The following is a 72089-nucleotide window of genomic DNA, read 5'->3' on the forward strand; positions in this document are numbered from 1 at the left end:
TAAAGTCGGATGACTGATTATTTATTTAATATACAGCAGTATCAGCCAATATAAATGGCCATTTAAAGAACAAATCACACTAATGGATTAACAGTTAATCGATAAATATTGTTAAGAGAAAACGTTTATTTTTAAAATATATATACATTTCCAAAGAGCTGGAGGGAAATCTGAGATATAAGAAGCAAATGTCAGTTCCTGAAAGACTCCCAGACTAATTGGCTCAGATGCTGAAAAGAAATGACATGACCAAACTTGAAAATGGAATGGATCTGCTAAAATATGCCGAGTCATGTTATGTAATGCTTTGGGATTATGAATGTCAAATGACATCTTTAGCTGACTCTGTAACGACGATTAAGTCATCCTGCTGAATAGTTTTGTGCTTTGACCTCTTCAGCTTCAGCGATTTTAGTAAATATATGCTTGAATCCGAATTTGATGCGACAACACATCTCAACAAGGTGGGACAGGAGCAACTAAAGACTGGGAAAGTTGTGGAATGCTCCAAAAACACCTGTTTGGAACACCCCACAGCTAAACAGGTTCATTGGTAACAGGTGAGAGTGTCATGGCTGGGTATGAAAGGGGCGTCCTGGAAAGGCTCAGTCGTTCACAAGCGAGGATGGAGCAATGTTCACCACTTTGTGAACACATGATTGTATGAAGGAGATTACTACATGGGATCTTTGTGCTACTGATGTCAGTAAACACAGATCATTTGCGAATGATTCTGTTTTTTCCTTTTTTTGGAATCGGGGTTGAACATGTGGGTAGAATGAAATCAGTGTTCGTCTCTTGTATTTGATTCTTCGGTGTGTCACGTACTATCACAGCTGTTTGTTTCAGCAGCCCATCTCCAGAAGCTGACGTCCGATAAGAAGTGCGCAGCAGAGAAGAAGGCTGAGATGGAGGAAGTCATCGCTCAGGTTGGTGTGAGCAAAATAAGATTAAAATGCTTCTTTTTGAGTCACTATGAGCAAAAGCTGTTTTGGAGTTTTAAATCATTCACTGCTCTCATTTTCCCTCTGATACAACCTTCAGTTGGACAACTACACCCAGCAGCAGCAGGAGCTGACTGATCTCTTCGGGAAATACAAGGTCAAGTTGCCCGCCACAGGAAATGACCTCACACCTCCCATCTCCTTCAGTCTGATGTTTCAGACGTCCATCGGACCCGGGCGGAATTTGCCAGGGTAACATGAAGCCTAACGCCGTGGAGAATCTTTCACTTGATGTTTTCATAATGAGTATCAGCGTCGACTGAGTGGTTTAATCTAAATTTGCAGCTATCTGAGGCCTGAAACAGCTCAGGGAATCTTCCTCAATTTCAAGCGTCTGTTGGAGTTTAACCAGGGAAAACTGCCCTTTGCTGCTGCTCAGATCGTTTCCTAGACTAAAAATGTTTGTAGAGCTTTCTGTGTAATCTATGTCCAAATGTTTATATTTTTGAGGAATAGTGTTCAGTGATCATTACATAAATTCTTTTATTAGTGTGGTTTAACTGTTTGGATGACATCTGATCTATCTCATTAACTAGGCTAATTGATTGTGCAATAACTAAATTGTGTGCATATGGCACTTTGTTATATATTTTCCTCAATGTATATTAAATAGGAATGCATGTAATTGCGGCTTTATGTAGCCTAATTAACAGCACTTTATTTGCAACAATGTTGCACAATAAAGAATGTGTTCACTGGTAATAAACCATTTCAAGCTTTAAGTATGACTAATTGCTTTCTTGATCACCCCTTTACTACAAACAGTGGCACAAAATAAAACGTGGTGGTCATGGTCCCGAGGAGCTGTGGTGGGCGTCCCTTATTTTAATTTCTGAAAGGTGGCAACCCTACCGGGCGCCGGCATCGGTGTCGACTGGCAGCTGGCAGCCCACCGCTCCTGGTCTGCCGCGGAGGATCGACAGACCGAGGATGGGATAAATGCGGAGAAAATAATTTCAATTGTTGTTGCTGATATCAGTCGCTGAAGGGAAGTAAAACAAACAGTAGAAGTAAAAAAAGTAAAAAGAGCCAGACAAGCAAGCAGTATCTACAGGGCCAACAGAAACAGAAACACAACTGAGAGTCCACAGGCGTGCTCGCAGCTCTGTGAGGTGGTATTTTAGGCTTTGAGCTAAATGCTAACATTAGCATGATAACATGCTTACTATGACAATGTTAACATCCTGATGTTCAGCATGTGTAATGTTTACCATGTTCTCCATCTTAGTTTAGCATACTAGCATTGCTAACATTTGCTTAATGGCTAATTCACATCATATGGCCTCGGTGGTAAAGACGAAAGAATGCCATGCCGCTAGCCTCTGAACTGTGAGCAGAACAATTAGATTTGACTGATTGGAAATCGATGATATTTTACCGTACATGCACACATCCTAAAAATAGGGTATAGACATTTTTAATCACCTAGTCTCTGTAGTGTGTACCTAGCCAACACCCTCTTATGTTCACAGACTGCGAACAGAAAACAAAGGGCTGTAAAATGGCTCTACGAAATCCTGAGCATCCACACAGCCTGTGAAAAGCATGCAGCATATGTAAACTCCAAACACTCAGGAGAACATAAGCAACTGTATCCTGAGGAAATCGCCTCTCCCTTAAAGCTTTGCCGTAATGAGGCATCAAAGCTTGGTCTGCAGCCAAAAAATGAGATGTACTTGTGAGATTAAGGAGATTTTTAAGTGCTAATAAAGCCCCTGTAAAGACGCATAACCTCAAAATACTGAAGTACTTAAGAATTACATATCTATCAAATGACATCGCCACCCAGTTCTTCTATTTTGTAACTTCTTCAGCTTTAATTCCTTTGAATTCAGGCGAATAACAGGAAAACCTGACTAACAGTATGGTAAATATTTGAGAACAGTGCACAGCCACCCATAAATCTACAGTTACCATTCCTCTTTTCATATCTCCACGCCTCATCCGACTTCCCCACACAGGTAAGCACTCCGCTGGAACATACTGTATTGATGTGTGCGGTACTCGAGTCAATAACAACACAAACTGGTGTGACTAAATGAGGAGGCTGGCAAAATGGCGCTGCAGTGACAACCAGGTGGTGGTTTGGTGAATTAAGAAATTCATTAATCATACGTAAGATTTCCGCCTTGAAACAACCTGGCATCCTAAAAAGAGCTATCTAACAATAAAAATAAATAACAGCAATAATTTAATGAGGCTAAGACTCGAAAAGGCCGTAAAACATTGGTAGCTGCATTGTTGTTGATAACTGAAGTATATTACACATTATACAGTTTATATTCTAATATGAGTGTACAGCCCTTCAAACAAATTTTTGAGGCCGTACTTGGGCACAGTAGCACTAGCTAAATGCTAACGTGTGCATGCTAACATGTTCACAGTGGCAATGCTAATGTGCTAATGTTTAGCAAGTGTGATGTTAATAGTATGCATAATGGTCAACATGTTAGTGTGCCAACACTTGCTACTTAGCATTTAACATATGTCAAAGCTGATGGGGATATTTTTCTGAGATATATTGACATGCACCATATATCAAGTTTTTGACCAGATGATGGCACTAAATAAAAAGGGCTGATAAAAGTTATTACAAATCATCTTATGGCGCCAGACAAAAAACTAGGGGATCATCAAAATCAGGAGTAGGGCTGTCAATTAATATCCTAAATTGTAATTTATATTCAAATTGTTGAAAAATCCAGACATTCGAATATGTAAATGAATACTGGATTGTGGGGGGAAAAAGCAGCATTGTTTTGGTGCCTGCTGAGAGAACTTCATGATGGACAGGAGCCACAAAATCAGTTTCCATTGTGCTGTACGTTACTATTATTTATTTATTTATTTATTTATTTATTTATTTATTTATTTATTTATTTATTTATTTATACCAAGAACCAAGTCCAACATGTTTATGTCTACGTAGTAGTGTCAGTCTAAGTGTAAAAATATGAAACATTCCGACTCAATGTGCTGTTTCCTCCGCTGCTTCTCTGACGTCAGCCAGCGCTCTCGCTCCTCTCCCCTTTCCGTGAATTGAAAGTTTATTTCAACCAATCCAGAGTTAGGAATTGTTGCCGAAACATTAAAAAGGTGATCCAAGAAGGTTTTTGTCGAGTTTTATTTTGTTTTTGATGCATTTGAAGAAGTTTTTTTAAAAATGCTAAAATTACTGTTTTTTTGAATGGAGTCTGGTGGCTTTGGCGACAGCGCAACAACAGCTGTTTCTGCTTAAGCAAAACAGATCTTACTCATCAACAAAGAAGTCTCTCTGTATGGATTCTTTCCATAATAATGTCAGACACTTATTTGTAGGGTAGCAAGGACGCACAAGTGGTCACACTTGTCGCCTCACAGCTAGAAGGCCCCCGGAATCCCGCTGTGGGCGCTGGTGGCGTGTCCTCCACCACGCCTCCGGTGCCTGCTGCTCGAGGAAAAAAGGGGGGCTTTCTGTGCGGAGTTTGCATGAACCTAAGGTTTCCTCCTTAAATAACTCCCACTAAAAACATGTAAGAAGATCACCAAAGGAAGGAGAACCGAAGCACCGAAGGAGAACTGGTCCCCGGGCGCCGGCGTCGGCTGGAGGCTGACAGCTGGCAGCCCACCGCTCCTGGTCTGCCGCGGAGGATCGACAGACCGAGGATGGGATAAATGCGGAGAAAATAATTTCACGGGAAGCATGCACTGTAAAAAAAAAAATAAAAATAAAAAAAAAAATTAGGTGACCCGACTTAACTATGTCAAGTCATCTTGTTGCTTTGACTGAGTTAATTTGAGTCAACTTATAGTGTCAAGTTTTTTACACTTCAAAACATGAGTTCATGCAACATACAGTCTGTTGACTCAACTTCCTGTATCAAGTAAGTTGAACTTAAAAATATTATTTGAGATAACTTTAAGAGATGTTGGTTGAATTTATTTTATCAAGTTCCTACAACTGTGAATCAAGTTGGCTCAACATGGAATGCATAATTGATACAACTTGCGATTTCTTGACTCAAGTTTCTGTATCAAGTCATGTGGACTGGAAAACATTACTTAAGAGAACTAAAAAAGATGTTGGTTGAACTTATTTTATCAAGTTAGGGCAACATTATTATTTTTTCTCATGCTTGATTGCCAAGTTACTTGAGTTTCCAGAAATTGCTAATTTCGAAATTTTAAGCAAAATAATATCTACAAAGAATCTCCATGAGAATTAGACAAACTAAGTATTAACCCAAGAAAAAATAGCTGAACAGACAATTCAATAAGGACCTTTATTTAACCCCCAACAAGTCCAACTTCAAGCAGCCTTGCTTCAAATAAGTGTCAATGGATGTCAAGACATCAATAAAGACCTTCCTTGGGACATATTAAAAAATAGCCCTTACACCCTCTAACACACTTTTGCTCACAAACTGAAATTACACTGTCCCACACATAAATAATAATAATAATAATAATAATAATATAATACATAAAAAGAAGAGCACCCATCCTTTGGGGAAAAACAATAACTCTCTGAGTTCAACAGAGTCCTTTGAGTGAATGTTCAGAGTTGCTGCAGTAAATTCAGTTCAATTCAATTCAATATACCTTTATTTGACCCGCAAGGGGAAATTCCAATGTACATCAGCACCAGTAAAAGATAGAATTAGGTAAAAAACAGCAAGTATATACAAAAGAGTGTAATAAAAAATAAGCATTCTATAAAAATAAGCATTATTAAATTAGAAATTGTACTTGCGGACTGTTAGGTACAGGATGAATTGCACAGATTATTGCACCAGCTATTGCCCAGATTATTGTACAGATCATTTACAAATGATTTACAGATAAATGCACAGATTATTGCACCAGTTTTTGCCCAGATTATTGCACAGGTAATTTACAGATGATTTACAGATAAATTATCAAAAAATTACTTTCAGCAGTTCTTGTTGTGTAGTCTGACAGCTGCAGGAAGGAATGACCTGCGATACTGCTCCTTCACACACTTTGGATGTAGCATCCTATCACTGATGGAACTCCTCAGTGCAGTGAGTGTGTGTTGGAGTGGGTGGGAGTCATTGTCTGTCATGGAGGATTCATGGAGATTCATAAAAACAAACAAAAAAATGTATCTGAGAAACTTGCTCAAAATGAAAACATTCAAACATTACTGAAATGTCCACTGTCTTGACAATTTCTCTATAACATCACATGGATTAGTGTTCCTCCAAACAGAGCAATAGAAATCAGTCAGAAAATGAAAACAAGGTGGACATAAAATGGCCAATTAGTGTGCGTTGGTTCAGCGAGGAGAAACACTTGCAGGACCACCTCGTTGAGGGGCAGTTGCCCCAAACAGCACAGCCTACACTGAAGTGAAGTAACCCTGTACAGAAAAAAGAAAGAAAGAAAGAAAGAAAGAAAGAAAGAAAGAAAGAAAGAAAGAAAGAAAGAAAGAAAGAAAGAAAGAAATACAACCATTATCAGCACAAAACACAGTTCGGTTTCCTTATTGTGTATGTGTATTTTTAGATGTGCAAAATACTGTGCATCGCCACAAGTCTCTGAAAAATTGCACAGTTCACAATTTAAAGCTTCCAGATTTTAATGTATCCTAACATGAAATAAACACGACTTTATTATAAAGTGGACACACTTGGCCATGTCACTCATCTGAATGGTAAGTGATTACATTGTAAAAACAGAAGCCACATGGCACAGCACTGACAAGACAGCGAGAAAAGAGCTTCTCATGAGTGATGTGTGTACCGTTACATTTTGTATCCATGGCAACGCACAGCGGTGGCAGCCATAGACATAATATACGTAGACGCCTCATTATGTGCTGGAGCGTAATCCAGCATCGCCGCCATATTGGGTGGGTCTCCGCTAGCACCAGAGCCAACCAAAGTCAACGTAAAGAGAGCAACTATGCCCCTATTTTATTTATTTATTTTATTTTATTTAGCTTCCCAGCCCCAGTTGCAAGCTTAACAGGGTAGTGTAAGACACTGGAATGACCTGGAATTTTAAAGCTTACTTTTTCAGGCCTTAAAAAAAAAAATTAAAGAAGGAAAAAAATGTACTGACCAGGTATATATGGGAGCTTTGTATGTATGTATATGTGTTAAAATCAGGGTACATCACAAACATCAGCAGTTTCAGTTCAGGCTATTGTGGAATCTTTGTCATCCTAAAGCTGTGAACAGTTGTTAAAATTTAGACATGTCAAGCCCGAAGGTGTGTGTGTTTGTGTACGTGTGTGTGTTTGAAAACAGCAGTGGACTGTGGGCCGACACATGATGTGTTGGCTAAAAAGAAAAAACCTTCCTCTTTTTGACAGTTTTATTCCAACACAACTGAGTAAAAAAACTTACTCAAAGTTTAATACGCATGTCAACAGGTTATGTGAGATGTCTGGTTTTTGTGTGTGTGTGTGTGTGTGTGTGTGTGTGTGTGTGTGTGTGTGTGTGTGTGTGTGTGTGTGTGTGTGTGTGTGTTTGTGTTGTGTGCGCGCGCGTGCATGTGCCTAACTTTACATTAAATATACTCAGCGCACAAAGACAAAAATAAAGAAATTCTTGTGTGTGTGTGTACAGAAGGGTCATGATTTTGTGTGTGTGTGAGTGAGTGAGAGAGAGAAATAAATTCAAATGAGCAATCAAACTGTTTCTTTATTAAAATATAAAATTAATTAATTTATACATTTATTCATATGCCATACCATATGTCTGTATTCTGCTCTTTAACAAAGTATTTCAGCATCAAGCACGTGTTTTTAATGTGTGACAGCGTCCTGTGTCATAACTACATCTCTGCCATTTGTAACAAACCAAACCGTGTGAAAATCGGGTAAAAAGTTATGATTATTGTAGTTGGACATACACCTTCCTCCGTAGAAATAAATGCACTGGGGGCGCGTGGGAGACCCATCCAAGATGGCGGCCGCGCTGAACGTCAGTTCCAATTGGAAGCGTCAGTCAATGAGGTGTCTACGTACATTATGTCTATGGGATTTAAAGTTCAACACTGCGCGTGACGTCACATTGCGGGCGCATGCGTGTTGGTTGAAATGCCCACGACGTATTTTCTGAAGTTAACTGAATGGATTATCATGGGTTTTTAATGAGTTTCCGCGCTTTTTTCAAGTTGAAGTTGATTGAACTCTTCTTACTTTGTTGTAATGGGCAGAGTTCTCTCAGCTGGACAGCAATAGTCCTTCTGACTAAAAGCCCAAATCCCTTTTAACAGTGTAGTTCCACTGTGTCCCGCTCCGAGCTCACGCAGAAACCTGAAATTTGACTTAAAAGTGTTCCTCGATACCGGTCGGTGAATCTTCTTTCACACATGTACACGGACAGTCAATCTGGTTGTATGTGAACGTGCAGGATAGCAGACCTCCACCTGCCCAGCAAGATCACGGGACTCTGCCGTTCACCTCAGGCGCACGAGGACATCGTTTGCATGAAACTGTGGCCAGGTAAGACTCATTATGGAAAAAGTACACATTTGAATAACATGCCTAAAACTCAGTGATAGTTTATGATCTTTTTGTAAAATCTACGGAGAAATATAACTGTTTTTGACAGTGTGGCAGTCGCTTTCGTCCCGTGAAGTGAGGACTCTAACGGGACGCTGCGGGGCTCGCCAAACCGCAGTCAAAAATCCACAAATTTAAAGTTATCTCGCTTTTTCTCCAAAATCTGCGTCGGTCCGCGCGTTTCGATCTGGGAAAGTAATCAGTATGCTCTGCTGAGTAATTCGGCTTAAAGAATTGACCATGAGAAGGTTTTTAAAGCGTTTTTTCAGTGCTTCATCAATTGCTTATTAGATCAGGCGAATTGAACTGCGTTCGTCTATGGCTCATCGAAGCTATGGCTTGTTGGGTGCTTCTTGACATTAACGGATCATTAATGTAGCGTCTTAGCTGACATATTTCTGTTCTATATTTGTTTTATTTTGTATGGGGCAGCAATCTCTCCACGTGATTGGCTGTTCAAGGTCAATTATAGGTAGGGTTGCCCGTAAAATACGGAATCGTCCTTTAATTGACAATTAAATGTTGGGACGCGATTTGTTCCGTATTTTCACAAATGTCGAATACACATGTCCGTCTCACACACACACACACACACACACACACACACACACACACACACACACACACACACACACACACACATCAACACTAAATCTAACAATAATGAACAAAATAAAACACAGGAAATACTAAGGCCAGCAAAATTGTCGTGAGGGGATCCACGCAGGACCCCGGTCGTGTGTCTGTGCCTCGCTGCCTGTGTGTGTTGCTGTCACGGTTGCCTAGAGACAGACATCACACACCGGCGCTGCTCACAACACCCGCGCCTTTTAAAAATGTCCACTACACCCGATACTCCAGCACGTCCTCAACAGCCAAAACGCTTGCAAAAGTACAGACGTGAGTGGGAAGAGGCACATCCTTGGCTGCACAGCGTCAGTGGAGATAATTACTATTAGACTATTGTGGTTTGATTGATTGTTTAGGATGTTGAGTTTTTAAAGTCGGATGACTGATTATTTATTTAATATACAGCAGTATCAGCCAATATAAATGGCCATTTAAAGAACAAATCACACTAATGGATTAACAGTTAATCGATAAATATTGTTAAGAGAAAACGTTTATTTTTAAAATATATATACATTTCCAAAGAGCTGGAGGGAAATCTGAGATATAAGAAGCAAATGTCAGTTCCTGAAAGACTCCCAGACTAATTGGCTCAGATGCTGAAAAGAAATGACATGACCAAACTTGAAAATGGAATGGATCTGCTAAAATATGCCGAGTCATGTTATGTAATGCTTTGGGATTATGAATGTCAAATGACATCTTTAGCTGACTCTGTAACGACGATTAAGTCATCCTGCTGAATAGTTTTGTGCTTTGACCTCTTCAGCTTCAGCGATTTTAGTAAATATATGCTTGAATCCGAATTTGATGCGACAACACATCTCAACAAGTTGGGACAGGAGCAACTAAAGACTGGGAAAGTTGTGGAATGCTCTAAAAACACCTGTTTGGAACACCCCACAGGTAAACAGGTTCATTGGTAACAGGTGAGAGTGTCATGGCTGGGTATGAAAGGGGCGTCCTGGAAAGGCTCAGTCGTTCACAAGCGAGGATGGAGCAATGTTCACCACTTTGTGAACACATGATTGTATGAAGGAGATTACTACATGGGATCTTTGTGCTACTGATGTCAGTAAACACAGATCATTTGCGAATGATTCTGTTTTTTCCTTTTTTTGGAATCGGGGTTGAACATGTGGGTAGAATGAAATCAGTGTTCGTCTCTTGTATTTGATTCTTCGGTGTGTCACGTACTATCACAGCTGTTTGTTTCTGCAGCCCATCTCCAGAAGCTGACGTCCGATAAGAAGTGCGCAGCAGAGAAGAAGGCTGAGATGGAGGAAGTCATCGCTCAGGTTGGTGTGAGCAAAATAAGATTAAAATGCTTCTTTTTGAGTCACTATGAGCAAAAGCTGTTTTGGAGTTTTAAATCATTCACTGCTCTCATTTTCCCTCTGATACAACCTTCAGTTGGACAACTACACCCAGCAGCAGCAGGAGCTGACTGATCTCTTCGGGAAATACAAGGTCAAGTTGCCCGCCACAGGAAATGACCTCACACCTCCCATCTCCTTCAGTCTGATGTTTCAGACGTCCATCGGACCCGGGCGGAATTTGCCAGGGTAACATGAAGCCTAACGCCGTGGAGAATCTTTCACTTGATGTTTTCATAATGAGTATCAGCGTCGACTGAGTGGTTTAATCTAAATTTGCAGCTATCTGAGGCCTGAAACAGCTCAGGGAATCTTCCTCAATTTCAAGCGTCTGTTGGAGTTTAACCAGGGAAAACTGCCCTTTGCTGCTGCTCAGATCGTTTCCTAGACTAAAAATGTTTGTAGAGCTTTCTGTGTAATCTATGTCCAAATGTTTATATTTTTGAGGAATAGTGTTCAGTGATCATTACATAAATTCTTTTATTAGTGTGGTTTAACTGTTTGGATGACATCTGATCTATCTCATTAACTAGGCTAATTGATTGTGCAATAACTAAATTGTGTGCATATGGCACTTTGTTATATATTTTCCTCAATGTATATTAAATAGGAATGCATGTAATTGCGGCTTTATGTAGCCTAATTAACAGCACTTTATTTGCAACAATGTTGCACAATAAAGAATGTGTTCACTGGTAATAAACCATTTCAAGCTTTAAGTATGACTAATTGCTTTCTTGATCACCCCTTTACTACAAACAGTGGCACAAAATAAAACGTGGTGGTCATGGTCCCGAGGAGCTGTGGTGGGCGTCCCTTATTTTAATTTCTGAAAGGTGGCAACCCTACCGGGCGCCGGCATCGGTGTCGACTGGCAGCTGGCAGCCCACCGCTCCTGGTCTGCCGCGGAGGATCGACAGACCGAGGATGGGATAAATGCGGAGAAAATAATTTCAATTGTTGTTGCTGATATCAGTCGCTGAAGGGAAGTAAAACAAACAGTAGAAGTAAAAAAAGTAAAAAGAGCCAGACAAGCAAGCAGTATCTACAGGGCCAACAGAAACAGAAACACAACTGAGAGTCCACAGGCGTGCTCGCAGCTCTGTGAGGTGGTATTTTAGGCTTTGAGCTAAATGCTAACATTAGCATGATAACATGCTTACTATGACAATGTTAACATCCTGATGTTCAGCATGTGTAATGTTTACCATGTTCTCCATCTTAGTTTAGCATACTAGCATTGCTAACATTTGCTTAATGGCTAATTCACATCATATGGCCTCGGTGGTAAAGACGAAAGAATGCCATGCCGCTAGCCTCTGAACTGTGAGCAGAACAATTAGATTTGACTGATTGGAAATCGATGATATTTTACCGTACATGCACACATCCTAAAAATAGGGTATAGACATTTTTAATCACCTAGTCTCTGTAGTGTGTACCTAGCCAACACCCTCTTATGTTCACAGACTGCGAACAGAAAACAAAGGGCTGTAAAATGGCTCTACGAAATCCTGAGCATCCACACAGCCTGTGAAAAGCATGCAGCATATGTAAACTCCAAACACTCAGGAGAACATAAGCAACTGTATCCTGAGGAAATCGCCTCTCCCTTAAAGCTTTGCCGTAATGAGGCATCAAAGCTTGGTCTGCAGCCAAAAAATGAGATGTACTTGTGAGATTAAGGAGATTTTTAAGTGCTAATAAAGCCCCTGTAAAGACGCATAACCTCAAAATACTGAAGTACTTAAGAATTACATATCTATCAAATGACATCGCCACCCAGTTCTTCTATTTTGTAACTTCTTCAGCTTTAATTCCTTTGAATTCAGGCGAATAACAGGAAAACCTGACTAACAGTATGGTAAATATTTGAGAACAGTGCACAGCCACCCATAAATCTACAGTTACCATTCCTCTTTTCATATCTCCACGCCTCATCCGACTTCCCCACACAGGTAAGCACTCCGCTGGAACATACTGTATTGATGTGTGCGGTACTCGAGTCAATAACAACACAAACTGGTGTGACTAAATGAGGAGGCTGGCAAAATGGCGCTGCAGTGACAACCAGGTGGTGGTTTGGTGAATTAAGAAATTCATTAATCATACGTAAGATTTCCGCCTTGAAACAACCTGGCATCCTAAAAAGAGCTATCTAACAATAAAAATAAATAACAGCAATAATTTAATGAGGCTAAGACTCGAAAAGGCCGTAAAACATTGGTAGCTGCATTGTTGTTGATAACTGAAGTATATTACACATTATACAGTTTATATTCTAATATGAGTGTACAGCCCTTCAAACAAATTTTTGAGGCCGTACTTGGGCACAGTAGCACTAGCTAAATGCTAACGTGTGCATGCTAACATGTTCACAGTGGCAATGCTAATGTGCTAATGTTTAGCAAGTGTGATGTTAATAGTATGCATAATGGTCAACATGTTAGTGTGCCAACACTTGCTACTTAGCATTTAACATATGTCAAAGCTGATGGGGATATTTTTCTGAGATATATTGACATGCACCATATATCAAGTTTTTGACCAGATGATGGCACTAAATAAAAAGGGCTGATAAAAGTTATTACAAATCATCTTATGGCGCCAGACAAAAAACTAGGGGATCATCAAAATCAGGAGTAGGGCTGTCAATTAATATCCTAAATTGTAATTTATATTCAAATTGTTGAAAAATCCAGACATTCGAATATGTAAATGAATACTGGATTGTGGGGGGAAAAAGCAGCATTGTTTTGGTGCCTGCTGAGAGAACTTCATGATGGACAGGAGCCACAAAATCAGTTTCCATTGTGCTGTACGTTACTATTATTTATTTATTTATTTATTTATTTATTTATTTATTTATTTATTTATACCAAGAACCAAGTCCAACATGTTTATGTCTACGTAGTAGTGTCAGTCTAAGTGTAAAAATATGAAACATTCCGACTCAATGTGCTGTTTCCTCCGCTGCTTCTCTGACGTCAGCCAGCGCTCTCGCTCCTCTCCCCTTTCCGTGAATTGAAAGTTTATTTCAACCAATCCAGAGTTAGGAATTGTTGCCGAAACATTAAAAAGGTGATCCAAGAAGGTTTTTGTCGAGTTTTATTTTGTTTTTGATGCATTTGAAGAAGTTTTTTTAAAAATGCTAAAATTACTGTTTTTTTGAATGGAGTCTGGTGGCTTTGGCGACAGCGCAACAACAGCTGTTTCTGCTTAAGCAAAACAGATCTTACTCATCAACAAAGAAGTCTCTCTGTATGGATTCTTTCCATAATAATGTCAGACACTTATTTGTAGGGTAGCAAGGACGCACAAGTGGTCACACTTGTCGCCTCACAGCTAGAAGGCCCCCGGAATCCCGCTGTGGGCGCTGGTGGCGTGTCCTCCACCACGCCTCCGGTGCCTGCTGCTCGAGGAAAAAAGGGGGGCTTTCTGTGCGGAGTTTGCATGAACCTAAGGTTTCCTCCTTAAATAACTCCCACTAAAAACATGTAAGAAGATCACCAAAGGAAGGAGAACCGAAGCACCGAAGGAGAACTGGTCCCCGGGCGCCGGCGTCGGCTGGAGGCTGACAGCTGGCAGCCCACCGCTCCTGGTCTGCCGCGGAGGATCGACAGACCGAGGATGGGATAAATGCGGAGAAAATAATTTCACGGGAAGCATGCACTGTAAAAAAAAAAATAAAAATAAAAAAAAAAATTAGGTGACCCGACTTAACTATGTCAAGTCATCTTGTTGCTTTGACTGAGTTAATTTGAGTCAACTTATAGTGTCAAGTTTTTTACACTTCAAAACATGAGTTCATGCAACATACAGTCTGTTGACTCAACTTCCTGTATCAAGTAAGTTGAACTTAAAAATATTATTTGAGATAACTTTAAGAGATGTTGGTTGAATTTATTTTATCAAGTTCCTACAACTGTGAATCAAGTTGGCTCAACATGGAATGCATAATTGATACAACTTGCGATTTCTTGACTCAAGTTTCTGTATCAAGTCATGTGGACTGGAAAACATTACTTAAGAGAACTAAAAAAGATGTTGGTTGAACTTATTTTATCAAGTTAGGGCAACATTATTATTTTTTCTCATGCTTGATTGCCAAGTTACTTGAGTTTCCAGAAATTGCTAATTTCGAAATTTTAAGCAAAATAATATCTACAAAGAATCTCCATGAGAATTAGACAAACTAAGTATTAACCCAAGAAAAAATAGCTGAACAGACAATTCAATAAGGACCTTTATTTAACCCCCAACAAGTCCAACTTCAAGCAGCCTTGCTTCAAATAAGTGTCAATGGATGTCAAGACATCAATAAAGACCTTCCTTGGGACATATTAAAAAATAGCCCTTACACCCTCTAACACACTTTTGCTCACAAACTGAAATTACACTGTCCCACACATAAATAATAATAATAATAATAATAATAATATAATACATAAAAAGAAGAGCACCCATCCTTTGGGGAAAAACAATAACTCTCTGAGTTCAACAGAGTCCTTTGAGTGAATGTTTAGAGTTGCTGCAGTAAATTCAGTTCAATTCAATTCAATATACCTTTATTTGACCCGCAAGGGGAAATTCCAATGTACATCAGCACCAGTAAAAGATAGAATTAGGTAAAAAACAGCAAGTATATACAAAAGAGTGTAATAAAAAATAAGCATTCTATAAAAATAAGCATTATTAAATTAGAAATTGTACTTGCGGACTGTTAGGTACAGGATGAATTGCACAGATTATTGCACCAGCTATTGCCCAGATTATTGTACAGATCATTTACAAATGATTTACAGATAAATGCACAGATTATTGCACCAGTTTTTGCCCAGATTATTGCACAGGTAATTTACAGATGATTTACAGATAAATTATCAAAAAATTACTTTCAGCAGTTCTTGTTGTGTAGTCTGACAGCTGCAGGAAGGAATGACCTGCGATACTGCTCCTTCACACACTTTGGATGTAGCATCCTATCACTGATGGAACTCCTCAGTGCAGTGAGTGTGTGTTGGAGTGGGTGGGAGTCATTGTCTGTCATGGAGGATTCATGGAGATTCATAAAAACAAACAAAAAAATGTATCTGAGAAACTTGCTCAAAATGAAAACATTCAAACATTACTGAAATGTCCACTGTCTTGACAATTTCTCTATAACATCACATGGATTAGTGTTCCTCCAAACAGAGCAATAGAAATCAGTCAGAAAATGAAAACAAGGTGGACATAAAATGGCCAATTAGTGTGCGTTGGTTCAGCGAGGAGAAACACTTGCAGGACCACCTCGTTGAGGGGCAGTTGCCCCAAACAGCACAGCCTACACTGAAGTGAAGTAACCCTGTACAGAAAAAAGAAAGAAAGAAAGAAAGAAAGAAAGAAAGAAAGAAAGAAAGAAAGAAAGAAAGAAAGAAAGAAAGAAATACAACCATTATCAGCACAAAACACAGTTCGGTTTCCTTATTGTGTATGTGTATTTTTAGATGTGCAAAATACTGTGCATCGCCACAAGTCTCTGAAAAATTGCACAGTTCACAATTTAAAGCTTCCAGATTTTAATGTATCCTAACATGAAATAAACACGACTTTATTATAAAGTGGACACACTTGGCCATGTCACTCATCTGAATGGTAAGTGATTACATTGTAAAAACAGAAGCCACATGGCACAGCACTGACAAGACAGCGAGAAAAGAGCTTCTCATGAGTGATGTGTGTACCGTTACATTTTGTATCCATGGCAACGCACAGCGGTGGCAGCCATAGACATAATATACGTAGACGCCTCATTACGTGCTGGAGCGTAATCCAGCATCGCCGCCATATTGGGTGGGTCTCCGCTAGCACCAGAGCCAACCAAAGTCAACGTAAAGAGAGCAACTATGCCCCTATTTTATTTATTTATTTTATTTTATTTAGCTTCCCAGCCCCAGTTGCAAGCTTAACAGGGTAGTGTAAGACACTGGAATGACCTGGAATTTTAAAGCTTACTTTTTCAGGCCTTAAAAAAAAAAATTAAAGAAGGAAAAAAATGTACTGACCAGGTATATATGGGAGCTTTGTATGTATGTATATGTGTTAAAATCAGGGTACATCACAAACATCAGCAGTTTCAGTTCAGGCTATTGTGGAATCTTTGTCATCCTAAAGCTGTGAACAGTTGTTAAAATTTAGACATGTCAAGCCCGAAGGTGTGTGTGTTTGTGTACGTGTGTGTGTTTGAAAACAGCAGTGGACTGTGGGCCGACACATGATGTGTTGGCTAAAAAGAAAAAACCTTCCTCTTTTTGACAGTTTTATTCCAACACAACTGAGTAAAAAAACTTACTCAAAGTTTAATACGCATGTCAACAGGTTATGTGAGATGTCTGGTTTTTGTGTGTGTGTGTGTGTGTGTGTGTGTGTGTGTGTGTGTGTGTGTGTGTGTGTGTGTGTGTGTGTGTGTGTGTGTTTGTGTTGTGTGCGCGCGCACGCGTGCATGTGCCTAACTTTACATTAAATATACTCAGCGCACAAAGACAAAAATAAAGAAATTCTTGTGTGTGTGTGTACAGAAGGGTCATGATTTTGTGTGTGTGTGAGTGAGTGAGAGAGAGAAATAAATTCAAATGAGCAATCAAACTGTTTCTTTATTAAAATATAAAATTAATTAATTTATACATTTATTCATATGCCATACCATATGTCTGTATTCTGCTCTTTAACAAAGTATTTCAGCATCAAGCACGTGTTTTTAATGTGTGACAGCGTCCTGTGTCATAACTACATCTCTGCCATTTGTAACAAACCAAACCGTGTGAAAATCGGGTAAAAAGTTATGATTATTGTAGTTGGACATACACCTTCCTCCGTAGAAATAAATGCACTGGGGGCGCGTGGGAGACCCATCCAAGATGGCGGCCGCGCTGAACGTCAGTTCCAATTGGAAGCGTCAGTCAATGAGGTGTCTACGTACATTATGTCTATGGGATTTAAAGTTCAACACTGCGCGTGACGTCACATTGCGGGCGCATGCGTGTTGGTTGAAATGCCCACGACGTATTTTCTGAAGTTAACTGAATGGATTATCATGGGTTTTTAATGAGTTTCCGCGCTTTTTTCAAGTTGAAGTTGATTGAACTCTTCTTACTTTGTTGTAATGGGCAGAGTTCTCTCAGCTGGACAGCAATAGTCCTTCTGACTAAAAGCCCAAATCCCTTTTAACAGTGTAGTTCCACTGTGTCCCGCTCCGAGCTCACGCAGAAACCTGAAATTTGACTTAAAAGTGTTCCTCGATACCGGTCGGTGAATCTTCTTTCACACATGTACACGGACAGTCAATCTGGTTGTATGTGAACGTGCAGGATAGCAGACCTCCACCTGCCCAGCAAGATCACGGGACTCTGCCGTTCACCTCAGGCGCACGAGGACATCGTTTGCATGAAACTGTGGCCAGGTAAGACTCATTATGGAAAAAGTACACATTTGAATAACATGCCTAAAACTCAGTGATAGTTTATGATCTTTTTGTAAAATCTACGGAGAAATATAACTGTTTTTGACAGTGTGGCAGTCGCTTTCGTCCCGTGAAGTGAGGACTCTAACGGGACGCTGCGGGGCTCGCCAAACCGCAGTCAAAAATCCACAAATTTAAAGTTATCTCGCTTTTTCTCCAAAATCTGCGTCGGTCCGCGCGTTTCGATCTGGGAAAGTAATCAGTATGCTCTGCTGAGTAATTCGGCTTAAAGAATTGACCATGAGAAGGTTTTTAAAGCGTTTTTTCAGTGCTTCATCAATTGCTTATTAGATCAGGCGAATTGAACTGCGTTCGTCTATGGCTCATCGAAGCTATGGCTTGTTGGGTGCTTCTTGACATTAACGGATCATTAATGTAGCGTCTTAGCTGACATATTTCTGTTCTATATTTGTTTTATTTTGTATGGGGCAGCAATCTCTCCACGTGATTGGCTGTTCAAGGTCAATTATAGGTAGGGTTGCCCGTAAAATACGGAATCGTCCTTTAATTGACAATTAAATGTTGGGACGCGATTTGTTCCGTATTTTCACAAATGTCGAATACACATGTCCGTCTCACACACACACACACACACACACACACACACACACACACACACACACACACACACACACACACACACACACACACACACACATCAACACTAAATCTAACAATAATGAACAAAATAAAACACAGGAAATACTAAGGCCAGCAAAATTGTCGTGAGGGGATCCACGCAGGACCCCGGTCGTGTGTCTGTGCCTCGCTGCCTGTGTGTGTTGCTGTCACGGTTGCCTAGAGACAGACATCACACACCGGCGCTGCTCACAACACCCGCGCCTTTTAAAAATGTCCACTACACCCGATACTCCAGCACGTCCTCAACAGCCAAAACGCTTGCAAAAGTACAGACGTGAGTGGGAAGAGGCACATCCTTGGCTGCACAGCGTCAGTGGAGATAATTACTATTAGACTATTGTGGTTTGATTGATTGTTTAGGATGTTGAGTTTTTAAAGTCGGATGACTGATTATTTATTTAATATACAGCAGTATCAGCCAATATAAATGGCCATTTAAAGAACAAATCACACTAATGGATTAACAGTTAATCGATAAATATTGTTAAGAGAAAACGTTTATTTTTAAAATATATATACATTTCCAAAGAGCTGGAGGGAAATCTGAGATATAAGAAGCAAATGTCAGTTCCTGAAAGACTCCCAGACTAATTGGCTCAGATGCTGAAAAGAAATGACATGACCAAACTTGAAAATGGAATGGATCTGCTAAAATATGCCGAGTCATGTTATGTAATGCTTTGGGATTATGAATGTCAAATGACATCTTTAGCTGACTCTGTAACGACGATTAAGTCATCCTGCTGAATAGTTTTGTGCTTTGACCTCTTCAGCTTCAGCGATTTTAGTAAATATATGCTTGAATCCGAATTTGATGCGACAACACATCTCAACAAGTTGGGACAGGAGCAACTAAAGACTGGGAAAGTTGTGGAATGCTCTAAAAACACCTGTTTGGAACACCCCACAGGTAAACAGGTTCATTGGTAACAGGTGAGAGTGTCATGGCTGGGTATGAAAGGGGCGTCCTGGAAAGGCTCAGTCGTTCACAAGCGAGGATGGAGCAATGTTCACCACTTTGTGAACACATGATTGTATGAAGGAGATTACTACATGGGATCTTTGTGCTACTGATGTCAGTAAACACAGATCATTTGCGAATGATTCTGTTTTTTCCTTTTTTTGGAATCGGGGTTGAACATGTGGGTAGAATGAAATCAGTGTTCGTCTCTTGTATTTGATTCTTCGGTGTGTCACGTACTATCACAGCTGTTTGTTTCTGCAGCCCATCTCCAGAAGCTGACGTCCGATAAGAAGTGCGCAGCAGAGAAGAAGGCTGAGATGGAGGAAGTCATCGCTCAGGTTGGTGTGAGCAAAATAAGATTAAAATGCTTCTTTTTGAGTCACTATGAGCAAAAGCTGTTTTGGAGTTTTAAATCATTCACTGCTCTCATTTTCCCTCTGATACAACCTTCAGTTGGACAACTACACCCAGCAGCAGCAGGAGCTGACTGATCTCTTCGGGAAATACAAGGTCAAGTTGCCCGCCACAGGAAATGACCTCACACCTCCCATCTCCTTCAGTCTGATGTTTCAGACGTCCATCGGACCCGGGCGGAATTTGCCAGGGTAACATGAAGCCTAACGCCGTGGAGAATCTTTCACTTGATGTTTTCATAATGAGTATCAGCGTCGACTGAGTGGTTTAATCTAAATTTGCAGCTATCTGAGGCCTGAAACAGCTCAGGGAATCTTCCTCAATTTCAAGCGTCTGTTGGAGTTTAACCAGGGAAAACTGCCCTTTGCTGCTGCTCAGATCGTTTCCTAGACTAAAAATGTTTGTAGAGCTTTCTGTGTAATCTATGTCCAAATGTTTATATTTTTGAGGAATAGTGTTCAGTGATCATTACATAAATTCTTTTATTAGTGTGGTTTAACTGTTTGGATGACATCTGATCTATCTCATTAACTAGGCTAATTGATTGTGCAATAACTAAATTGTGTGCATATGGCACTTTGTTATATATTTTCCTCAATGTATGTTAAATAGGAATGCATGTAATTGCGGCTTTATGTAGCCTAATTAACAGCACTTTATTTGCAACAATGTTGCACAATAAAGAATGTGTTCACTGGTAATAAACCATTTCAAGCTTTAAGTATGACTAATTGCTTTCTTGATCACCCCTTTACTACAAACAGTGGCACAAAATAAAACGTGGTGGTCATGGTCCCGAGGAGCTGTGGTGGGCGTCCCTTATTTTAATTTCTGAAAGGTGGCAACCCTACCGGGCGCCGGCATCGGTGTCGACTGGCAGCTGGCAGCCCACCGCTCCTGGTCTGCCGCGGAGGATCGACAGACCGAGGATGGGATAAATGCGGAGAAAATAATTTCAATTGTTTTTGCTGATATCAGTCGCTGAAGGGAAGTAAAACAAACAGTAGAAGTAAAAAAAGTAAAAAGAGCCAGACAAGCAAGCAGTATCTACAGGGCCAACAGAAACAGAAACACAACTGAGAGTCCACAGGCGTGCTCGCAGCTCTGTGAGGTGGTATTTTAGGCTTTGAGCTAAATGCTAACATTAGCATGATAACATGCTTACTATGACAATGTTAACATCCTGATGTTCAGCATGTGTAATGTTTACCATGTTCTCCATCTTAGTTTAGCATACTAGCATTGCTAACATTTGCTTAATGGCTAATTCACGTCATATGGCCTGGGTGGTAAAGACGAAAGAATGCCATGCCGCTAGCCTCTGAACTGTGAGCAGAACAATTAGATTTGACTGATTGGAAATCGATGATATTTTACCATACATGCACACATCCTAAAAATAGGGTATAGACATTTTTAATCACCTTGTCTCTGTAGTGTGTACCTAGCCAACACCCTCTTATGTTCACAGACTGCGAACAGAAAACAAAGGGCTGTAAAATGGCTCTACGAAATCCTGAGCATCCACACAGCCTGTGAAAAGCATGCAGCATATGTAAACTCCAAACACTCAGGAGAACATAAGCAACTGTATCCTGAGGAAATCGCCTCTCCCTTAAAGCTTTACCGTAATGAGGCATCAAAGCTTGGTCTGCAGCCAAAAAATGAGATGTACTTGTGAGATTAAGGAGATTTTTAAGTGCTAATAAAGCCCCTGTAAAGACGCATAACCTCAAAATACTGAAGTACTTAAGAATTACATATCTATCAAATGACATCGCCACCCAGTTCTTCTATTTTGTAACTTCTTCAGCTTTAATTCCTTTGAATTCAGGCGAATAACAGGAAAACCTGACTAACAGTATGGTAAATATTTGAGAACAGTGCACAGCCACCCATAAATCTACAGTTACCATTCCTCTTTTCATATCTCCACGCCTCATCCGACTTCCCCACACAGGTAAGCACTCCGCTGGAACATACTGTATTGATGTGTGCGGTACTCGAGTCAATAACAACACAAACTGGTGTGACTAGAAATGAGGAGGCTGGCAAAATGGCGCTGCAGTGACAACCAGGTGGTGGTTTGGTGAATAAAGAAATTCATTAATCATACGTAAGATTTCCGCCTTGAAACAACCTGGCATCCTAAAAAGAGCTATCTAACAATAAAAATAAATAACAGCAATAATTTAATGAGGCTAAGACTCGAAAAGGCCGTAAAACATTGGTAGCTGCATTGTTGTTGATAACTGAAGTATATTACACATTATACAGTTTATATTCTAATATGAGTGTACAGCCCTTCAAACAAATTTTTGAGGCCGTACTTGGGCACAGTAGCACTAGCTAAATGCTAACGTGTGCATGCTAACATGTTCACAGTGGCAATGCTAATGTGCTAATGTTTAGCAAGTGTGATGTTAATAGTATGCATAATGGTCAACATGTTAGTGTGCCAACACTTGCTACTTAGCATTTAACATATGTCAAAGCTGATGGGGATATTTTTCTGAGATATATTGACATGCACCATATATCAAGTTTTTGACCAGATGATGGCACTAAATAAAAAGGGCTAATAAAAGTTATTACAAATCATCTTATGGCGCCAGACAAAAAACTAGGGGATCATCAAAATCAGGAGTAGGGCTGTCAATTAATATCCTAAATTGTAATTTATATTCAAATTGTTGAAAAATCCAGACATTCGAATATGTAAATGAATACTGGATTGTGGGGGGAAAAAGCAGCATTGTTTTGGTGCCTGCTGAGAGAACTTCATGATGGACAGGAGCCACAAAATCAGTTTCCATTGTGCTGTACGTTACTATTATTTATTTATTTATTTATTTATTTATTTATACCAAGAACCAAGTCCGACATGTTTATGTCTACGTAGTACTGTCAGTCTAAGTGTAAAAATATGAAACATTCCGACTCAATGTGTTGTTTCCTCCGCTGCTTCTCTGACGTCAGCCAGCGCTCTCGCTCCTCTCCCCTTTCCGTGAATTGAAAGTTTATTTCAACCAATCCAGAGTTAGTAGTTGTTGCCGAAACATTAAAAAGGTGATCCAAGAAGGTTTTTGTCGAGTTTTATTTTGTTTTTGATGCATTTGAAGAAGTTTTTTAAAAAATGCTAAAATTACTGTTTTTTTGAATGGAGTCTGGTGGCTTTGGCGACAGCGCTACAACAGCTGTTTCTGCTTAAGCGAAACAGATCTTACTCATCAACAAAGAAGTATCTCTGTATGGATTCTTTCCATAATAATGTCAGACACTTATTTGTAGGGTAGCAAGGATGCACAAGTGGTCACACTTGTCGCCTCACAGCTAGAAGGCCCCCGGAATCCAGCTGTGGGCGCTGGTGGCGTGTCCTCTACCACGCCTTCGGTGCCTGCTGCTCGAGGAAAAAAGGGGGGCTTTCTGTGCGGAGTTTGCATGAACCTAAGGTTTCCTCCTTAAATAACTCCCACTAAAAACATGCAAGAAGATCACCAAAGGAAGGAGAACCGAAGCACCGAAGGAGAACTGGTCCCCGGGCGCCGGCGTCGGCTGGCGGCTGGCAGCTGGCAGCCCACCGCTCCTGGTCTGCCGCGGAGGATCGACAGACCGAGGATGGGATAAATGCGGAGAAAATAATTTCACGGGAAGCATGCACTGTAAAAAAAAAAAAAAATTAGGTGACCCGACTTAACTATGTCAAGTCATCTTGTTGCTTTGACTGAGTTAATTTGAGTCAACTTATAGTGTCAAGTTTTTTACACTTCAAAACATGAGTTCATGCAACATACAGTCTGTTGACTCAACTTCCTGTATCAAGTAAGTTGAACTTAAAAATATTATTTGAGATAACTTTAAGAGATGTTGGTTGAATTTATTTTATCAAGTTCCTACAACTGTGAATCAAGTTGGCTCAACATGGAATACATAATTGATACAACTTGCGATTTCTTGACTCAACTTTCTGTATCAAGTGATGTGGACTGGAAAACATTACTTAAGAGAACTAAAAAAGATGTTGGTTGAACTTATTTTATCAAGTTAGGGCAACATTATTATTTTTGCTCATGCTTTATTGCCAAGTTACTTGAGTTTCCAGAAATTGCTAATTTCGAAATTTTAAGCAAAATAATATCTACAAAGAATCTCCATGAGAATTAGACAAACTAAGTATTAACCCAAGAAAAAATAGCTGAACAGACAATTCAATAAGGACCTTTATTTAACCCCCAACAAGTCCAACTTCAAGCAGCCTTGCTTCAAATAAGTGTCAATGGATGTCAAGACATCAAAAAAGACCTTCCTTGGGACATATTAAAAAATAGCCCTTACACCCTCTAACACACTTTTGCTCACAAACTGAAATTACACTGTCCCACACATAAATAATAATAATAATAATAATAATAATAATAATAATAATAATAATAATAATAATAATAATAATAATAATAATAATAATAATAAAAAGAAGAGCACCCATCCTTTGGGGAAAAACAATAACTCTCCGAGTTCAACAGAGTCCTCTGAGTGAATGTTTAGAGTTGCTGCAGTAAATTCAGTTCAATTCAATTCAATATACCTTTATTTGTCCCGCAAGGGGAAATTCCAATGTACATCAGCACCAGTAAAAGATAGAATTAGGTAAAAAACAGCAAGTATATACAAAAGAGTGTAATAAAAATAAGCATTCTATAAAAATAATCATTATTAAATTATAAATTGTACTTGCGGACTGTTAGGTACAGGATGAATTGCACAGATTATTGCACCAGCTATTGCCCAGATTATTGTACAGATCATTTACAAATGATTTACAGATAAATGCACAGATTATTGCACCAGTTTTTGCCCAGATTATTGCACAGGTAATTTACAGATGATTTACGGATAAATTATCAAAAAATTACTTTCAGCAGTTCTTGTTGTGTAGTCTGACAGCTGCAGGAAGGAATGACCTGCGATACTGCTCCTTCACACACTTTGGATGTAGCATCCCATCACTGATGGAGCTCCTCAGTGCAGTGAGTGTGTGTTGGAGTGGGTGGGAGTCATTGTCTGTCATGGAGGATTCATGGAGATTCATAAAAACAAACAAAAAAATGTATCTGAGAAACTTGCTCAAAATGTTGAAAATGAAAACATTCAAACATTCCTGAAATGTCCACTCTCTTGACAATTTCTCTATAACATCACATGGATTAGTGTTCCTCCAAACAGAGCAATAGAAATCAGTCAGAAAATAAAAACAAGGTGGACATAAAATGGCCAATTAGTGTGCGTTGGTTCAGCGAGGAGAAACACTTGCAGGACCACCTCGTTGAGGGGCAGTTGCCCAAAACAGCACAGCCTACACTGAAGTGAAGTAACCCTGTACAGAAAAAAGAAAGAAAGAAAGAAAGAAAGAAAGAAAGAAAGAAAGAAAGAAAGAAAGAAAGAAAGAAAGAAATACAACCATTATCAGCACAAAACACACTAAGTTCAGTTTCCTTATTGTGTATGTGTATTTTTGGATGTGCAAAATACTGTGCATCGCCACAAGTCTCTGAAAAATTGCACAGTTCACAATTTAAAGCTTCCAGATTTTAATGTATCCTAACATGAAATAAACACGACTTTATTGTAAAGTGGACACACTTGGCCATGTCACTCATCTGAATGGTAAGTGATTACATTGTAAAAACAGAAGCCACATGGCACAGCACTGACAAGACAGCGAGAAAAGAGCTTCTCATGAGTGATGTGTGTACCGTTACATTTTGTATCCATGGCAACGCACAGCGGTGGCAGCCATAGACATAATATACGTAGACGCCTCATTACGTGCTGGAGCGTAATCCAGCATCGCCACCATATTGGGTGGGTCTCCGCTAGCACCAGAGCCAACCAAAGTCAACGTAAAGAGAGCAACTATGCCCCTATTTTATTTATTTATTTTATTTTATTTAGCTTCCCAGCCCCAGTTGCAAGCTTAACAGGGTAGTGTAAGACACTGGAATGACCTAGAATTTTAAAGCTTACTTTTTCAGGCCTTAAAAAAAAAAATTAAAGAAGGAAAAAAATGTACTGACCAGGTATATATGGGAGCTTTGTATGTATGTATGTATATGTGTTAAAATCAGTGTACATCACAAACATCAGCAGTTTCAGTTCAGGCTATTGTGGAATCTTTGTCATCCTAAAGCTGTGAACAGTTGTTAAAATTTAGACATGTCAGGCCTGAAGGTGTGTGTGTTTGTGTACGTGTGTGTGTTTGAAAACAGCAGTGGACTGTGGGCCGACACATGATGTGTTGGCTGAAAAGAAAAAACCTTCCTCTTTTTGACAGTTTTATTCCAACACAACTGAGTAAAAAAACTTACTCAAAGTTTAATACGCATGTCAACAGGTTATGTGAGATGTCTGGTGTGTGTGTGTGTGTGTGTGTGTGTGTGTGTGTGTGTGTGTGTGTGTGTGTGTGTGTGTGTGTGCACACGCGTGCATGTGCCTAACTTTACATTAAATATACTCAGCGCACAAAAACAAAAATAAAGAAATTCTTGTGTGTGTGTGTACAGAAGGGTCATGATTTTGTGTGTGTGTGAGTGAGTGAGAGAGAGAAATAAATTCAAATGAACAATCAAACTGTTTCTTTATTAAAATATAAAATTAATTAATTTATACATTTATTCATATGCCATACCATATGTCTGTATTCTGCTCTTTAACAAAGTATTTCAGCATCAAGCACGTGTTTTTAATGTGTGACAGCGTCCTGTGTCATAACTACATCTCTGCCATTTGTAACAAACCAAACCGTGTGAAAATCGGGTAAAAAGTTATGATTATTGTAGTTGGACATACACCTTCCTCCGTAGAAATAAATGCACTGGGGGCGCATGGGAGACCCATCCAAGATGGCGGCCGCGCTGAACGTCAGTTCCAATAGGAAGCGTCAGTCAATGAGGTGTCTACGTACATTATTGTGTCTATGGGATTTAAAGTTCAACACTGCGCGTGACGTCACATTGCGGGCGCATGCGTGTTGGTTGAAATGCCCACGACGTATTTTCTGAAGTTAACTGAATGGATTATCATGGGTTTTTAATGAGTTTCCGCGCTTTTTTCAAGTTGAAGTTGATTGAACTCTTCTTACTTTGTTGTAATGGGCAGAGTTCTCTCAGCTTGACAGCAATAGTCCTTCTGACTAAAAGCCCAAATCCCTTTTAACAGTGTAGTTCCACTGTGTCCCGCTCTGAGCTCACGCAGAAACCTGAAATTTGACTTAAAAGTGTTCCTCGATACCGGTCGGTGAATCTTCTTTCACACATGTACACGGACAGTCAATCTGGTTGTATGTGAACGTGCAGGATAGCAGACCTCCACCTGCCCAGCAAGATCACGGGACTCTGCCGTTCACCTCAGGCGCACGAGGACATCGTTTGCATGAAACTGTGGCCAGGTAAGACTCATTATGGAAAAAGTACACATTTGAATAACATGCCTAAAACTCAGTGATAGGTTATGATCTTTTTGTAAAATCTACGGAGAAATATAACTGTTTTTGACAGTGTGGCAGTCGCTTTCGTTCCGAAGTGAGGACTCTCACGGGACGCTGCGGGGCTCGCCAAACCGCAGTCAAAAATCCACAAATTTAAAGTTATCTCGCTTTTTCTCCAAAATCTGCGTCGGTCCGCGCGTTTCGATCTGGGAAAGTAATCAGTATGCTCTGCTGAGTAATTCGGCTTAAAGAATTGACCATGAGAAGGTTTTTAAAGCGTTTTTTCAGTGCTTCATCAATTGCTTATTAGATCAGGCGAATTGAACTGCGTTCGTCTATGGCTCATCGAAGCTATGGCTTGTTGGGTGCTTCTTGACATTAACGGATCATTAATGTAGCGTCTTAGCTGACATATTTCTGTTCTATATTTGTTTTATTTTGTATGGGGCAGCAATCTCTCCACATGATTGGCTGTTCAAGGTCAATTATAGGTAGGGTTGCCCGTAAAATACGGAATCGTCCTTTAATTGACAATTAAATGTTGGGACGCGATTTGTTCCGTATTTTCACAAATGTCGAATACACATGTCCGTCTCACACACACACACACACACACACACACACACACACACACACACACACACACACACACACACACACACACACACACACACACACACACACACATCAACACTAAATCTAACAATAATGAACAAAATAAAACACAGGAAATACTAAGGCCAGCAAAATTGTCGTGAGGGGATCCACGCAGGACCCCGGTCGTGTGTCTGTGCCTCGCTGCCTGTGTGTGTTGCTGTCACGGTTGCCTAGAGACAGACATCACACACCGGCGCTGCTCACAACACCCGCGCCTTTTAAAAATGTCCACTACACCCGATACTCCAGCACGTCCTCAACAGCCAAAACGCTTGCAAAAGTACAGACGTGAGTGGGAAGAGGCACATCCTTGGCTGCACAGCGTCAGTGGAGATAATTACTATTAGACTATTGTGGTTTGATTGATTGTTTAGGATGTTGAGTTTTTAAAGTCGGATGACTGATTATTTATTTAATATACAGCAGTATCAGCCAATATAAATGGCCATTTAAAGAACAAATCACACTAATGGATTAACAGTTAATCGATAAATATTGTTAAGAGAAAACGTTTATTTTTAAAATATATATACATTTCCAAAGAGCTGGAGGGAAATCTGAGATATAAGAAGCAAATGTCAGTTCCTGAAAGACTCCGAGACTAATTGGCTCAGATGCTGAAAAGAAATGACATGACCAAACTTGAAAATGGAATGGATCTGCTAAAATATGCCGAGTCATGTTATGTAATGCTTTGGGATTATGAATGTCAAATGACATCTTTAGCTGACTCTGTAACGACGATTAAGTCATCCTGCTGAATAGTTTTGTGCTTTGACCTCTTCAGCTTCAGCGATTTTAGTAAATATATGCTTGAATCCGAATTTGATGCGACAACACATCTCAACAAGGTGGGACAGGAGCAACTAAAGACTGGGAAAGTTGTGGAATGCTCCAAAAACACCTGTTTGGAACACCCCACAGGTAAACAGGTTCATTGGTAACAGGTGAGAGTGTCATGGCTGGGTATGAAAGGGGCGTCCTGGAAAGGCTCAGTCGTTCACAAGCGAGGATGGAGCAATGTTCACCACTTTGTGAACACATGATTGTATGAAGGAGATTACTACATGGGATCTTTGTGCTACTGATGTCAGTAAACACAGATCATTTGCGAATGATTGCGTTCTGTTTTTCCTTTTTTTGGAATCGGGGTTGAACATGTGGGTAGAATGAAATCAGTGTTCGTCTCTTGTATTTGACTCTTCGGTGTGTCACGTACTATCACAGCTGTTTGTTTCTGCAGCCCATCTCCAGAAGCTGATGTCAGATAAGAAGTGCGCAGCAGAGAAGAAGGCTGAGATGGAGGAAGTCATCGCTCAGGTCGGTGTGAGCAAAATAAGATTAAAATGCTTCTTTTTGAGTCACTATGAGCAAAAGCTGTTTTGGAGTTTTAAATAATTCACTGCTCTCATTTTCCCTCTGATACAACCTTCAGTTGGACAACTACACCCAGCAGCAGCAGGAGCTGACTGATCTCTTCGGGAAATACAAGGTCAAGTTGCCCGCCACAGGAAATGACCTCACACCTCCCATCTCCTTCAGTCTAATGTTTCAGACGTCCATCGGACCCGGGCGGAATTTGCCAGGGTAACATGAAGCCTGTGCACAGGTAAGCACACAGATTATCACTTCCTGATAAGCACCAAATGAAACTTTGAAACATAAACTGTCTAAATGTGTCCTGGTTTGTTTGTTGCTGCTGATATCAGTCGCTGAAGGGAAGTAAAACAAACAGTAGAAGTAAAAAACGTAAAAAGAGCCAGACAAGCAAGCAGTATCTACAGGGCCAACAGAAACAGAAACACACTTTTGCTCACAAACTGAAATTACACTGTCCCACACATAAATAATAATAATAATATTAATACATAAAAAGAAGAGCACCCATCCTTTGGGGAAAAACAATAACTCTCTGAGTTCAACAGAGTCCTTTGAGTGAATGTTCAGAGTTGCTGCAGTAAATTCAGTTCAATTCAATTCAATATACCTTTATTTGACCCGCAAGGGGAAATTCCAATGTACATCAGCACCAGTAAAAGATAGAATTAGGTAAAAAACAGCAAGTATATACAAAAGAGTGTAATAAAAATAAGCATTCTATAAAAATAAGCATTATTAAATTATAAATTGTACTTGCGGACTGTTAGGTACAGGATGAATTGCACAGATTATTGCACCAGCTATTGCCCAGATTATTGTACAGATCATTTACAAATGATTTACAGATAAATGCACAGATTATTGCACCAGTTTTTGCCCAGATTATTGCACAGGTAATTTACAGATGATTTACAGATAAATTATCAAAAAATTACTTTCAGCAGTTCTTGTTGTGTAGTCTGACAGCTGCAGGAAGGAATGACCTGCGATACTGCTCCTTCACACACTTTGGATGTAGCATCCTATCACTGATGGAACTCCTCAGTGCAGTGAGTGTGTGTTGGAGTGGGTGGGAGTCATTGTCTGTCATGGAGGACAGCTTGGCTGTCATCCTCCTCTCCCCCCCAAATTGCAAAGATTCATAAATCAAACAAAAAAATGTATCTGAGAAACTTGCTCAAAATGTTGAAAATGAAAAGTCAGAAAATGAAAATAAGGTGGACATAAAATGGCCAATTAGTGTGCGTTGGTTCGGCGAGGAGAAACACTTGCAGGACCACCTCGTTGAGGGGCAGTTGCCCAAAACAGCACAGCCTACACTGAAGTGAAGTAACCCTGTACAGAAAAAAGAAAGAAAGAAAGAAAGAAAGAAAGAAAGAAAGAAAGAAAGAAAGAAAGAAAGAAAGAAAGAAAGAAATACAACCATTATCAGCACAAAACACACTAAGTTCAGTTTCCTTATTGTGTATGTGTATTTTTAGATGTGCAAAATACTGTGCATCGCCACAAGTCTCTGAAAAATTGCACAGTTCACAATTTAAAGCTTCCAGATTTTAATGTATCCTAACATGAAATAAACACGACTTAATTATAAAGTGGACACACTTGGCCATGCCACTCATCTGAATGGTAAGTGATTACATTGTAAAAACAGAAGCCACATGGCACAGCACTGACAAGACAGCGAGAAAAGAGCTTCTCATGAGTGATGTGTGTACCGTTACATTTTGTATCCATGGCAACGCACAGCGGTGGCAGCCATAGACATAATATACGTAGACGCCTCATTACGTGCTGGAGCATAATCCAGCATCGCCGCCATATTGGGTGGGTCTCCGCTAGCACCAGAGCCAACCAAAGTCAACGTAAAGAGAGCAACTATGCCCCTATTTTATTTATTTATTTTATTTTATTTAGCTTCCCAGCCCCAGTTGCAAGCTTAACAGGGTAGTGTAAGACACTGGAATGACCTGGAATTTTAAAGCTTACTTTTCCAGGCCAATGAAGTGCCAAGGTTCTCACCCTCTGAAATGCACATCGCCTCTCCTTAATCCTAAAAACACTCATTGTGAAAAAGTTTCTCTCTGCTTGTCTCTGGTTCTCGGTTGCTGTTGTCTCTTGCTGTCGGAAGCGCACCGGAAGTATTGCCCGGAAGTACTGCCCTGCACACTCAAGTTCGAAGGTCAACGGTCGCCATATTGTGCACGAAGCGAATTAATAGGTCAATATTAAAAAGTGGTACTTTCATAATACATTTTTCTTTAATAACTTGTCACAACATCAGCGTCATATTTTAAGTAACATCTGTTTAAACCGTTTGCTTTGGTAGTTTAGGTCTTGTTTGTTAGCTGACCGTGGACGAAGCTAATGTTAGCTTAGTCAGCTTCAACATCAGTTAACTTCTGATATAATGTCGTGTTCAAAACTTTAAATTACGATATGTGCTCCAAGGTGTGCTAATATGTTGTGGAGATTAGCCAGCAGCTACATAAGTTACACCATCAATCAGTACTGAAGAAGTTTTTGGTGTCACTTGGTAACTTTAGCAGAGTTACAGACGTAATGTGAAGTGTTGTTGTTGTTGTTGTTGTTGTTGTTGTTGTTGTTGCTGCTAACTAAACAAGTCATCCTGTAATATATTGGCTTCTGCATTTTGACAGGGTCCCTGAGAAATTCGAGTTCGTGTCTCCTGTCAGCACAGACCAAGACCCCACCTGAGGCACCGGCACTGATGTCAGCACGAGGTAAATGTCTGTTTTTATTTAAAAACATCTGTTTTAAGCAGAGTGGTCACTGCTCTTTAACTCCAAACAACAACATTTAGTCTTACCCCAATTCAATTGGTGTGAAATACTTGACAATTTGACCGGTTTGAATTCTAATACTGTTTATCACTCTGTCTGAAAGTTATTTATTAAAATGAAGCCACAACATTCAATCCCACTTAAATTTCTACAACATAAAGAAAGACCCAGTGTCTGATGGAGATGTGAAATTATATTCATATTTATTACAATATTAGAATTTGTACATATTGCCCTCCCCATCCACAGTTCATTTATAAATTTATTACATAAATATACTCCAAAAAGTAGAATAACAAAAGACAAATTTAATATATAAAAAATTAAAAAACTAAAAGTAATACCTGACTCTGGGACTGAAGCTCAAGGAATGTCATTTTTGTTTTTTTACATAACAAAGGTCACACAATAAGGCAGAGTCATTTAATTTAAAGAAAAAAGGGGCTTGTACTTGAAACACAGAAACACTTTTCAAGAGAATCAAGTTCATTCAATCATTTTGACGATTACTCTTGAGTTGATTAGTTTTTCAAAACAATATTCTTTTTGTCAACAAAGCTCACACAAAATCCCAAATTTAGGACATTTAATTTTGTCATTGTTGGCTTTTGTGATTAAGGTTACATACACATCCAACTTAAAAGTTCATTTGAAATGAGGATATAATTATAACTAACAACAACAAAAACTCTTCAATGTGTTTCCCCCAACAATTTAGTAGCTACATATTTTTATTGCCCATAAATACCTTAAGATCACTTAGTTGATCTGAAATCTGAGTAACCTTCACAATAACATGCAAAAATAAATACACTGCACGGCCTGTGATGCAGCCCTTCCTTTGGATACTCGCCTCATGCAAATTGTCTTAAAGTCCTAATCATCTCTAACCGCTAACAGGTGTCATGTCATCAGCTCTCACATGTGAACCGTTTATGGCCATGATCAGCCCCCATGAGACGAACTGACTTTGAAATTACTCTGTTTTGGGGAATTCTCCAAATAATAATGGACGCCTTTGTCATGTAAAAAGTTGGATTATTGTTAAATATTGATATGGCAGTAAGCATTGCAGTGAGTTAAGACTGGCCAACACTGAGCAGAGCCACAAACATCCACGCTGTCAGGCAGCAGAGGTGGCAACTACGCTGTGATAAACATGCAGACACCGATGAAACAAATTTTAATGGAAACAATCCTCGCATAAAGATGAAACCAAATGAACCAACAGGAACATGAGCTGAAGGGAAATCTACATAAAACAATCAACCATACATAAAGTAAAGTAGTGTAGATGGGTGGAGTTAAATAAAACCAGGAACACATCATAGATGAAAAACAATATAATGCAAAATAGAAAATTAAATTATTACAGTATATATGCATGTTGACCTTTTAAAGATAGTAAAAATAAACGCTTGCACCAGAAAAGTGTGCTTAAAAAAAATCTGAGCAGGCCACCACAAAAAAAAAAATCATAATAAAACAACAGCCCTGTGATCATGTGGCTAAATAAAGTTCAGATAGTTGAAAAATCACTGTCCTTAGCCTTAAAGTCGACTAAACAAACCCCCAAATTAGAGAAGCAAACAACAAACCTGCTTTTGAAAAAATGTATTTTAACCTTTCAACAGAGCTGAAACGGTAGAGTGGAGGGCCGAGTGTTTTGCAGCAGTGGTGTCGTAATGGCAGAGACTCTGGAGAGGATGAAGGGAGTCGTTGAGCTGCAAATGTCAGAGCATCTTACCACCTCCTCGCAGGTCCCTGCTCCGCGTGAAACGTGCTGTTGATGAGGTCGAGTGGTGGTTTGGTGAACACGTAGGGATGTCAGTGTTCTAGAGAGGAGTAAAGATTTCCTGGGTGGTTTTTTTTTCTTTCTTTTCATATCCCAGTTAAAGAGAGTGTGACTGTGGACCTGTGTTAATAGGCATCTTTCTGAGTGTGCATTTGATCCTGGATCCTCTCCAGCATCTCCTGCATCCGCCGCAACTGTGAGGAAAGATGAGACAAGTGCTGGTTAGTGCCGCGGTGCAGCTAATTATTTGCACATGACTGCACAGACAACAGATCAATGACACTCGGGAGATCAGTCTGTTCTTTCTAGATCACATGACCTGTAATGAACGACTGCAGGGAACCACTGGCACCTGCAGCTAGTTTCAGGGCATGGAAATCTACTTGTATAAGTTTGCTGGTTAACCAGTTAATCACATTGAGTTCACATTTATTCTTAGGGAGGTCAAAAGACTTTTTATTTTGGTCAAACTGGAATATTTGCTCTTTTAGATTTGTTGAAACTAGCAAAACTACAGTTGTTTCAAACAGCACTCACTGGCAAAACATTTGACCTTCTTCTATCTTCCCAACATGCAGTGAGATTGTATGGTGTCAGAGTTAAGATTATTTAGTTATTTTAAGATTATTTTCTTCACAGATTAATCTACTGATGTTTTTTTTTTTTTTTTTTTCCAATTAATTGATTACTCCTTTGGTCTACACAGCTTCAGGAAACAGTGAAAACAGCCCACAGTGACATCATCAAGTACCTAAAATGTTCATTTTAATATAACTTAATGCAAGCAAAAGCAACAAAGTCTCACATTTGAGAAGATGGAACCAAAAAATGTTTTGCATTTTTGACCGAAATGATCAAAATCCATCCATCCATCCATTTTCCATGCCGCTTATCCCTTTCAGGGTCGCGGGGGGGGCCGGAGCCTATGATCATAATCAATTATCAAAATATTTGCTGATGAATTGACTTCTAATAATAATTTAATCGATTGATCAACCAATTGTTGCAGCTCTATTGTCACGTCTAACCATGTTGTAATGTTGGCTACACACACACACACACACACACACACACACACACACACACACACAAAAAACAGCTGAGGAGAAATGATCCCTTTATTTGGTAAAATAAATAGTTTTAGTGGGGAAGGAGGAGGGAAGCATGATGGCTGTGATCATTCACCATGAACAGATGAATTTCTGTCTGCTCAGTTCATATTAACTGAGAAGGTTTCACCACGACAGGAGTTGAACTGTATGTGACCAATTTAAATATTAGGAACCTAAAAGAAATATTTTATCTAATGGTATTTCATCTAAGAATATTTATGTTGAATTTTGTGACAAAGAAACAATTTATAGCATTTTTCATACTAATTTGATTTTGCCCTTGAACATGATTGTTGGCGTACTGAAAATTATTGTTGAATTCTAACAATATTAGTCCCTTCGTTTAGGTGTTTGCGACCTCACTGGCAGCGTTGAACCTTAGTAAACCTAAACTCTATGAGTATGTGCATGTACAAAATAAACAAATCATGCCTATGTGCATGATCTTTATGTGGAAAGCTCTTTTCCTACCCACAGTTCAAAGGTCCAGAGGACTTGAGAGGACAGGGGGTTGGGGTTATGTGTAATTACACCAGTTCATGTTTTGTGAGGCTACTCATTGTCAGCGCCATAAAACATGACTGGTGTGCATTTCAAACAAAGCTTATGGAGAAACAACTCAGAGGGCTTCATCGCCTTTATAATCTGATTGTGTCTCTGGGTTGGGTCGAGGGTCTGAGTGCTCGTGGTGGTCAGAATTGTGTTCAGGCTCGTGCTTGTGGTCGTGATCATGGTGGTGTGAGTCCGGTTCGTAGTTGGCTTGCCGTACCTCCTCGTCTTTCTCTCGGATGAGCTTTTCTGTCTCGCTGTCAGCCACTCCGGGTGCCACAGGGATAGGGAAGTCTGTGCCGCTTTCCCTGGTTAGTTTACTGCAGAGAGGTGTACATTGTAGGGAAGCTCAACATTTAATGTTTAAAGTTTGTTCTTGGAAAGCAAAAATGAATGAAGTTGATGAGAAAACACTTTAAATATAATGTCTTTGTACTGTTTTCAATTGAGTATGTGTCAAAAAGGATTAGAAATGAATAAGTTCTGTTTTATTTCTTTTACAGAACGTTCTGTTTGGGAATCGGGGTTGTACCTGAGCACGCACCCACTCAAGTCTGCCTTCCTCAATCATCATCACAAACTCAAAAACTGTCATCTGCACAACATGCAACCTAACTCTTTTGTTGCTCTACTCTGTCTGCCTAATGGTGTTGACAGAGCTCATTAACACTTTACAGCATTTTACCTGTGAGGGCAACTATAGGAAAAAACTCAAACTATTCAATAAACTGAAAAATACTGAAAAAGATCCAGTTATATAAATCTGAATGTCTTAAACGTGAGTAAGGCAAGTAATGTCTATATTTTCTATAGTTCTTATCTCCTGATATTAAACAGGTATGCACACATTTAATACATTCATCTCTTGCTTCAGTGTAAGCATACTTGCGGTTGCGTTCCTTCACCACCATGCGGGTCATGCTCTGGATGCAGTGGGCCCTGTAGTTCTCGTAGTGAGTCTCTCGGGTCACGTCCTTCAGATCTTGCATATGTGTGCGAACGAGCATGTTCCTCAGCTTCACAAAATCACAATGAGCCGAGTTCTCCACTGCAAACCACAGTGTGATGATCAGTTTCAACAATGTGTACATAGCACGTATGTCGATACGACTTGTAAATGCTACAAATAAATTGGACAAAGAGAACGGGCCTACCCTCTACGATGCCCCAGGGGTAGAGACGGCCTCGTACCCGCTTCCCTTTGGCCTCCACCACTGTGTTGCTGCCAATTACTGCAAAGGGAATGCTTTCCTTGTTGGGAGAACAGAAATGATCATAAAATGAAAGCAGTGTTTGGCAGGGTGGAGATGAGTTGGCTGTTAAGGATGAACCAGTGGGTGGTGCAGTGCAGATGTGTTTGTTGTTGTCCACGTGTCTCCTCAGTGCCATCTTTCCTTTTCGTTCTCATTTCCACTTACTCTCATGAATCAAAACTCCTCATTTACGTTGCTTCTTATTTCTAATCATTCAGTCTTTATTTTAACTTGAGGTAGAGATCTACTTTCCAAAATAGCTGAATTAAAAACAGACAGATCCTAGACACCAAGAAATGCAAATATGAAGGTAACATTGGTGATTAAAAAGTAAAAGTAATAAAAATCCAAATCAATGAAATAATAAAATCTTTGCAATAAATAACTTAAAATGTAAAGCAGGTGAATCAACTAAACCAAGAACAAGTGGAAGTGAAGTGAGATGAGATTAAAAATTGAAATTGCACTCAGGATAAAAATGAGGAAAGATGGATTAATGTAATCAGAAGAAACCCTTCCCATTCAATATTTAAATTCCTCCATCTTTCACTCCCAATTTTCCTTCCTCTGCTTCAGTTAACTCATAATCACAGGCTACTCAAGGACAAAGGCAAAGAGAGATGTACTGGCACACTGACTGTCCTCACTGCCAGCTTATGATGCCAGAGGAGCAAAGAACGGTTGACTCATCAAGACTGCAGTTAGTAGTGAACTGACAGCCAAGGTCTTCTGTTACATAGTCCCTATATTCACTTTAACGTCTCTTCACTCTATTAAGCAGATAATAATCTGTGATGTGATCAGAAAAATGAAAATAAAAATGTATCATGACATACCTGCTATTAGTGCATATCTTTTCCTGAATGATCCACCTGACTTTCAGGCGCTAATTTTTGATATGCTGTATATTGCATTGCTGACTGCAGCCTGCAAAACCCAAAATGTGGAAAAGAAATACGAAAGAAATTTCTCACCTTCAGCTCACTGTCCTGCTGCTTGAAATCCTCATCTTCGTCAGAGTCACAGTCGGGGAACTGGTATATCTTGATCCCATACTGCTCAATCTCCTCTCTGATCTGCAGTACAGGCACGCGAACAAAGAGCAGAGTGAAAACCTGTATTTCGACTGTGAGAGTGACAAGTGATACAAGTGGAGATTTGCTCACCGAGAAACAATAAATGAGTTCTGTGAATCTGTATCTACAGTTTCATTTATGGATCCTAGCACATGTACATGTTGACAGTTTATCGACTGAGATCCGTCTTGCCTTGATTTTCTTTTTCTTGACTTCACTGGGGGTGAGTGTGTCTGCTTTGGCCAAAATGGGGACGATGTTAACCTTCTCATGCAGAGCTTTCATAAACTCCACATCCAAAGGCCGGAGTCTGGAAGAGACCCAACACATAAATACACATGTAGTACACAGTGCCCTCAAAGGAACACCTAGAATGTTCTCACATGAGTGAAATTCATTTAATTATCTGCATCACTATTACAGATGAAGTCTATAAATTATACTATGTCTAACAGAAAGATATCTTGAAAACATAGGAACAGACTTTTTTTAATCTTGGTGATGATAATTGTGTGTTTTTCTCCTAATGAATATGTGTGTTTTTAGAACACTGATAACACTGATATGACATGAGATTTAAGACTAAGAGGAGGAAGAGGCGGCTTGCTCTCCAAGGGACCTCTAGGTGTGGAGTGATGACTGAAGCTCATCAACAGAGGGTGCCGTTCCTCCATCACAACGACTTTAAAACTACACTGCAGTGTTACATGAGGTTTATGGTATATCTGTTCCAGCACGGTGATGTGGAACAGTGCATGTGCACAAATGCACTGAAAAGTGCCACATCAGCGCTCAGCACAAACAATTGATTAGAGTGAAAGCACTGCAGCACGATGTGATTTCACCTGAAGGCAGCGGAGAACTGCTTTAACTCTCAGCAGGAGCCCCACTGCATTAACAATTTATAGAGCTGAATGCACTGCGAGTAGAATACTGCTGCCCGAGATATTTACGATAAGTTACTCAGGTGGGTGTGTGTGCGCTGCACAAAATGCTGTGTATGAGCAGGCAAGTAGCTGTGATGTAATTTAGGCAAAGTGAAAGCAGTCACTGATCTGACGCGGATGCCAGCACAGACATTACATGCTACAGTAGAAAGGGGTTAATAGTCCCTATTATTAGGACTGATAAAAGGGAGCGAGAGGCTAACTAATCCCTGTGAGGGCACTGCAGATTTGTCATACCCATGACCGAAGGGAGAGATGAAATAGAGGCAGCAGTGTACGCGGTTGTCCTGGATGTTCTTGCGGTTGAGGCCACTCTCGTCCCTGAAGTACTGCTCAAACTGCTGGTCGATGTAGTCAGCCACTGACTTCCAGCTAGAGCATAAACACACGGGGACATTCAGTCTCTGAGGCAATGCAGACCTACTGCACAGGACTTTTTGAGCACAGCAAGGCTAACATGAGGTGATCCAGCTTTACTTTGTTTTGTTTTTTTTGTTCAGTTTATTTTACTCATGAAAGATATTTGACATTTACCATTCAGTGTTGTTTACAGCATCCCCAAACCCAGGGGTGTCCACGATGGTAAGCTTCAGTTTGACACCTTTCTCTTCTATATCCACTGTGTGTTTAGTGATTTCTACTGTTTGTGTGATTCGCTCTAGGGAGAGGATGCAAACAGACCGGTTTTTAATATACTGTAGGACAAATATTTAAACAAAACAAAAAATCTATATATATTAAAAGCTGTGGCTTCCTCACCTTCAGCATTGAGCAGCTTCCTATCTTTGTAAAGATCTGTGAGAAAGAGACTGTTGACCAGGGTGGACTTCCCCAGGCCAGACTCCCCTTCAAACAAAGAACAAACAAGAGAGGTTTAAGACTTTGGGATTAGCTGTCTCTTCAAAGTAATAGGTGGGCTTACGATCACACGTCTACCAATGTGAAAACAAGGATTTACCTGCCACCATGAGTGTGAAATCAAATCCCTTCTTGACTGACTTGCGGTGCACCTGGTTTGGCAGTGTCGCAAAACCCACATATTCCTTGTCCTGGTCCTAAAAAAGGTGAAATAATACATCAGGGAAGCACACATTACCATGCATATATATGACCATGCAAAAACCATCTTTCAGTTATGAACAACTCCAAAAATTCACAGTATTTTAACTTTCCCACAAAAGGTGTCACCTAAGTAAACAACACAACAAAAGTAAAGGGCAACACTACTATCACAGAACCAATCACAAGCTGTTCAATCAGAGGAAACTAAGCACAAATCAACCTCTTCTTCTCATCAAATAAAGCAACATCTTAGTTTTAGACTTTTCCACAATCTTACACAAGCTCTATCACATCCTATGAACTGTCCTCATCAGTCTGAAGACAAACACATTACAGCACACACACAGCATGGCCTTGATAGCAGAACTCAACCACTCGGATGTTGTTTCTCCTCACTGGGTTTTTTGGCTGGGCTTCCCACAGTTACCTCATTATTGTTGTACGGATCAAAGAGACCCCAGGGACTCTTGGGCCTGGAGGGACTGACGGGGGACGACATGTCAAACTCCACACTTCTGCTCTGCGGTAAACTGGGGTCTGAACCTGAATCTGACTGCGCCCTACCAGCCACGGGGGGCCGCAAATATGACGGGGTGTGGTGGCGGTCTTCGCCCTCAGCGTCCCTGTCTGCATCATGAGGCTCATGGCCATGATGGTGGTGGTGCTTGTGGTCATGGTGGTGGTGGTCATGCCCTCCTGGGTGGTGAGGGTCTTGCATAATGTTCTCCACCTCTGAGTCGTCTGAAGCTTGGCCTGAATGCTAGAGAGACGCCATGGTTGAAGGGGGCGGATGAGGAAAAAAATAGAAGGCGAAGGCAAAGATAGGAAGAGAGGTCATGTGTGGATGTAGAAGGGATGGGGATGGAGATCCAGAGGGCAGAAAAGTCACACTTTTAGAGACAGTTGTCTTATTTTACGCTGATGGAAAATAATGTCGTACTGAGAGACAAGTTACGATGATGAATACGCATTGCAGAAGTCAGACATGAAGGAATTTTTTTCTGACAGAAACCTTTCTATAATGTGATTATATGATCCCAGCCAGTATAGCATGTAGTCTCATAACTATTGACCTTCCTGAATGTTGATTTTACTAATACTGATTCTTATAGGCAATGAACCTGTTTAATTTATTATAATACATGCCTATGAGCCTTTAAACTGCAGTTCCAAATAGACACTGGTCCATGTAAGGTTCAGTCCAGTTGGTAATGACTTTCATTCATGAAGTTGGATCATGTTTGAGGTCAACAATAATACTGTGCATCTAATCGGACATTCATTTTTCCTACATCATGTATTATAAATTTCCTTACCACTAGAGCTAATGTGAGGCAAAAGGCCATCTTTATGGTTGTTATTAAAGGACTATTTTAGGCACTAGGTACATAGTTCATTCTTCATTCCCAGATTTCCAGGGGTAACCCACACAAAGCTGCCACAAAGCTAAAATAAAAAATGGCCAAGTGTAACTTCTCCTGTAAGAGGATCCACAGTCGAAGCGTAGGCTGCTATGCATATTCTGGACTCCAGTTACCACCCAGTCCCACAGACTATAGTCTCCCTGCTAGTTGAGCACAAAGATAAATAATGCAGTGGCCCTCAGAAAGCAATGAGGCCATTTAAATGCAGTACAGGAGACGTACTGTGACTCATGTTCATGCACTATATGTTAGCTGAGGGGTTAAAGCAGAGCAGGCTGTTCACATGGCAGGACACATGAAGCACCAAGGTAGAACTTTTGGCCTGAGTGAAAAGTACATTTAGAGAAAGAGACAGACGAGGTTCAATGGGTAAAGTTATGTTGACCATAACTTCTAACTGTACAGTATGTTTGTTGTGGCCAAATCAGTCAAAGACTGTGACTAGAGGAGGGGTTAAATAAAGAGTTCAGGAGTTTTGAGGGGTACCTGTTCAGCATCATGGTCCCTGCTGTGATTAGGGGAGCCATGGCAGGAGTCCTGCTCATCTGATGAAGAGTGAACCTCGTGGTCACTGTCCTCCATTGCGATGGGGGCTACAGTGCACTCTGCAATCTCCAACCAGAAGGGAGCACACACGTGGAGAGGTTTTATCGGGGTAAAGAACACGGGGGGTCATATAAGGAGAAGATGGAGCAGGACCCCCAGGAGTCCGCCATGAGGAAATGAGGTGCACGTGGTTCAAGAGTCAGCGTGGTGTGACAAAAGGAGTGGATGTGTTCAGGCAAGGCAGATGAAGACAAGGAAGATGAAATAAATCACATGATTAAATAAAGCCAGAGTAAGGAGATATGAAATAAACATACCATTTACCACAGGAAATGGTATGACTGCAGAGCAGATAAGACAACCATTTGGTTGAGTAACCAGAGTGCTGGTTGGGTGATGAATAATGGTATTTTGAGGGCAGTTGTTTCCACAGTCTTCCCATATGCTGTTGACCTCCTGCCATTACAGCACTGCCTCATGTTATTAGTTCCTCTGATATCACCCTGGTCAGTGTTTCAAGCACCAGCAAAAATGCAGCAGGTCCATCTGATGTCAGTGCCAGCAGATAAGATTATCTGTACCAGCTGCAGTTACATAATGCAGAGAGTCATTTAAAGTTTGATGAAAATTAAAAGTAAAACGTACTGAGACACACTTGCCCAAAGATTTCATTTAAACTTTAGAGCCACCCTGGATTTGTTTTATCCCCTTAAACGTTAATATCCCCACTAGACAGGACTTTATGTGTGATGCTAATTCTTTCCAATTTTATGTTTGATATCCCTGCATCGCTGTCCAACCAGAGTTAAAAAAGCTTGTCATGTAATCCCTACATGGTTTATGTCCTCCATCCACGACCTACAGTTCTAATTATGCTGGGATTTAGAGCTTTAGGGCAGAGGAGAAATTGATAGTTTCACAGTTTAGGAAATCAGTGACCTGTTTCCTGTGCTACAACCAAAGCACAGAGATCAATGTCCAACATGGACGATCCTGTAACCTACATAGATGAGATGGTCGATTGCAAAGCTTTGGAGTGGAGCAGAAATGCCACCAGGTTTACCTCTCAATTTCATACTCTTTGCTCGATTATGGTGTTAAAAAAGATGAGAGAACTATGCCTTCAACAAACAGACATAATCTCTTGCTAAAATCAGAACTGCAGTGTATACAGAAACATTACAACACAAACACCTTCGGCAGACCATAAAACTTGCAGCACAGACTCACAAACCACCCCCACCCTCCGTCCACACAGAGCCTCACCTCCTCTCTTGGAGTGCCTCACCTGTGGTACCTTTTATCAGCGCGTGTAGCCTCTTCTTGCCCGTGTGTAAACTGCTCCTCATGCCCACTCCATCAGGCAGCAGGAGGCAGAGACCAGAGGCTCCCACATTTATATGCCTCCATCCCAGAGGACACAGCGTCCTTCAGCCTCATCGAGCCACTCAGCGCCCCAGGGTACTGATCAGCAGCATTGACAAGCCCCACGTCATGATTCACAGGCTACACTAACCCACATCAAGTGCATGCTCTAATGCTGAATCTACTCTGTTGGGGTGTTAGCATCACACTTACAAGTTGTAACTGTACAAAGCTCTTTATCAGACATGACAAAAATAATGCCATTCACACCTCTGCTTCCCCATCTAATATTAGCTGTGACTGCATCAGACACACTACAACATACTTGGCTCACTGCAGCAAAGCAAGTCCTAAAGTTATAACCAACAAACAACCTAAAGAGACAGTGAAGCTCATATATCCAACACATTGTAAGACGAGCCACATTAGCTGCCTGACGTCCCATTATAATCACAAATGATATATTAAACATAACCTGCCATGCTAATGAGTTCACTAATTAAGTTAATGAATGAATTTATTATAAACTATTTATATGCCAATGTACTTGTCTTCACATACTATATTAAGCTTTAAGCAGAGTTCCTCATTCATATGCAAATGTATGCAGCAAGTTGCTCCAAAATGTAATCGACTCTACAGTCATAAAGCTCTCACACACTGATGATAAATGCTTAACAGCCTCACCAGATATGACATGCACAGAATTATCTTTTAGTTTTAGATTTATGTGTTCAACCCCAAAGTTGTGTAAAACAGAAATAAAAACAATGCAGTCATTTACAAACTAACTGTGTTTACTGACAACATTTTTCCAAAGTGTTCCTGAGCTCATGGAGTAATACCCTTTGTCCAGTCATGTGTTCACAAAGCAGTGAACCTCATGCCATCCTTGCTTGTGAACAACTGAGCCTTTCCAGGACGCCCCTTTCATGCCCAATCATGATACTCTCACCTGTTACCAATGAACCTGTTTACCTGTGAAATGTTCCAAACAGGTGTTTTTGGAGCATTCCACATCTTTCCCAGTCTTTTGCTGCTCCTGTCCCAACTTGTTTAAAAGGTGTTGCTGCGTCATATCCAGAATAAGCAGATATTTACAAAAATAATGAAGTTGGAAAAACATTAAATATATTGTCTGTTTTTGTCTAAGTGTATGTCAAAAAGGATTTTATGTTTTATACAGCGCCCTAGCTTTTTTGGAATGGGGTTGTACATTCCTTCCTTGAGGAGTGTGTCTGTACTGTTCATTAAATTCAGAAGTTTTAAGCACTTTCGTTCAGTGACATTCCTGAATGCTGACCCTACCTTTTGAGCTTTCCTCCCTTAAGGCACACATACTAGATGGTTACGAGGTTATGAGGCAGGTAGTACCTTCACTTTCCAGTCAGCACTCTCAAACCTTTTCCTCTCCTGCTGAGCCAAGCCATCATTTCATGATGTTATTAGTCTTGATATTAAAGGGTTTGTGGAAAAAAAAACACAGTTACAGCTGAAACTGCTTTACGGCATATGAGAAGGAATTTAACTGTAAATTGGATCTTTATTTTTATACATGCCTGTCTGGCTGCCCAGGTGGCCAAAAACACATAAAAGTTCTCTAAAGGTCCATATTTGATATTATGAGAATCAGCTGGGAGAAAAGGAGAAAACGTAAAGGATCTCACAAGACAGCAGATGAACAGAGACAAACACAGCTCAAGAACAAAAGTGTTTCTAGTCTAATCGATGACATCATGATTTCCAACCGGACAGACCGTCCAATCAGAGCTACTTGGTGTTTGTGGCATGCAGCTGTGTGAAGTAGGAAAAGCTCAGGATTTGATGTTTGTATTCCCATTCCCTGCTTCAGGAAAAAGGAGATTTATTACGCTTAAGTAATCTTAGAAGTTCAGTTCAGATTTTACTGTGTGCACTTTTTCCACATGCAAACATTTCCACTAGTCCAGATCCTAACATTAAGCCAGTCAAGTGTCTCCTGTCACACAGAAGCAGTAGGACTTGATCCTTTGCTTGAATTTAATGCCACTGAATTGGTCTTCCGCATCACTCACTGAACTCCAGTTTTCCAAAGATCCACCGCAACCTAGGTGGAGGTCTGACTGCATCGTGTTGAGCTGTAATTCGTCCAAAAATGACACAAAAACTGACTTTGGATAAAAAAAATTATTTGGCCTGGTTAAATGTAAAATGTAGAATGTTCTGATCATCAAAAGAGTCTAACATCTGACAACAACTGTGCATTTGAGATCAACAAAAACACCCTATTAGAAGTCTCATAGGCATCAGTCAGCCTGTTAAAAATGTAAAGCATGGCCATTTCCAGACCATAGTCAATAGAAAATCAGTGTCAGACTACCATGCATAAAGCAGATAAATCAATATACGGTGAAACATACGATCAACTAACAATAAAACATCAATCCAACACTGATGAGCCATATCAACACAGAGAAGCCATACCATGCACAGTAATGGATCACATTACACTCTTCCTTTCAAAATAAGAGCAAAACCCTGCAAGTTAGACAATTGAAAGTTTGGAAAGAAAACCAATGAAGAAGATGCTCAATGTCCAAGACCCTGACCTGTTTTACAACAAAAAACTGTGGCCTAACTTTGTGTAGGATTTACAGAAGTTTCCCTTCATCCCTATTCTGTGATATCAGTTAAGTGATGTGAAAACAGTCATCTGTAACTAGAAAAAAACCTAATGGGTTCTGACATCAATTTCACACATTTTCATTAGGCTACCAAACAGAGTCTCCCACTGGAACGAGTCACAGCTGAGACCTGAACCAATTACAATTTCCATAACTGGCCGAACTGACATTTCAGTTCCTCTTGAGGGTTGGTTCATCGTGCCTAAGGGGCAACCTTTATCATTAGTGATGCCATGCAGTGTTTGTCAGTGATGAAACAGAATAAATAAGCCTCAGACCAGATGAAACCACAGTGTGTCTGGTTCAGGTCCAAAGTGGCAGAGAGCATCTGAGGCCGTGGAGAGAGACACATGACTGGAAATACCTCCAACAAGCTAAAAAGACAAAGGCTTAAGAACTACTGTGTGACAAATAAGCCCTCAGATATTGTGGGATGACTTTGCTTTAAAGACTTCCTCACATCACTTACAAAAAATGTCACATTCAATTCAATCACAAATAAGTGAGATGGGAAATTAAACAAAGGTGTGTAGACAGGAACATTAAGCCTTTGGCAATGACGGCATTTGTTATATTGCACATTGAATTATTGAATTTCCAGCGATACATGTATTGATGCCTCTTAACAGATTCACTTCGGCTTGTAACCAACCTAAGGTCTCCCCTCTAGAGGAGTTGCCGGCCTGGAATGTCCTGTTTATCATGTGAATTGAGTAAAGTGGGGCTAAAGCAACCATTTGACCACAGAGTTAATTGCATATACAGTACAGATCAAGGGATGCAATCATTTTAATGAAATTTAATAAGCAGTCTGAGGGGCAAATAGTAAGTTGCAGCACGACTTCAGAAACAAATAATACCCTTTTCAGGTCAAAGCTTATCAAGGGGACCACTGTCAGAAACGTGGCCTCTTGAGTATGCCAGAGAGTTTATGATAGGACTAAAACCTTTATGGCTAGTCCATGTAGTCCCTGAGAACAATTGAAGGACATGAAACCCGATTCAACGTGAGCAAGTTGTGTGGTTGACTAGGCTGCTTTGTTACTGTTGGATGGCGGTAGTGGGTTTGGCTGCCACAGCGCTGATGGATGATGATTTGTTACATGAAAAACAGCTCTCAGGGGGAAGCCCACTTCAAATTCTCTTTGTATGACATGGGAAATGCAATCAGAAGCTGCCAGAAGTCATACAGAAACTATACAGCATGTTCTTCTTGACCTTCTGTGGTGACAGCAGATATCGGCTCTGGAGGAAATGCACTCGTTTATAATCGAGCTAAAATAATCACTATGCTATTATTCAATGAATGTAAAATCATCTTTGCTTGGCAGGCTTCGCCCCTGTTGGCAGGAATGCTTACTTAACTGCATGCTGGTGATGTGTGGGAGAAGCATACAGTGGGGTCGCAGTTTCCAATTTATATGCACTGTAGTCTTAAGCTCCTCTTGAATTTTAGACAGTGTTTCTCGAGAAAAGCATGAATCTAAATGTGGCTATTCAAAGGCACTGAAACAACGCTCTATGTTTATTCCTCTTTAGTGAATGTTGTGGAATTCACAGGCTGAATACCAGTGAGGTTTCCCCTTGTGGCGAGGCCAGTAGCAGGTGGTGAAGTGAGCCATGTGCGCTCTGTGTGAATGCTGTGGTTGTTTGGATAGTTATAGCAGGACTCTGTGTGAAGCTGGCTCAGTACAGAGAGAGAGAGAGGGACAGAAATAGTCCTCCCTCTCACCACACACTCCTGCAGTTATAGAGCTGATGCAAATTTCCACGTGACCAAAACTCCACATATTCAGTGCAACAGAAAACACAATTAAGACTTACAGGTTCTCTGTCCTTCACCAGTGTATCTACTTTAAGTCAGAAGAATATAAAAAGATGTCAGTACCTTAGTGCATGCATCTCTGCCCCAGATGGATTCCTGTCAGTCTGAGCAACAATGCACACTAAGTGGCTAGGACACTCACTACACTCTCAATGCATTAAGCTGTCACACCTGATCAATATACCTGTGTTTTAACATCTTAGAAATGGGCAGCAAGGAAAAGCTGAGAAACTAACCAACTCCACTGTGTCTTGCATTCATGTGGAAAACACATATTCACGCTCCTCTCAGTAGCTTAGCAAAAAATTGTTCTTACTTGGTGCAAAATCATAGTCTGGTCACATGCATGTGAATGTCCCAGCTCGTGTGGATAATCTATTCTCTGACACATGTATATGCACAGGGAAATCCTGCAGCCACAGACAACTATGTTGGAAGGTTAGGAGGAAAACACACAGAGCAAATCCCACACAGAAAGATACACTTAATTGCAGGGTCAGCAAGAGGGAAAGAAACAAGCACATACCTCTGTGTCACTGTTTGTTTCTGCATTTGCTGCCATATTATCCCTTCGGAACCAGTAGTATTTCTTCAGCCAGAGAAGACACAGAAAGCAATAAAAAAAAAGGCCTTGGAGAGCTCCTCAGAGCAAGTGTCACTTCTCTAGTTTCAGGGCACCCCGTGTTACATAAGCACACCTATTTTCCCTGCCTCACCAATCAGATGGTATCCAGTTTTTTTTTTTCCAACCCCCCTCCCTTCAACTTGGACTGGAGGAGTCTTTTAAAACAGGTACACCTTCAGTCTCTGCCACTCTGCATCTGGAGCACTTCAATAGCTCCACCCTGTTCTCGAGTTCTGTCCAATCTGCAGCTGAAGTGTCGGCAGCTCGCGTCTGCAGAGCCGTCCTGACTGCAGGAGAGGTGATGCTCTGTGGGGAGCTCAACAACATCTGCCCTGTCGCCTGGCTACAAGCCTCCCGCGCCCTCATTTTTAGAACCACATGTGAGAATTTAACACACAAACGATCACACACACACACACAAACACAAACACACACACACACACACACACAAACAAAATCTTTGTCACGAACACGTGCGTGCATGATTAAAGAGTGTAGGTGTATTTCAGATGATTCAGAAATAAATGAAATTAGCTATAACTGGAATAATAAAGGTGAAGAAACATGAATCTATTAAATAAATTTTTAAAAATCAAAGACATGGGATCAAAGGCAGACAACAGCAGTATCCACATAACTTCTTACAATGGCCATCACATCCAACTCAGACCTCCCAGCTGGCAGTACCAGGGCCAGAGTGGCACAAGAGGAATCAGTGTGTGTGCGTGTGCGTGTGTGTGCCTGCGTGCGTGCGCGCCCATGATGGGGAGGAGTGGTGACTTGTGGCCTACATGCTACAAATAATCTTTTTATCTAATACACACTTTCTCTGTCCCCCCCCCCCACACACACACTCTCTCTCTCTCTCTCTCTCTCTCTCTCTCTCTCTCTCTCTCTCACACACACACACACACACACCATTAAGTGGGCCACAGCACAAAGCTTTTCCATTAATCTCGATAGAGCTCTGCTTTGCAAGACTTGTAATACTCACTCATTCTTAAGGAATTAAGATTTTGTGATTAAGTTGTTGCTTTGGGTTTTATACAGAAGTGAATAGGCTCAATGAGGCTATACTACATGCTGAATGACTTTTTACACTGTGACTTATCATAGCCTGGCACTGTCTGCACCACAAGATGGAGATCTAGATTGAAAAGCTCAGCTTGTATTTGGGCTGGGATCTAATCTTCAGCATTTTAGTTTAACATGAGAAAGAAGGGGAGAGCAAAAACAGAGGCAGAATTCAGCTGAGAATTCATTTTCTGCCTATGGGAGGAAGAACTCAACGTAACATGATCCCAATCTTAATAGCTCTCACTGCAAGTGTGCCAACTTATACAACAGTAATAACTACCATAAGTAGTAGACAGAGAGTAACACAAATAGTATCAGGTCAACAGACATGCCAGTCTAACAAACCACACAGTAGGCAAATCTCACTAAATCTCCTTTTAATGTGACACATGTACAGGATAGGGCTGAAAAAAACATAGGCTAACAGACAGGAGACGTTACTTCCTGTAAGGAAAGATGGTGTCTGGGGAGATGACTTCAGGTCTACTTTAATCCTCTCTGGCTGGCCCTCATCATGAGGGTGATTATCATGGACCGTCTGAAAGGGCTGACAGTGCCCAAGGGATGGATGGCTTTAGATATACAATCTCAGGCTGTTCGCGCGCACACACACACACACACACACACACACACACACACACACACACACACACACGCATTGAATTATATGTTGGCCTGCACACACACAAAGGTCAGACACACCAGACATGACAGTAAAGTGCTGTCTATGGTGCTATGAGGATCATATTCCCGGCTGTAATTAAAACGTCTCTTTGTCCCTGTTTACATTGTGAGGTCGTCTGGCTTGGGTCCAGCAGGGCTGGAACAAATTCCTTGATAAAAGCTACTGCACACAGACCAGCATCAGTGGCCAACAAACACTGGTATTCAAAAATGTCCAAGACCCCATCCAGCAAACCAGAGAGGAGTCTGATCTACTAATTGCATCTGGACAGAGCATGACTGTGTTATTTGTGCATGGAGCTGTGTAAGTGCAAAATGTCATTTACTTATTGCAGAGGATGCAGTGTTGGCTCTGCGCCCCATGGGGACAGACTGTGGAGGCAGGGCAGTGCCACCTGCTGCTCATGACTGGTAAAAATTCACATCTTCATTTGTGTATCGTGCATAGTATTGTATGTGCATCTGTCATTTTGATTAGTAGCAGAAAAGCAAAAAAAAAAAAAAGCACTACTATTGACATTAAAAATGGCTTAGTTCTATTTAAGTGCCCCAATGTATCATTACATATTACAATATGAAAAAAGTAGCATTTAAAATGAAAAATCTTCAAATTATCTGACCGATGTTTATTATAATGAAGTGTGTGTGTTATGCATTACATCAGAAAAACAAAGCAAAACAAAACCCTAGACTTATGTTCCATGTCCAACACATATGGCAAGTTGTTCTCTCTGATGAGAGCATCATCCAGCAAATATTTGTAAATCAGATATTGGTTTTGTACTGCAGGCAGATGCATACCACACAAACCAGCTCTGAACATGATGACAATTTTCACCCCAAGCACAGACAGTCGAGACACTGTCTACAGCAGACTGTTTTAAACACTTGTGGAGAATCCAGTTAAGAATGAAAACCTGTGTAGTTAGAGGCAGATGGGAACATGCAGAAAATATGAATTGGTTATACATTTTCTCCTGAGTGGTCTGAGAAACTGGATGAAATGTCTTCATGGTACAGTAACATGCAGTGGACACTGACGCCCTCTGAAGCAGATATCCACCACTGCTGCAGGAACATAAATATTGTTTCACAATAGCAAGGAATGAGGAGACGCTGGATTTGCTGAACTTACACTTCCTAGACTTCCTCCTCCATTCAATTAAGACCCTTTATCTGACACAGAGAGATTCCTGTTGGAAAGCAGCTAAAGCATTTGCTCACTTTGTTTTTTCCCCCCTTAAAAAGGTGGCAATGGTGCAACAAAGGCTCATGTGGCTCTGGGGGGAGGGAGGGTTCCGCTGGATGGCTTAAAGAAAGGGAGAGGCATTTCCAGATTTCAAGCAAGGAATTCCATTGTTCATTTTAATCAGACCCTATATGACATTCAACAGTCGACTAGGAGGGACATAATTTGTGTTTACAGTATGTTGACATGCTGGATGTATGTGCTGTCTATGGTCAGGGGCTGTCACCTGTGGCTTGTGTGTACACTGACCTACATGGACTCACACCATCTCTACCTGCAACGACCAGCCAGCCCAAAATCTGTCTAAAGAGTATTTCAGCATTTTAGATTTTCCTGATAACTCTTGAGAGAGCTACAAAACAAATGCACAAGGAGTCAGAGGGGAAAACAGCGGAAAATAAGGCAATTATGGCCACATGAACTGCATTCTCAGTTCTAGGGTGTTTGCACTGTTCTGTCTGTAATCTTTTCCAACTGTTTGAGAGGACTGAACTGCATCATTAACAGATGCATAGTGGTATAATATAACGTGGATAAATTAAGCAAGAATTGTTTAAAATATCAAGCACACATAGTGCTTATCAAAAGCATCTGACACAAAGTGCTGAAATTACATTTCAAAAGCCACAACAAAGGGTCTGGTTTCCCCTGAACTCAGTCATTACATTTTATTCCACCACCTTTGGCAGAGACATGGACATTTGAAAGACTGTTTATTCTCAGCCATTATTCAAACTGAAACCAGGAATTATTATGTCTATTGGTTTCCACTGAATTCCAGATAGCTGAACAGACTGTTGCTGAATCACGAAGAAACCACTGAACAAATTACATGACTTGGATCCAGTCTAGAAACATGCTATTAATATTAGGGTTGGTGTGTTGCACCCAAACAGAGTGGAGAAAACACCTGTGAGGCAAAAGGCGACGGCAGACGAAACAATCCCAACATCTGCTGGGTGGTGAACTCGGTTTGCCCTGGTGAAAGGAAGTCAGTGGGTTGTTGTGTGGCCTTGCTTCTACAACACTGAATTCCAGCCCATCTAACTCCCACATTACATGAACACAAAACCACCTTGTGTGATTGTTGGCTCCAGCCTGGCCTTATCACAATGCTACTGAAGAGGGTGAAGGCTAAAGTCAGAGCTGCTGAAACACTGTTGGCATTGTGTCTCGAACAGATTCAATAAGAGAAATTACATCAGTGTCTGGACTACTTTTTCTGTCTTGCCAAAAGGTGCCAATTGAGTGGAAACAAACACAAAGCAGCTAAACTATTCTCAGATTCATTACTCTTGCAACAGTAGATTAAGAAACTGCAGTTGGTGGCCCCCAGGGCAGGCAGTGTTGGAGGTTGACTGTTCATTACATCATGTGTAACATGCATAAAAAAGTTTGACTACAGGGTAAGTTTGCACGACAATCCAAACTGCCTGGGAAATAATCTGTGAAGTTTAGAAACTTGCAGCTTTACGACTACATTCGCAACCCCATTTTGTCAAATTTGAACTTGATCTCCCAAAGCTTTGTTGAATATCTTAAAATGCAAACAGAATTACACCTCAAATTGACTTCAGAGGTCTGTCACAATTCTGGTTGTGCAGAATTTAATGCACAACCAAAACTGTGCATGTACTTTAGGACCAGTGGACCAGTGTGTAGGATTTATTGGCATCTAGCTGTGAGGCTGCAAATCGCAACCAACTGAATACTGCTCACCTCACCCCTCCCTTTCCAAGCCTGCAGAAGAACCTGCTGTGGCTGCTAAAAACGTGAAACTCGAAAGGCCCTAAAGCCAGTGTTTGGTTTATCCATTCTGGGCTACTGTAGAAACATGGAAATGCACCATGATGGACTCTGTGGAAGAGGATTTGCTCCCTCTGTAGATATAAAGAGCTAATTCTAAAGTAACACAAACATGATTCTTATTTCCACGTTATTATACACTAATGGAAATAAATATTATATTCGATATTCTGCCAATATGTCCTCGTAAATCTTACACACTGTTCCTTTGAAATTGTTTCCCAGCATCTATGCAACTGGTCTGCATTTCTGCAACTAGAAGCAGCACCTTGAACCCCTCTGCCAAGTAATGCGGCTCAGCAGGAAGAGCACATCGCTCGCTAATCACAGGGTGGTGGTTCAATTCCTGACCCCTCCTGTCAACATGTTAAAGTGTCCTTGAGAAAAAAAACACTGAGCCCCAAATTGCTCCTGATGGTTAGGCCAGTGTCTTGCACGTAACTCACATGACACCGGTGTTTGAGTGTGTCGGGATGAATGACAGGCAAATTGTACAGTGCTTTGGATAACAGCAGTCAATTTACCATTTAGAAGCTACTGCATGAAAAAGGTTTCTGAAAGGTTAACATTTCTTCTGTGTAGAAGAGAAAGTTCACAGTGTCAACAGATCAAACAAGTCCACCTGCTTTCCCTTGCCTTGACTCTTTACCACACCACAGGCCTCCTGAGGCCATTTCCATTAGCACGTTATCTTATAATGTCGTTCTAGAGAGCAGATTCAGCTCATGAGTGGAAATTTTTTATTAATTAGTGTAGTGTGGATAGCCATTGTGTCTAAATGCAACTTACTACAGTATAGGACAGACCTGTTTTTTCTCTGGTATTTTAATTTATTCGTGTCTAACATTTGTCCTGGCTCTGCCACACAGGATTTACTATGCTGAGCTGACGTTGGTAACATTTGCTTGTCAGCAAATGTAGAATCACATACTGTATCACTGCACACATTTTCATTTCATAATGTTCCCGCAACACACACACACACACACACACACACACACACACACACACACACACACACACACACACACACATCTGTAATAACTCAGATTGTCTCTTGGGACAAGATTTCAAAGAGAGGAGGTGGAAGGATTTACAATGCACATTATTACAGATTACGTCTCTGATACCAGAAAGCTCTCTGGTAACATACTGACCAAAGGAGAGGTAACATATCACTGCACAAACAGTCATTTATATTTGATCACATAGCACAAGATAACACACGCACAGACACGTGGCTACACACAACAGGTGGTCAGATGGTCAGTGTGCATGTACACTCTTGGTACAGCCATTACACAATAGTTCTCACCACTGCTATACAGCGAAAGTGTTACTTCAAGTGAGAACAAGTCAGATATTTGAAAGTGTTAAATTATAAAGGAGAAAAATACTTGGGTGTGAGTGGGAATAATCCTCAGTACCAACTCCTTTCCAAAGAAAGCACCATTTTAGAAATCTACCACCAATCTACATTTGGTCTGTAGGTATCTAAGGAGATAAATATACAACAGGTTAACATTTCTTTCCCAAATAAACAATTATGATGTTTCAACTGGATCCAATATTTTTCAAGTGTAAAGCCTCCCGGGCTGTCTGGGGCCATCTCAATGGTGATTGAACTGTTTATCTCATATGTCAAAGACTGTTATGCCCCTAACAGCATCACTGAGTGACAAGCAGCGGCCCCCAAACTGAGTGTACAAGAACCTGTGACTGACACTGCAGACACCACACGAGGAGTCCCTGTGCACTCAGGATTATGAAGCTAATAAGCAGGTTAGCAGTTCAAAAATCTCTCTATACACCAGGGCTAAGAGCTGTTATAAAGGTTCGAGGTTGTTTAAAAGCCAAGCTGTGCTCGAGGAACATGGCTGTTAAATCGGGGCTTCAGCTGTGAATGAGCCAACTAAAGCTGATTTCCCACCATGTCACTGCTCTCCTGTGTGTTAAGCCACGGGTCTGTTCTTCAGCCAGATCAGTCTGACGTCTGCAAGTGGGTTGAGAAAGTATTATTATTTTATTTTTACATTTAGGTGACATTTAGTTAACTATTTCTGATAATTCTTCATAATGATTTAGAGATATGCATCAATCCTTGACTTGTACCCTCAACAGATGGTGTTGGCGACTTCTGGGGTGGTGCCTGACTGGCCTGGGCTCAAACATGAACTACACATAATTGTCCCCTTCCTGCTTCTCTTTCCATCTGTTCTCCACCTCCCGGATGTAATCCGCTTCTCTAATCTTGATGCCCAAACACACCAAGTGCGACACACATGCACACATACCCACCTACACACACACATACGTGTACTTCTATCTTTATGACAGCTCTCATGGACATCATGCATTGCCTCAGCAGTTACCCAAACCTTAACCATCACAACTAAATGCCTAACCCTAACCTGACCCAAAACCTGATTCTAATCTTAATTCCTTAAAACCAAGTCTTAACCTTCAAACAGCCCTTTGAAGTCATGAGGACTGGCCAAAATGTCCTTGGTTCACTATGTAGTAAGTACAAGTACACACATGCACACAGAAAAAAGGCTTGGAAACCTCAACACAAGTACCCACACACACACAAATGGGATGCCTTGCCAACTGACTCATTTGTGATGCCAGTGACTTTAGCACATGCAGCTTGAACATACGTTGTGCTAAGTAATGTGCAATCAGCATGCACCCGTACATATGGGATTCATACTTGTCTGCTACATGGTTGATTTCCCTTACGTACATACAGCTGGAATGGAACTATAGGAACATCTGCTTGCCACGAGCAGTTCCATACAGATGAAAAGCCCTGGCATTCAATAACCTACATCCTTTTGCCTCAGTAAATACTGCCACCAAGAAATAACCAAACATAAGGCAAGCACATTGCAGATAGAGTAGACAGTCCAGACAGTCATTATTAAAAGCACAGCTTTCCTATGAAGGACTCCTGGCTTGTCCAGAGGACACAGGGCTGGGTGAAACTAAGATAAACACCTGGTCAGAGCATCAGACTGTAAATATCATTGTCAAAACAAAAGGCTGACTGATGCAAACATCATCAGTCTGCACAGGAGTGGTTGCCTGTGATAGACGGTCTGTGCCATTTAGCTGAACTCACATCTCATCACAATGCAGATGTCACGCTGCACTTACCATTCTGCAGATGGCTAAGACGCACACACACAACCCAGTAGAGGACAGTGACCGACCGCGAGCTGCTCCAGGTCTGCACAGACAAAACCTTTTGTGCCTCCAGCACCAGCAGAGCTACGTGATCTTACAGCCTGACATTAATAACGTAATGCTGCACACAGGCAGACACACTCTGCATCCCGGGCTTGACTGGCTAGTGCTACTGCAAAGGAGCTGCGATAGTGGAAAAGGAGAACAGGGAGAGAACTGCTTGAGTGTGAGGGTCAGACAGTGGAGGGAAAGAAAAGCTCTGTGTAGTCCAGGCTTACTGACAAACCAAGCAGAAAACAGGTGGGAATATCAAACACCGGGCACAACTGTGGCTTAACTTTCAGAGAGCTAGAATCACTAAACTCTATTAATCTTTATCTTAAAATATATATAACAGAAAACATGTTCTCATATGTTTGGGATACTCATTTAATCCTAATGTTGTGTTGGGGTTGCGTAGACCCCAGGCCCTCTATAACAACTCAAAAAACATACTTAACATTGCTTCATAGCCTTGATACTTTACAAATCTGTTTGAGATATTATCTACACCTGTGTACTTTTTACCACTTCTCTCAAATAATTCATCTCATAATCACAGTACACATTTTTATGGTTTACTGAAAGCAAATAATAAACCCAGGATTACTACTGTGGGATCACTGCTACCAACTTTTACAAGTTCACATTAACCACAATGGATTCAAATCTGTGGTGGAGGGCTGTCACCTCCGGTTTGTTTAGGTAACTCCTGCCCTGGCTAGAGTGTGTTTGGGTACATCCAGTGGGGCATGATAATATTTATTTAAGCTGTGCATAGCCTGCTCCCTTCACTTACACATGAACAGTACAGTAGCTATGGGTGAGTCTGACAACCTTTGATGGTGCAGTGTCAGAAGTTAGCGCTTCCTTTAAGCTCCAACTTGTCATTTGACTTGTAGGTAAAATACAGCGAAGGGTGGGCTGGAACCCTTTTTTCTTTTGCTGATTACATTCATTTTTGTAACCTCAGTTTTGCAAAAATATTCACTGTCACCATTTCTACCAAGCATTCCTGTTCAATTATCTGTGAACCAAAGAGCACACCCGAGTTGTGAGAAGAAAACTGCTGCAGATTTCTGGAGCAAGCTGCACGATTCTTGAATCAAAATCAAAGAGCATGAAATTTTGTATAACACATGACGTGCGTCATCAGCACTCACACCTCAAGTGAACGAGGTGCAGAAAGAGTGTCAAAAGGAAATGGCTCAGGCTCAGTGAAACACCTGGCATCCTGCAGGGTCTCACACAGTGTGAGGTTTAACCCAGAACCCAGGGTCAGTAAATGGAGCTGAATTATAAATTGCACATTGTGATGATGATGATATTGTCATACGGTTCATTTGTGTCGGTATTTCAAATTCTTCACTAGTGTTGTTAACATGTATAACAGTCTGCTGCAGCACTGTAGTGCAAGGATTCAAGTGCAAGAACAAAGATTAAAGTCGAAGTGGTTGCTCAACTGGTGTCCCATTAAAGCTGCCAACTTTTAATTTGGAAATACTGTGTCTCAACATCAACATTTTGATTTGAGCAGACGTAAATGTACTGAGACACTAAGTTTTAAACTGGGATTTTTGCAGATGTGAGAACACTTGAGCAATAAATGTCAGACAGTAGCTAGCCTCATATTATGTGCTCCTTGCCTGCCAGTGTTAAGTCAATAACTGTCATGGCATGTGTCTGTGGAAAAAACAGTCAAAAGCAGAAAACAATTTAAGTTTCCCTCATTCTTAAAGTGGGTCATTGTAGCACCAGAGAGGTTCTGTGTAAAGCTGAGTAGATGTTGGATTTAGTGTAGTAAAAGGCAGGAAATACCTGAGTATGCATGGATAAATGGTGAATGTGTATAAACTACTGAGACTCTTAACACTGTATTTGTTGGCACGGTGGCACGGTGGCAACACTGTCGCCTCAAAGCTAGAAGGTCCCGGGTTCGATTCTCACTGTGGGAGCCGGGGGCGTGTCCCCCACCATGCCTTTGGTGCCTGCTGCTCAAGGAAAGGGGCCTTTCTGTGTGGAGTTTGTATGTTCTCCCCATGTTCACCTGGGGTATCCTCTTTAAAAAAAAAACACTAAAAACATGCAAGAAGATCACCACCTGACCAATGGTGACGGAAGAGACTGGGCCCCCCGGGCAGCCCACCGCTCCTGGTCTACTGCGGAGGAAGGTGACCAGGATGGGTTAAAGGCGGAGGACAAATTTCACCAATTTGCATGCCGTGTGATTTGCATGTATGTAGTTGTGTGACTAATAAAGGGGATTGTCCCTCCAATTCTTCTCTCCTTCTTCGTTGTGAAAATCTATTTCTTCTGATAATGATTGGGAAAAAGCATTCAGATTTTTTTTTAATACTACATTAAATGAGTCTACTTCTGTGCAGTTTTCTCTCATTTCTCAGGTAAACTTTCTTTGCTTTTATTTCGCAGCCAAAGGCCAAAGACACAAACCTGGCAAGACTGCTGAGTTTGGTAAGAAAGTGAATTTTAACCTGGGAGATAAATAACTTGTCAGTTGGCACCGAGGTAATGCTAAATGAGACACCATCTCCCGGTGAGACATTTTCAACTCGTCTGGGACTGTAAGAAGCCGGTTTTTAAGGGAGTTGCAGTCAGAAACACTCTGTTCTGTGAGTCAGGCTGACTGGAGTGATGAGCTCCACTGTTAAACAGCCTTAGGGTCTTCATGGCTGCTGGGAACAGCAGGGACCGAGCCACCATGGCACAACATGACAGTGATGTGGAGAGAAGGATGTGGGTGAAGGGCAAGTTTGGGGGAATTAACAACAGTGACAGGAAGATAGGAAGAGGGGGAATGAAAAAGCTTTGAGCAAAGCAGAGACTGATGCACAAAGATCCAGAGATCAGAGGCCCAGAATCAAACAACATCTCATAACTATCCATGAGGGCTGTTTTTGCTTTTTTTTCATCCGCTCTGTTCACTCTATCCTTTGGAGGCATGACCCCAAAAGGACAAAAATAATCAGCTTGTCTGTGAAGTGCCAGCATAAAGTTCACATTCCTGCTTTTCATTCAACTCTGCTCAATCAGAAAAGGTTCAATACAGCTATGATAACCATAAAAATGGGTTAACTGTACATAGCAAAAGGCCTCTGGCATTTTGTTACTGCATCTGCTGCAGAGTCACTCATTGTGGCACTCAAAAAGCCATTTGGCCAGATGTTCATAGTATAATCTCCATAAACCAAAAATAGCAGATTTATGTTATACAAAGTGACAGAAGCACACACTCGAGAACAGAATGGATTGCTGTCACTGATACACAGTAATACACTAAACTAATGGACAACAAACACACAGATAATGGTATCAAAGGTTAACTACTGTCAAAGTGACGCTCATGCAGTATTTAACGCTTCAGCTGTGTAGATTTGGAGTGGATTGTAATCTGTGTGGGTCATGATGGACAGACTGGGTGGACAGTCAGTGACATTAATCTTGTCGGGGCTACATTGGGTTCATGCAGACCATCTGTGACTGAGGAATAAGTAGTCCTGTGTTGGTATTTGTTTAAATTAGTGTGTGATAGCCGGGTGTGTGCGGCCCTGAGTTAAGATGTGTGTGACTGTGTTTATATTCACTGACGCTTGTGTGTCTATTTATCTATTCGTGTGTGAGTGGACAGATTGCTGACAAAGCTGCCATAGTCTAGCCAGCAGCTGTGCTGTGCTAATAACAATAATCCTGTCACCCACATCTGTAATGTAAAGAAGACCACAGCTGTTTTAGAGGAGAAATAAATGAAATGCCATCTAACCACTAATGTCACATGTGGCCAGTAGAATTATAAGAATGTGTTGGTGTCTGTGAGTGTTTTTATATCCACTGTTGAAAGGAACAGACTTTTACTAGATACATTTTTCAAGAAGGTGAAAGGAATTAAGGTGAATGTGCACAGCATTTCCACATAATAGAAAATGTAATGAATCATCAGCCTCAGCTTACAGATATTCACAGAGGAGAACATTAGGCCAAATGCCGACTGGGAATGATATTTAATAGCACTGGTCCAGGACTGATCTAACTTTTTTCAAGAAGTTTCCTTCCTTTCCAGTGGTGTTTGTTAGGAAGTGGTAGTCATGCTGTCAACTTAATTTACCATAAACACAGATGCCCTCAGATAAGCCACTCGTGTTCGTCCATTATGTTCATTAATAAGGCTGACAGAGTTGATGGCGTGCACCTGCAGCACACACAACCATAACACAGACGCCTGCCACTTGTTTACATCAGTCATTTGCTTACTTCTTGAAAGCAAACTCATGCTATGAAATGAAGGAGGACACGTAGGAGGGACATTTCTGCCACTTTGAAATGTCCACAGTATAACAGCTACAGTGAAGCACATTTCCAGTGCACAGGCTAAAAATGTTTCACCTCATGAATTTAAAAAGTGTACTGTAATGTAGTTGAGATGCTGAGGACATGTCCAATGGGTAAAGTACTTTCCACTGTGTGAATCATAAAAAAGCTTAAAGCAGTGACCAGATGTAGGCAGCAGGACACAACAATTGGCACCTTCTGAAGGGAAACCTGCTGCAGCAGGAGTGGATACCCTCAGCTCACAGTATCAAGACATCCTGCATGAGGGGAAGTTTACATACATGAATAGCAATGTGAAAAATGCATAATTTCTGGGAGGGACTTTTCCTTCTTGTTCCCTTCCACTAGTTGGGAGCAGGAATCTGATTGCTGACCTTAGTCTGAATTCTCAGGCTAGCTCTATTAATAGCCCAGACACCAGCGAGCGCAAGACTCCTAAGTCAGCAGCCAGAGCTTGCTCGCCAGGCCCCACTTTACTCTGACTCTGGATGGATCAGGCAGTTGATTAGAAAGAAAAACAAGGCTCCCAAATCGCCTTCTCAAGTCATTCAAGGTAGTCATTCGTCAGCGTTTATGGGAAAAAGTACAATGCAGCTAAAAATATAGCATACAGTCCAAACATGGCAAAGATCTTACATTTCTGTCACCGCACATCATGCACATTCTGAGACATCAATATCTGCAACTGCACTGAGACGAAACCTGTGTCTCTTTGAGCAGAATGGTATGTTTGCAACATGACAATGCACAAGCTTTCAATAATTTCCCTGTAATGCTAATACTGCAGAGAGGGGGGCACCCCTTTTGGCACGCCTCCCAGGGAAACTGGGCAGCGATGCGAGAGAGACACTGCTCATTCAGAGTAGGGAAACTTTTGTCTCCACAAACTCTAAAAACAGAAAGGTATTTAGAGAATATTGGGTGTACTGCAGCTCCAACACTAATAAGCACTAGTTGTAAATCACTCAAAAACCCGCCTAAATCCAGCAAGAGATTAACAGCTTCTGACAGGCTTCAGAAATATACTTTTAGACATGCCAAACTTCCGTCATGCTATTAACTATGACTCTGTGTTTTATGGTGACAGAAATGTATTTAAGCATCTTCGTGCCACGCAGGAATTCCTCCCCATATGTTTGTGTGAGGTTTGCTTTCTTTAAAGCACCGAGGGAATGGTACACATTGTCTCTGGATGTTATGCAATGCCACGATGTCTTTTTCTCGACCCACTCGTGCTGTAGCTTTCCCAGTGAAAACAATGTCATAACCAAAGTGGCTGAGTGGAAAAGGCCACAAGTGTCATTTTAGATAAACATGGCCTCAGAGCTACATCTCACTGTCCGCCTACGGAGTTTCTCTCTGTTGTCTTAGAACCAAAATGACAAGAAAACTACACTACTTCTAGTGCTCTTTAACTTTGACATCGCCTGAAATATACTCTATTGTCTACTTCATTATCGTCATGCGGCGCCTCTGGAGACCTCATAACTGCTTAAATGAGATGTTACACTGTGCCCCTCACTGGTTACAAGGTCACATCTTTTAAACACCAAATTTTAAATGTCCTCAGTGTGTGTTTTGTAATTTGATCCAATACATCATCGAAGGTTAAACACGTTCCTTCTCCCTCAGGGTGCTCCTAAAATATGTCACATTCCTCATAAACATAAATATCACAAACGGGCGGCTGGCAGTCTACAGTGGTTAACAGGTGGAGTGGAAGAGCAAGGACACTGAGGGCATTTATTTACACTGGTCTGTTGTGTGGTGGGAGACTACAGGAGCCTGGAGGGGTCTCTAAAACTCTTTGAATTCTGGATTTGTTTTTAATTCAGAGCATAAACTTGACTTTAAATGCTGATGGACGGGAAACCAAGTAAACACAAGCGTCAACTTACTCATGTACCTTCTGTGATAAAGAAAGGAGAATCACACTCAGTCTGAGCCAAAATAAATACTAAACACCAGCACAACAAATTGTAGCACTGCAATGAAAAAATAACATCCTGTTCAGTTAGTATAAATTATGCGTTGCAGGTATTTTAATTTACCAGCCCTTTACAGGTGAGCCAACAAACTGACACTGCATTAGTAAGTCGAGGAAGGGACCTCCAGTTGTTAAAATATTAGGCACCATCTATTCAATAACTAATCAGAAGCTAAAGGGGGCTTCTACAGCAGTTTCCCCAGCTTCTCTGCCAGCAAGAAGTAAGTTAGGTTTCTGTTCTTTCCCCTGGAGCCTCTAGGAAACAGACAGTTCCAGGTCAACTTATCCTCTAGTTGAACAACCTCTTTTGAAGGAATACATGTGCACATACACACACTCAGATGCGCTATGATAATGTCATCTCAGAGGGAAACACAAGTAGAGTTTACAGGAAGCACACACTAGAAATACTGTGAAGCAGCTCAGCATTAAGCGCATGAAGATGGTGACAGACAGATTTGTTTACAGCTAAAGAAAGCCCAGTCTAGTCCAGCAGGTGTACGTGCACAGTGGGTAACAGTACGTGAGCCATTTGGGAGCTTGTCTGTGGCTGAAAGTACAGTTGACTTCCATGAGTAAACATTTTTTTGACCTTGGAGGGCTCCAGATTTTATGGGAAATTGATTTGATTAATTTAGCTGGAAAAAATGCAGTCACCCTGAGCAACACAGATATTCTTATGTAATGGTTATTTTAAGATAAACAAATGCTTTTGGCTCTCCGGCCCTTGGTGTCTCTTTTCTGTTTTCTGTTTTTACATCAGTGATTCTTAAAAATATCCCCCAGAGGCGAGTGTGACCCCATTCCTTTGTACAGATATTTTATAGAAGGCTTTGAGAACTGGGATCCACCTGCTGTAAAAAACAAAAAACAAAAAAAAAAAAACCTGTTTCCTGTGTCCTTTGTCAAAATGTTTCATTAAAAAAAAAACTGTAAAAACAAACACTATGGATACTCACAAAGAGGTCTGAAAATGCACTGCCAGTGTGTGTCACCCCATAAAGAGTTGCCCCTGGCAACCTGTTAATCTGCTAAAGCTACCGGATGTTTTTCTTGTTTCTTTTCAATGACCAGGACTCTAAAAAGAAGCTGGAAGAGGTTTTCCAACAGTAAAAATAAGGAAGTCATTAGCTGCATATGGTGCTTAAACACTAAGGCCAGCTCCGTAAAGCAGTCAGTAATGGGCATCCATGCTCTGCACCCTATTAACCTTTGAAGATCATATGCACTCACACACACCCACACACACAGAAACAGACACACGATAAGATAGACACCTGTAATTAAAACCACCTCACACAGAGCAACAGTAAATGAGCATGTGGTTTCCTGCCAGTTAGAGGTTTTTGAACACTCTATATTTTAGCAATTTTGGTTAAATCTCAAGAAATATCACTGTAGATTTATTGTGAGCACCCCTAAATTAGGAATTATAAATAGGAGCCCAGGTATGAGGGATGAAATAAGTATTTGTGACTTATTGAACTTTATAACTTATTGAAAGTTATCAAGAGTGGATTAGAAACAGTTGATGCTTTGATCAATCTTTTTTTAGGCAAGCGTTGTAAAAAAAAAAGTTAGGGATTGGGTTTAAATACAACACAGCCATATTTAGTCGACATTTCCAGCCTTTGATAAGCAGAAAATCAACATGTTAAGGTCCATAATGAATAGGTCCGATATAACAAATACTTAAATAAAAGATGCAACAGAGAACATGGGAGGTTCATGACAGAAAAAAGTCAAACAAATATTATTCTTTGGACTGACAGATTGCCTTTTACATTAACTATTCTGATAATATCAAATGGCTCTTTCCTAAAAAACCAAAAACTTCAGGTTCAAAAACTTGGTCCTTGGCTTTGAGGGTGGAGACACATGGAGTGAGATGGGTATAAAGAGGGGTGCTGGTGTGGTTTGAGCTCCTGGATAATAGAGAGCTCAAAATGCCACAAGGTATGGGAGTGTGTTTACATGGAGGTTAAAGAGAGAAATCCTGCAAGACAGACTATTTCAGACAGACGGGGGAGCTCCTACGTACTCCAGAGGAGGAGAAAAACTAGTTTAAATGAAGGGAGCACTTAAAAGGGGAGAGAGGTGAAGGAGAAAAGGGGGAGAAGGTTCAAGGGGTCGAGGGAGGTGGGATGTCTTCTCTTTGATCCTTCAATGAGATGCACATGTTGTGGTTCATATGATCCCAGTTCTTACAGAGGCACGCTTCAGACACTTCAGTCCCAAATCCCAGCACTGGCAACACCACCGTTTCAATCACTGATTCCCCAAAGACCCTGAAAGCATTTACCAGCTACAGAGGAGTCATTCAGATGACCTTACAGTCTGTTGACTCCAAACAAACCACTGTGGTCACTGCTGTAATGTCACAGAGCAACATGAAACCAATCAATACCCAGACAAGTGCATGTCACAAGATGATCCAACCAGACGATGATCCTCATGTTGATCATACATAATGCAGTTGTTGTAGTAGCAGTAGTAGACACTTTATGTCCCACTTAAATGGGATTGTCAAAAGCAGCTTGGATTTCCTTCCAAGAAGACTTTCAATCGAAGAAAACATCTCAATAGAAAAGCTTAAAGCTGTCAGATTTCAAACACGGTTATGGAGATCTTTGAAAAGGAAACACACAGACATGCCAAGAAAGATGAAAGAGATTTTAGCGAGTGCGGTAACATCACTATGCAGAAGGAGCAGATCAGATCACAACTGAGTCTCAGTGGCATTTGGATATTTATACAAAACCTCAAATTCACAAGCAAAATCACCTACAGTCATCTGCAGCACCAAATCTACTCAATCCATATTCAGACTGAGTTTCCAGATTGAGAAAAAGAGCAGAAAATACTCGCAGTCAGTTTTGACTTATAGAGCTCTACAAACTTTTTGCATGAAACCGCTGAAATAGTAGTAAATATTTACTGAGTGGTGGCGTGCCAGGTCTGTGGTTATTTCAGTGTCTGGTTTCAAAAGGGCTGGCTGAGGGGTGATATGGATTAAGCCACACATGTGCTCACACACACACACAACACACTCAGACTCCAACGTGATGCATGGAGGACGGAAAAATTCACACATTGTGCTGATGGTCAATAAAAGTGCACCTGGTCTCTGCCTGAACCCCCCCTCCCATTTCATTTCTGACAGTTTACTCACTCTGGGCGAGCAGCTACTCTGCCTGTGTTTGTTTATGTAGTGCCTATCTATCTGCTGCAGTTGGGGTCTCCTGCTTATGTTGGCCCTAAGGTCCGGGGGGCTGTTTCTGATTCAAAAGGCCACTCAAATCCACAGCCACGACTGATTAAACAACTGCCTGACTGATTTCACTCACGCTGATTTCCTCACTCTCTCTCTATCTCTCTCCTAAACCACTTCCTAAATTGCACTTACAGTTACATTCTCTAAATGTTGTGGTTGTGTCTTAAAACTCCCTGCCTCCTCTCTCCTCCATCTATCATCGTGTCACAGCATGCTGACACATTCCATGCTTTACTTACAAGTACTTATATCTGATACCGTCATCTGTGTAAGTATGTATTTTGTCTGTGGGCCTGCTGGTTGTGCTGATGCAGATAGAAGAATATAAGGATGGGCAAACTGGTTTCTTTACTCCCATGTTGTATTTTAGATGCTGGATGCCAGTGGGTGTGTTGACCTGCTTCTTAAGCAAATTGAGATCTGGTAAGAAGCTGTCCCTGAGCTTGCTTATCTGTTGTCATTTGAGTTTTTACAGCAGTCTATCAACTTTCATGCTTTTCATCACTGCTCACACTTTCCACATTTCCACATAGTTGTTTTGGGTCAGATCCTGAAGATAAGGGGCTCATTTCCACTGCCAGGCTGCATTGAGATAGAAGTTTCACGCCCTCCAGGGACATTAACCATCCTTTACTACATCCCCTATCCTCAACATCTCCACCATCTCTCCTGTTCTTCCTTTTGGCTTGCCTGGCATTTCCTCTCACTATCCTGCAGCATGGTGGGCGCATCTGGAAGTGTTTTCTTGAAGGGAACAAAAGGTGCTGCAGCTGAGGACCATGCTGCAGAGCTGTCATCTCTATGCACTAGCGCATTATGCACAGGCTCACACACATGCAACAATGTTCACACACAGACTTGTGCACCCATGGCTTCCATCAGAAGATGTCAAACTCATGTAATATTTAAATCTTAGGTACTGAAAGTAACTAAAAGGCCAAATGCAATGTCAGTGATCCGCTGCTGTGGAAGGGTGCTGGATATGATGTTGAGTAATTGCATTACTTGGCATTTGAAAAACATATAAATGATGGTCTTGAGGGCTCAAAATGTGACCTGGAAAACATTACGTAAATTCCTACATTACACTAGAAGTCATTCACAATCCGCTCGCTATTTCTGCAGGCGTCACATCACATTTCAGACATGTCAGCTTCTTTTTTTACGACCATTTGTATGATGCCGATCTGATACCAACATTTTAACAATGCCTAACGATAGTGTCTTAATTTGTTATCTGCCTGATGTGTAGCTGGGTCTTCACATTGCCTGCAGTTTAAGTAAACTCCCTGACTTTGCTTGCGGAAGCAAAAGCAAAGAGATTAGATCGAGGCATCTTGGCTCTTGGCCCGAGTAACTGTCCATCCTAACGAACATCAGTCTAGTTGATGCACTGCCTGAGCTTTATAGAGCTTCACTGCAACACACGTAATATGGGAAGTTGGAGCAAGAGAAAAATTCAGAAGGTATACTGTAGTTCAGAGTTTAGACATTCCCTACATTTGCTAAAACACCTTTCAACAACACTTACAGAGCATGCCTATAATCATCACACTGTACATTTTATGTATGCAGCAATAGCTGAAAACTGACTGAACAGCAAGTCTGTGAATTTGGGGAAAAACTCAGTGTCCTTTATGGAAGGGTTGCCAGTGTCCTTTCTTAAACATGCAGCATGTCATGAGGATTAATGAGGCTACTGAGTCTGCTGAAGTCCTGTCCAATGAAATACTTTCTATATGCCTGTTAACTGTTGGTAAACAGAGAAAAACCTCAGTTGTTTAAGAACTGGCATTTTCTGAATCTTTTTTCTTTATTAAGCTGAAATGGAAATGATGTGTCAGTTCCATTTGTAAGTGTGAATAAGACTAATAAGCCACCATGTCAAATGCTAATATTTGCGCTAATGTTTTAGCTGAACTATAGTGTATCAGGATGATGCCAAGACACCCTTTATGACATGTCTTGTAGTCACAATACTGAATTATAGCTTAACCAGGCACACATATGCTAAACTATGAGCACATTTTCAATAGACTGATCCCAGAAGGATTAGACATGACTGCACTCCAAACCACAGATTGAAAAACTGGAGGCATTTGAGAAACGTCCCACAGGGGTTATAGGTTAGGAATGGATGCTACAAATACTACAATTGCGCAATGTGAACATGGAATGGAGTATGGTGAACAAAAAAAAAAAAAAACAGCAGCCACACTAGAGATGTACATTTAAGCGTAATAACAAACCATGCAGCCATTTCCACAGCTACATCACTAATTGTCAACATTGTAGAGGACATGCAGTCCTTAGATGGACAATTCAAGTCTCTCAAACAAACAACAGCTGGAGTACAACACAATTTGTAGCACAACTCTATCTGTATACAGAAAGAATCCTTTACTCCCTTAAATCATGGTGGTCAGACGGCTTTCATAACCACTGCCATGACCTCAACACCTGCCCCACTTCCAACCAGAAGGCTCATCATCCCTGGCTTGGTACAACAGGGTGGCACTCTCTCTGGTGTTGCCATAGCATTTTATGCATTGCTAGCTGAGAACTGGGACCTCGGTGGGGGCCATGGGAACTGGGCTGAGATTATTTATAGCGGGTGGGGGGGCTTGGCAGGGGCCACTTCTATGAGGCTTTAGAGGAATGTCTAAGGTCGCCCTCTGACCAAAACTTCTACAGATTGCTGAGGCTGGAGGTTGGAAGGCTAGCTTGGGCTGACGTGGGACATCTGCAGAGATGAAGACACAAGCCAATTAGCTTGAGGGTCTGGTGAGCAGACCCAGCAGGGACAGGAAGGAAGCGGTGAGCATAGGAAGTTTGAATGTCAGAGGAGGACCAAATAGGGCAATTCAGCAAGCCAAAGCTAACTATTTAAAATGATGAAAAGATTATTACGTCCACCAGCAGTCTCCAAGCAGATATTCAGCAGAGGTTTGCAGAGGAATGCAAAGAAGAAGAAGGGACAGCTAGTTTAAATAGCCAAAAATCACATCCTTTCTGTGATAACCCTACAATTGTGGCACATATACAGTATGTGTAGATAAATATAGAGTGTTTGCTGTGTAAGTAAGCATCAGCTCTGTGATCATTTTAAGGCTGTAAGTCATGGTGTTGTGTAGATCTTTGTCAGTGAACACAGCAGGAAAAGCACAGGTGTTGCAAATATCATTAACGATGGCTCTGCTCTGTCAAAGTGTCCCACTGCACAATGGCTCAACGGAACTCAGCCATGATTAATTTTATCATTTACACCTGTCGTCTTACTGTGACTCATCAAAGGTTTCTGGCTGTGACAAGTCTTAATGTCTTTCCTGAGAAGGGCCTATAAGATTGCATTATATTGATTATGCTGCATGGTGTATCTATCTAAATGAGGTCAAGAAAACATTACAACCTTCTTCAGGGGTCCGTACTGCTTTTTAAGGGTAAAATTATGTCGAAAATCAAGCATTTTTCAAGGAGTATATTCGAATTCAAGCATATTACTAATCTTGAAACACAAGCGTTAAAATTAAGTATTTTCCAAACATAACACTTTGTATGAACCCTGAACTGCAGCTGTAATCATACAAACTGGGTGGACACTACAAAACAAAATATTCACAGAATTTCCCTCTGTAATGTGTTGGAGATCCTTGGTTGGATGATTATTCCATACATTAACCTTTAGAATTCATAATGACTGAAAGGTACATTTTTGTATTACACTCCAGCTTCTCTTCCTGTGGAAAAACTGGCTTTAACACTAGAATACTGAACACATGGTGGCATTTCATGTTCACAACAAATCCCTCTTTGAGCACTCATCTTTCACCATCTCTTTATTGTTGTCTTACAGCAGCCTTGTATTCAGTGAAGTGTTGCGTGCCTGCTCCCTAACCCGATTGTTTGCCCTCGCATCAAACTGGAAAAGCCCAGGGGGCTGCCTGTCAAAGCCAAACCCACAGGCCAAAACCCTGCCACTGCAGCCTCTGTGTGCACATCACCACTTTGCCATCACACACTGAATCTCACTACATGCACGGAGAATGAGAGCCCACACACTTTACCCAGTGGAGAGTCTGACAAAATGATGGGTCAGGTTTCACTGATGAGCGATATGCCACCCTCTCTCTCTGAGGGGCTCACTGAGTAGAGTGTCACTATTGTTGGCGTGCAGATTCAGTGAGATCATGTAATGGATGATAGAATTACTGTACAGGCAAGGGTCTTATGTTAACATTTGATACTGAATATGACCAGATATATGTGAAGGAAGAGAAAGAACTTAAAATCAAGCACAACTGAATCAGAACTGCACAGCACGTTAAACTTAAACCATCAAGTCAACATACTGTGAGTAAATGTTATTAGACCATGTCTCACACCCATCCTTTGACATTTCCATGGCTCAATTACTTACAATGTTTTGTTCATAATAATATGTACAGTATGTGTTTCCCCAACAATGAAACGTCAATCAGAAGACGAACGGGTGTGGTGGAGCATATCTTTAGATTCTGCCATTCCAGTTTGCGGATGAATGCAATGAGTGTGCAGACACTAGCACTGACAGCAAATGAGAAAAGCAGACACGGCTACAGGGGAAACAGAGGAAAGGGGGAAAACAGCATCCACTGCTGTAGCTAGCAAGCTAATGGGCTAATAAAGTCCAAGTATAGACTGCCTACACTTTGGCTGCAGTGGCAAGCAGCAATTGAAGGCACAGGAAGCTAATGGCTAGTTGAGTAAAAGCCACAGAGGAATGCACCATGGTGAATGTGTGTGTGGAGAGACAACCGTCTCTTGACAGACAACCGTCCCCCTCCTCTGCTTCTCTGTCCACAGCTGGCACTGCCCATGAACAGTGACGTCATTCTGTCTGTGTGTGTGTGTGTGTGTGTGTGTGTGTGTGTGTGTGTGTGTGAGGTTATGTGGCATTTTCAGGCTAACAAAAGGAAGCCACAGCCACCCTCTTGCTCCACCACACCCCAGAGCCCTGCCTGGTTTACAACCACGGGGTGTGGGCGCAGGGGTAATGCACTTCAATTATGTTAACCTGGACTGAGTGATTGCTTTCAGAGGAGAGATACATTGTGTTTATTGAGAGTCACACAATGGGTGTGGTTTGAAAAGCAGGACCTAAATTTATGCAGACTTGGACATCTGCTTATTTAATCATATATCCAGCAGCGAGAGATGTGCCAAATCGTCGTGAGAGTAACCAGTGAGTGCCGTCACTCAGCCTGGGGCGAGCAGCAGCAGCCTCTGGCTTAGACAGATGTTGACACTTTCCTCACAAGGTGTTCACCCTGTCAGCATACACTGCAGCTTTGTCACATAGGCTTGGAATGTTTCTGAGGAAGGAACCAGGGTTTGTCACACCCATACAGATCCACTCCTCTCCACCCATCTGTGAACTGTTTGGGCTTGAAAACAAACACGCCCCCCTTTCATCCCCACTTAGCCGGGCCAAACACAGCTGCAGGGCTTTGGATGTAGACAGTGAAATGGAGAAGAGGAGTAAAAAGTAAAGGGGGGGCAGTTTTGACACTGAGGTGACAGGCCACTGGCTACTGGAAAGGCGATAGCGGATCAGCACCATCACTCTGAAACTATGATACCCTACAGGCGAGCTGCTTACTCTGCTGAAGGATGATCAAGCTGTCGGCTTAGAGAAAAGGCAGCAACAACCACTAAAATGTGAAACTCTGACAAAAGCAGCAGGTACACAAACAAAGCTGACACACAAGGCAGATACTCAAGTTGTCACCGTGCGAGACAAGGAACAAGAAAATCTGGGCTTTGAGAACACACCTGTTCTCACCCAGCT

The 72089-nt window shown here is 41.0% G+C and overlaps 1 protein-coding gene and 1 long non-coding RNA gene across 5 annotated transcripts; both read right to left on the reverse strand.

Annotated features, from left to right (window-relative positions):
• Nucleotides 1-32557: 32557 nt before the first annotated feature.
• septin4b (septin 4b) lies at nucleotides 32558-56876 on the reverse strand. Of its 4 annotated transcripts, none has more exons than XM_070969897.1 (13): nucleotides 43424-43491; nucleotides 42076-42201; nucleotides 40593-40925; nucleotides 40062-40158; nucleotides 39863-39949; nucleotides 39638-39761; nucleotides 39341-39475; nucleotides 38349-38466; nucleotides 38055-38156; nucleotides 36982-37078; nucleotides 36713-36875; nucleotides 36048-36147; nucleotides 32558-34360 (listed from the first exon to the last, which is right to left on the reverse strand). In XM_070969897.1, the coding sequence occupies exons 2-13, from the start codon at nucleotides 42169-42171 to the stop codon at nucleotides 34292-34294; spliced, it is 1521 nt and encodes a 506-aa protein (XP_070825998.1). In that variant the 5' UTR covers nucleotides 42172-42201; nucleotides 43424-43491; the 3' UTR covers nucleotides 32558-34291. The 4 variants fall into 4 exon arrangements, with proteins under 4 accessions (XP_070825998.1, XP_070825999.1, XP_070826002.1 ...); XM_070969898.1 differs by having other exon boundaries at nucleotides 42076-42194; nucleotides 43424-43480; XM_070969901.1 differs by lacking the exons at nucleotides 40593-40925; nucleotides 42076-42201; nucleotides 43424-43491 and adding an exon at nucleotides 56589-56876.
• LOC139336049 (uncharacterized) lies at nucleotides 35267-36038 on the reverse strand. The gene is made up of 2 exons (XR_011602456.1): nucleotides 35565-36038; nucleotides 35267-35484 (listed from the first exon to the last, which is right to left on the reverse strand). It is a non-coding gene; the product is annotated as an uncharacterized lncRNA (long non-coding RNA).
• Nucleotides 56877-72089: the final 15213 nt, after the last annotated feature.

This window comes from Chaetodon trifascialis, chromosome 9, assembly GCF_039877785.1.
Source record: "Chaetodon trifascialis isolate fChaTrf1 chromosome 9, fChaTrf1.hap1, whole genome shotgun sequence".
Lineage (NCBI taxonomy): Eukaryota > Metazoa > Chordata > Actinopteri > Chaetodontiformes > Chaetodontidae > Chaetodon > Chaetodon trifascialis.

Excerpts from the sequence above, each read along its gene's own strand:
- septin4b (XM_070969897.1), bottom strand. The coding sequence starts at position 42,171 with ATGGAGGACAGTGACCACGAGGTTCACTCTTCATCAGATGAGCAGGAC. Across the intron at positions 37,079-38,054 it reads AGCAGGACAGTGAGCTGAAG|GAAAGCATTCCCTTTGCAGT; the intron begins GTGAGAAATTTC and ends TCTCCCAACAAG. Across the intron at positions 36,148-36,712 it reads GTGAAGGAACGCAACCGCAA|TAAACTAACCAGGGAAAGCG; the intron begins GTATGCTTACAC and ends ACCTCTCTGCAG.